General features: G+C 35.3%; 1 pseudogene across 1 annotated transcript; it reads right to left on the bottom strand.

Moving 5' to 3' along the window:
• Positions 1-38,571: 38,571 nt before the first annotated feature.
• LOC309847210 (ubiquitin-like domain-containing CTD phosphatase 1 pseudogene) lies at positions 38,572-69,706 on the bottom strand (annotated as a pseudogene). Its single transcript has 2 exons — positions 69,640-69,706; positions 38,572-39,104 (listed from the first exon to the last, which is right to left on the bottom strand). The product of its transcript is annotated as a ubiquitin-like domain-containing CTD phosphatase 1 pseudogene (transcript).
• Between the last annotated feature and the right edge of the window lie 2,383 nt (positions 69,707-72,089).

Genomic DNA, 72,089 nt, shown 5'->3' with positions numbered 1-72,089 from the left:
TGAACATTGGGGTACAGATGGCCTTTCTTTTCACTACATCAGTATCTTTGGGGTAAATACCCAGTAGCACAATTGCAGGGTGATAGGGAAGCTTTATTTATTTATTTATTCATTTATTTATTTATTTATTTATTTATTTTTTGGGAAGCTCTATTTTTAATTTCTTAAGGAATCTCCACACTGTTTTCCAAAGTGGCTGCACCAACTTGCATTCCCACCAACAGTTTTAGAGCGTTCCCCTTTCTCCACATCCTCTCCAACACATGTGGCTTACTGTCTTGTTAATTTTGGCAATTCTAACTGGTGTAAGGTGGTATCTCAATGTGCTTTTGCTTTGGTCTCCCTGATGGATAATGATGATGAACATTTTTTCATGTGTCTGTTAGCCTTTTGTATGTCTTCATTGGAGAAGTGTCTGTTCATGTCTTCTCTCCATTTTTTTTTTTTTTTTTGACATGATTGTCTGTTTTGTGTGTGTTGAGTTTGAGGTGTTCTTTTAGATCCTGGATATCAGCCTTTTGTCTGTAGTGTCATTTGCAAATATCTTCTCCCATTCTGTGGGTTGCCTCTTTGTTTTGTTGACTGTTTCCTTTGCTCTACAGAAGCTTTTGATAATGATGAAGTCACAAAAGTTCACTTACACTTTTGTTTCCTTTGCCTTTGGAGCCATATCTTGAAAGAAGTTGCTATGGCTGATATGAAGAGGTTACTGCCTATGTTCTCCTCTATGATTCTGATGAATTCCTGCCTCACGTTGAGGTCTTTTATCCATTTTGAGTTTATCTTCGTGTAAGAGAATGGTCGAGTTTCATTCTTGTACACATAGCTGTCCAATTTTCCCAGCACCATTTATTGAAGAGACACCATTTATTGAAGTATATTTTTTCCTGCTTTGTTGAAGATTATTTGAACATAGAGTTGATGGTCCATATCTGGGCTCTCTATTCTGTCCCATTGATCTATGTGTCTGTTTTTTTTGCTGGTACCATGCTGTCTTGATGATCACAGTTTTGTAGTAAAGCTTGAAATCAGGCAATGTAATGACCCCCATTTTGTTTTTCTTTTTCAACATTTCCTTAGCAATTCAAAGTCTCTTCTGATTCCATACAAATTTTACGATTGTTCCTGCTTTTTGAAAAATGCCAGTGGAATTTTGATTGTGATGGTATTAGAAGTATAGATTGTTTTAGACAGGATAGACAATTTAATAGTGTTTATTATTCTTATCCATAAGCATGGAATTCTCTTCCATCTTTTTGTGTCTTCTACTATTTTTTTCATGAGTGTTCTGTAGTTCCTCAAGTATAAATCCTTTAACTCTTTGGTTAGGTTAATTCCCAGGTATCTTGTGGTTCTTGGTGTTATAGTAAATGGAATCAATTCTCTAACTTCCCATTCTATATCTTCATTCTTAATGAAAGAACCAATTTCTGTACATTGATTTTGTATCCCACCACATTATTGAATTGCTGTATAGCTTCTAGTAGTTTCGGGGTGGAGTCTTTGGGTTTTCAATATAAAGTAACATGTCCTCTGCAAAGAGAGAGAGTTTGACTTCTTCATTGCCAATTTGAATACCTTTTACTTCTTTGTGTTGTCTGATTGCTGTTGCTAGGAGTTCTAGTACTATGTTGAACAATGATGGTGAGAGTGGACATCCTTGTAGTGTTCCTGATCTCAAAGGAAGGCTATCAGCTTTTCCCCATTGAGAATGATATTTACTGTGGGTTTTTCATAGATAGATTTTATGAAGTTGATGAATGTTCCCCTTATCCCTATACTTTGTAGGATTTTAATCAGAAGCGGATGCTGTATCTTGTCAAATGATTTTCTGCATCAATTGAGAGGACCATGTGGTTCTTCTCTCTTCTCTAACTGATTTTTTTCTATCACACCAATTAATTTGCAAATGTTGAACCATCCTTGCATCCCATGGATAAATCGTACCTGGTCATGGTGAATAAACTTTTTAATGTCCTGTTGGATCCTATTAGCTAGAAACTTGTTGAGAATCTTGGCATCCATATTCATCAGGGATATTGGTCTGAAATTCTCCTTTTGGGTGGGGTCTTTGCCTGGTATGGGGATCAGGGAAATGTTAGCTTCATAAAAGGAGTCTGGACGTTCTCCTTCTGTTTCTTTTCTTTTCTTTTCTTTCCTTCCTTTCTTTCTTTCTTTCTTTCTTCTTTCTTCCTTTTTCTTTCTTTCTTTTTTTTTTTTTTGAAAAAGCTTCAGAAGAATAGGTATTATTTCTTCTTTGAATGTTGAATAGAATTCTACAGGGAATCCACCAGGTCCTGGGCTCTTGCTTTTGGGGAGGTTTTTGATCAGTGATTCAATCTTATTACTAGATATTTGTCCATTCAGGTTGTCAACTTCTTCCTGATTCAGTTTTGGATGTTTATATGTTTTCAGGAATGCATTAATTTTATCTAGGTTTCTTTAAATATTGGCATATAGCTATCAATAGTAATTTCTGATGATTGTTTCTATTTCCTTGGTGTTAGTTGTGATCTCTCCCTTTTCATTCATAATTTTATTAATTTGGATACTCTCTCTTTTCTTTTGGATTAGTTTGGCCAGTGGCTTATAGATCTTATTGATTATTTCAATGTTTCTAGTTTCGTCAATGTGTTCTACTGTATCTCTAGTTTCTATCTCACTGATCTCTGCTCTAATCTTGATTATTTCCCTTCTTGTGTGTGGGACTGGCTTAATTTGTTGTTGATTCTCCAGTTCTTTAAGTGTAAAGAGAGCTGGTGTATTCTGGATTTTTCAGTTTTTTTTTTTTGAGAGAGGCTTGGATGGCTATGTATTTTCCCCATAGGACCATCTTTGCTGTATCCCATAGGTTTTGGACTAATGTGTCTTCATTCTCTTTGGTTTCCATGGATTGTGTTCTTCTTTGATATCCTGGTTGATCCAAACATTATTGACAGGGTGGTCTTTAGCTTCCAAGTGTTCTAATTCCTTCCAAATGTTTTCCTGTGGTTGAGTTCCAATTTCAAAGCATTGTGGTCTGAGAATATGCAGTGAATAACCTCAATTCACATCAGCATATTGGTTGAGCCCTGATTTGTGACCCAGTATGTGGTCTATTCTGGAGAACATTCCTTGTGTGCTCGATAAGAATGGATATTTTGTTATTTTAGGGTGGAATGTTTTGTATATATCTATGAGGTCCATCTGGTCCAAAGTGTCATTCATTGCTCTTATTTCTTTATTGATTTTCTGCTTGGATGATTTGTCTATTACTGAGAATGGCCTGTTAAGGTCCCTTAGTATTAATTTATTCATATCAATATGACTTTTTATCTTGATTAACAGTTGTCATATGTAGTTGGTTCCTCTCATATTGGGAGCATATTTACAATTCTTAGTTCTTCATGGTGAATAGGCCCTTTAAGAATGATGTACTGTCCTATCTCTGTCTATAGTTTTTAGTTTAAAATCTAATTTATCTGATATGAAAATAACTACCCCAGCTTTCTTTTGAGGCCTATTTTCATGAAAGATACTTCTCCATCCCTTCACTCTCAGTCCGGATGTATCCTTAAGTTCAGAATGGGTCTCTTTTAGACAGTTTATAGACAGGTCCTGTCGTTTTATCCAATCTACAACTGTGTGCCATTTTATGGGAACATTTAGGCCATTCACATTGAGAATGATTATTGAAAGATACATTTTATTGACATCATGTTGCCTGTGAGGTTTTAGTTTCTATAGACAGTCTCTGTACATTTCTGTTCTATGACACTCTTGGGTTTTTTCTACTTTTGTAGAACCCTCCTTAATATTTCTTGTAGTGCCGGCTTGGTGGTCCCATACTCTTTTAAACCTTGCCTGTCTTGGATACTCTTTATCTCTCCACCCATTCTGAATGTCCGCCTTGCTGGGTAAAGTACTCTTGGATGCATGTTCTTCTCATTCAGTGCCCTGAATATGTCTTGCCAGCCCTTCTGGCTTTCGAGGTTTCTGTGAACAGTTCTGATGTTATTCTGATGGACCTTCCTCTGTACTTAAGGAATGTCTTCCCCCACCTGTTCTCAGGAGCTCCTATCTAAAATTATGATTCATTAGTTTCACTATCAGGTGTCTCTAAGTCTTTCTAGATTCTATCATCTTGGGGGTTGATCTTTCTGCCTCTAGGACATGAATACTGGTTCCTTTCCCCAGATTGGGAACATTTTCATGGAGAATTTATTCAGCTATATCTTCTAGTATTCTTTCTTTCTCCTCTCCCTCAGGGATTCCAATAATTCTGAAGTTGGAACATTTCATGGCATCATTTATTTCCATGATTCTGTTTTGATGGCTTTTAAGGTGTTCCAGGCTTCCTCCTGATCCTTTATGTATATCAGTTTGTCCTCTAGATCTCTAATTCTACCCTCTGCCTCATTTACCCTAGCTGTTAGAGAATTTAGATTAGATTGGATCTCATTGATGACATTTTTGAATTCTTACAGGACAGCTTTCACTTCTGCCCTAATAGATTCCATGTTGTCATTATTGGTTTTCTTCAACCTAGCCATTGCCTGGATAATTGTTACCCTGAATTCCATTTCTGATGTACTGTTTATGCCCACATCAAATAGCTCTGATGGAGAGGGCACAGTCTCTGAATTTTCCCTCTGTTTTTGTTCCTCTTCCTAGTAATTTTGGTGAGAGGTTGTTGAGGGTATGTGTAGTTGAATATATCAACCGTGATCCAGGCAAGGTGTTTCCTTGAACGTTTCTGAGCCAATCAGAAGTTGTCACCCAAAAGAAAGAAGGGGGAAAAAAAAACATAGGGAAAGAGAGAGACTGTAAAAAGAGAGAGAGAGAGAGAAGACCCATCCAGAATGGGCCTTAAAGGTAAGATTTATGATGTGTACAAACAAAAATGTACAAACAAAAAGACAAAAGAAAATGGCAAGGAAAAAAAAAAAAAGAACCCAGCCAAAATGAACCCCACGTGTACAATTTCTATAATACCAGGGCAAAAACAAATACACAGAAACACTGACAGAAGAAAAAGATGGGAGGGTGGTTATAAATCCTCAATGTGGGTGAGGAAGGTTATTTTGATTCCTCCTGGGTGTATCTTGATATTTTTGTTAAAGGACTCAAATTTCCAGAGATAAAGGGAGTTAAAACTGGTTTACATATAGGCGTGGTATTGATTAGAGAAAGAGGATTACCTTGAAGCTTTTATCTATATGTATATTTAAAAAAGATAGAAAAGCAAAAGAAAAATACAGGTATATGTATGGAAAAAGTTTAAGTTAAAAGTTTATTATGGAATATGTTGTATTGAACCTCTCCTTTTAATGGTAAATAGGTTAAAAAAAGTTAAAAAGGATGAGAGTGGGAGAACAAATTTAAAAATAAAAGTTGTATCTATGAAATATACAGGTTTTAGGGCAATACTGGGAGCTTAATATCTTCTTTTTCCATGATATTGGGGTTTTACAGTTCTATGGGGACCCTGTAGTGGTTGTCTTCTCATTCTTTCAGCTGGCTTTCTGGGGAGAAGCCTGCTGCAATATTTTTCAGTCAGTCTTGGTTAGGTTGAGTCTTCCTGTTCCCTATCAATGGGGTAGGCTATGTGGAAACCAGTTTTCCAGACTTTTGTTCTATGGAGGTTATTGCTCCTTTGTGGCTTTTTGTGGTTTTTCAGAGGTTTAGTGGAAATCAAACTGTGCCCAGACCTCCATCTCAGTTTGCTCCCCTCTGGGTGGTCTAGAACACACAGCCTCCCCCTCTGCAAAATCTGCTGGGCTGCGCAACCTCTCACAAGCAGTACACACCCCCAGCCATCATCTCAGGGTTTGCCCAAAGTTCTTGTTTGTCTTTGTCTTTGCAGCCCTGTGCTACTAAAACCATAAGCAATATTAGTCCAGTGAGTTCACTTCTGATAGCTGGCTTTGCTGGGACTGCTCTCTGGGATCCAGACTGCCTGAGAGATCCCAACCAGAGATAGCTACCAGAAATTTTCAAGGCCAGGCTGGGAGTGTTCAGACTCTCAGCTGGTCCTGGAGACTGCCAGCTAGCATGGAGCTCTCTCAGGTGCAGGGGGGGAACACGGTTTAATTGTTGGCCACAGAGTGCGTGTGCAGAGTGCAAAAGGTTGTGGTTCTAGAGAGAGCCAGCTGGTGTCCACCCATACTCCCTCATGTGTGCTGGTGAGAGTGCACCCATCCCAATGCTGGTGCAAGCAACGGAAAGCCAGGGGGTCAGGGACTATGGCCTGGAGGCTTCTGGACTCTCTCTGGCACAGGCAGTCTTGGGTAGTGGCTGTCCTGGGTCCGTAGTCTTAGGCCCATGCTGATGCCTGTCCTTCCTGATTCCACCAGTTGCCCCTTAAGATGTTTTGCCCTTTTTGAGTGCTTTTAAGCACGGTCCAAGTTAATGCTGGTCTCCAATCACAGGGCACTCTCATATTGGGATATTACCTTTCCAATGGGTTACTTCTGGTGGCTCCCTCCCCCTTCTGTTAATGCTCTGGTATCATCCCACATTCTCCGAATGCTTTACATCTTCACTGGAGTCTTATGCCCCTGTAGAGATCCAAAAGTTTATAATCCTACATTTCAGGCTGATTTCATGGGTGTCCAGAGTGTTCTGGTAGATAATTAACTCACGTTAGGGGAATGGTTGTAACAGGGTCTTCTACTTCTGCACCATCTACCATCTTGCCCCAATCTCCATATAAAAGAAGTATTAAAGGTAGAATGAAAATTCCAGATGGCATATCTGAACTTCAAGATCAAGGTTGAGCAACATATTATAAATATGAGGTAGTAGCTGATGCTGGAGATATATTGTCCTTAATCCTCAAACACTCAATCTGAGAATAATATTTAGACAACTCATATGCCTTAATATCTTGTCACATCAAATATCTTCTGTCTGTCCCACTAACTTGATGTCTCAAGCTTTTCTCCAAAGCTTCAGAAGGCCTTTCCTTCAAATTCAGTCACAACCTGAATGAACTAGTTAATTAATATATCTGTAGTTTCCTTCAATGAAAGTGTTAAGTTTTAGTGGTCATTGCATCAATCCCTTAAGCACTAGTAAGAAAACTATGGATATTTCTTCCGTGGATTCTGAGCAGGTCCAAGACCACAGTGCCCATAACATTAACCAGTATGTTAATCTATCTCTTTTTTTTCCTGTACTTATACTTGTTGGATTCATCTCCAAAATAAACTACTTGAGCTTAAGTTCCTGCTTTGGCTCTAATGTTGGAAGGGAGGAAATGATACTCTGAGAAAATATTTTAAAAATTGTTGAAATGCATAGAGTGATATTAAAAGTCTAACCTAGGTTAGAAATGGTCTAGAGAAATACTGAAGTTGTAAATGGTCTAGAGAAATACTGAAGTGGAGTAATGAAGTTGTAAATATTTTGAATTTCATATATTATCTAGAAGTAGAATAAGTGTGTAATTATAACTGTCAGTGGGTTTAGATGAATAACAAATTAGTAGAAATAAACATTTTCCAGGCATGGAGACAATGTGACCTGAGAGGAAAAACAAAACAAAACAAAAAAACAAAACAAAACAACAACAACAAAAAAAAAAACAAAAAAACCCACTCAAACCATAGAATAATGGCAGAAAGGAACAGGAAGCATGCAAGTAAGAACAGGATGATATGAAATATTTAAAGTGTTGAAGGGGAAAAACATGTTGAAGGAAAAGCCCACCAGTGTAGAATTCTATACCCTGTGAAATTATCTTTCAAAAATGAAGGAGAAACAAACACTTTTTAAGAAATACAAAAATGGAGGTACCTGCCTAAAAAGAGATGTTAAAATTTTTGCTTGAGGTAAAAAGAATATAATATAGGTCAAAATTTTGTACTACATTAACAAAAAAAAAAAAAAAGAGTTCCAAAGAGGAAATAAGTTAGAAATAAAGCTCAATTTTTATTATTCTTAACTGATATCATAGATAATAGTTTATTCAAAATAGAAACAATGTTTTGGATTATATATGCATATGCATAGGTCATACATATATTTATGTATGCTTATATATAAGTGAAATAAATGACAGTCATGATGCAGAAGACAAGAGGAGGAAATGAGGAATATGTTGTTATTATAAAGTATTTGTACTACATACATATGCAAGGTATACTGTTATTTAAAAGTGGACTGTTTAGTTGTGAATATTATTGCAAACCCTAGGGCAACTATTTAAAAATGTGTATAAAGAGGCACGATTGCTATATTAAGAAAGGAGAGAAAATAGAATCATATAAAATATTCAATTAAAACCAAAAATGACAGAAGAACAGTGGGAGACAAAAATAGGAGCAAAGAATAAGAGCGGCAAATTAAAAATCAGCAATAAATTTGATAAATATTCTGATTATATCAATACTACCTTTAAATGTCAATAGTTTTAGTACAGAAGTTCAAAGTCATAAATTTTCACAGTGGATTAAAAAAACATGACCCAATGGGTGCCTGGGTGGCTCAGTGGGTTAAGCCGCTGCCTTCAGCTCAGGTCATGATCTCAGGGTCCTGGGATCAAGTCCTGCATCGGGCTCTCTGCTCAGCAGGGAGCCTGCTTCCTCCTCTCTCTCTCTCTGCCTGCCTCTCTGCCTACTTGTGATCTCTCTCTGTCAAATAAATAAATAAAATCTTTAAAAAGGAAAAAAAAAAAAACCCATGACCCAAGTATACATTGTCTATAAGAAACCAATTTTTAAATTTACTTTATAAATAGATGATATGTATGTGTGTGTGTATATATATATGTATATACATATATATATATATTTGCTAACATTAATCAAAAGAATAGAGGAATAACTATATTAATTTCAGGCAAAGGAATTTCAAATAAGGAAAGTTGTCAAGAAAAAAAGATGGAATATAATGACACAAGGATTAATTCTCCAATAAGAAAAGACAATTCTCAATGTGGATGTGTATAACAGGGAAAGAAAAAAGAACTACAGTCAGCAAAAACTGATAGAATTACAAGGAGATACAGGTGATTTCACACTCAGAATTCAGTAGATGTCTCTTAGAAATGGAGAGAGACAGCAAGCGAAAAATCAGTAAGGACATAGTTTAACACAGAATTGTAATCATGTGAATATAATGAGTATGTATAGACTACATTATCGATATAGAACATTTACCAGAATAGAAAATATTCTAGGTCATACACACCTTAAGAAATTTAAAAGGATAGAAGTAATACAATATCTATTCTCAGACAACCATAGGATTAAATCAGAAAGCAATAATGCAAAGATAACTGGAAAATTCTAAAATTGATGGAGGTTAAGTTACATATTTTTAAATAACACATGGGTCAAAGTAGTCTCCAATTGAAAATATATGAAGTGGACACCTGGGTGGCTCAGTTGTTACGTGTCAGCCTTCTGCTCAGGTCGTGATCCCGGGGTTCTGGGATCGAGTCCTGCTTCTCCCTCTCCCACTCCCCCTGCTTGTGTTCCCTCTCTGGCTGTCTCTCTCTGTCAAATAAATAAATAAAATTTAAATAAATAAATAAATGAACTAAAAGAAGATGAATGTGCCATTTGTCAAAATTTGTAGAATTCTCCAAAACTAATACTTAACAGGGAAATTTGTATCATTGAATGCATAGATTAAAAAATACATATATAAAATCAATAATCTAACTTCTATCTTAGAGCTGTAAAAATAAAAACAAATTAAATTCAGAGTAAGCATTATAAAATAAATAATAAAAATCAAAGCAGAAATCAAATTGAAAAGAAAATCAATAGAGAATGTCTGTGACTCAAATGCTGGCTTTTAAATATCAATAAAATGAAAGACGTTATAGAAAGACTAAAAAATGAAAAAAAAAAGGGAAAGAGAAAGAGGATACAAATTATTAATATCGAACACTAAAAATGGGACATGAGTACAGGTCCTGTGGAACATAAAAGGATAATAAAAGAATACTATGAATAACTCTATGCCAATAAAATTGATAACATAGATGAAATGTACCGATTTCTTGAAAGATACATCTGCCAAAATTCACAGAAAAAATAGGCAATCTCAATAGGAATATTTCTATTAAAGTAATTTAGTTGAAATTAATAGCTTCCCCAAACAGAAAACACCAAGACTTGTTATACACAAGACCGAATGGGTCACTGATGAGTTCCACCCAACATTTTTTTAAGGATTTATTTATTTATTTTAGAGAGAGAGAGAATGACATAAGCAGGGGAGGGAGGAAGGTTTTGGGGGGAGGGAGAGAATCTCAAGCAGACTCCCTGCTGAGCATGGAGCCTGATATGGGGCTTGATCTCAGACCCTGAGATTGTCACCTGAGGCAAAACCAAGAGTCAGATGCTTAGCCACCTGAGCCACCCAGGCACCCTGCATCCAACATTTAAGGAAGAAATTATGCCAGTCCTCCACAATTTCAATGAGGTCAATGATTTATCCTGACACAAAACAAACAAACAAAACACAGATAAAGATTTACAAAAACATTGCAGATCATTATCTCTCATAAACACAGATGCAAAAGTCCTTAACAAACTATTAGCAAGTTGAATTTAAAAAAGGCAAAATGAATTATACACCACAATCAAGTGAGATTTATCCTAGGTATGCAAGGCTGGTTCAGCCTTCAAAAATCAATTAATATAATCCATCACACCAGAAAAGAATAATCACATGATCAAATCAAGAGAGAGAGAAAAAAAAACAAAATTCCAAGATATTCATAGTAAAAACTTTCAGTAAAGTTTTTCAGAATACAGTGGAACATTCATAACTTCATAATGAGTAGCCTCAGAAATCCTATAGCTAACATTATACTTAATGGTGAGAAACTCAAAGCTTTTCCATTTAGGTCAGTTACAAGACAAAAATCTTCTCATCACTCCTTCAACATCACACTTTAAGTCCTTGATAATACAATAAGGCCAGAAAAGGGGGACAATGTCTATAGATTGTCAAGGGATATGTAAAATGGTCTTTGTTTGGAGGTGACATGATTGTCTATGCAGCAAACATGAAAGAATCAACAAAGAAAATCCTGGAATTAATAAACAATTATAACAAAGTTGTAATGTAAAAGACTAATACACAAGTGTCAGTGTTTTCCTAAATACCAAGTAGTATTTGAAATTAAAAACAATTATTTTTGGGTGCCTGGATGACTCAGTGGCTTAAGCCTCTGCCTTCTGCTCAGGTCATGATCTTGGGGTCCTGGGATCGAAGTCTGCATCAGGCTCTCTGCTCAACAGGGAGCTTGCTTCATCTAATCTCTCTCTGCCTGCCTCCCTGCTTACTTGTGATCTCTCTCTGTCAAATAAATAAATAAAATCTTTAAAAAATATATTTTAATATTAGCATCCCCAAAATGTAATATTTGGGTATAAAACTGATAAAATGTGTACAAGTTCTAGATGATGAAAACTACATGAGGATAAATGAAATCAGAGAATAAACCAACATTCCATATTTATAAATAGTAATATGCAATATTGTCAAGACCAGTTCTTTTACAATTGTTGTATAGATTTTTCCAAACTTGATTAAAATCACCAGAAGTTATTTTATGCATATCAACAAAACACTCTAAAGTTTATATGGAGAGGCAAAGACCCAGAATAGTTAAGAGAGTTTTGAAGAAATAGAAAAAGATTGGAGGACTGACATTACTGAACATCAAAAGTTATGAAAAGGTTTGTCTCCCTCCCAATCCCATCTTGTTTCATTGATTCTTCTCCTACCCACTTAAGCCCCCATGTTGCATCCATAAGTGACTCTTAATCTCACAAAACAAACTGAGGGTTGCTGGGGGGAGGGGATTTGGAAGAAGGGGGGTGGGATTATGGACATTGTGGAGGGTATGTGCTTTGGTGAGTGCTGTGAAGTGTGTAAATCTGGCGATTCACAGACCTGTACCCCTGGGGATAAAAATATATGTTTATAAAAAATAAAAAAAATTATTTAAAAAAAAAAAAACTTATGAAAAGGTTAAGGGTTCCTGGGTGGATCAGTCACTTAAGCATCTGACTCAATCTCAACACAGGTCTTGAGCTCAGTATCCTGAATTCAAGCCCCACATTGTGTTCCATGTTCAGCATGGAGCCTACTTAAGGGAAAAAAAAAGAAAGAAAGAAAGAAAGAAAAAGGAAAAAAAAAAGAAAGAAAGAAAAAGGAAAAAAAAAGAAGATTACAAGACAGTGTGGCATTGGTAAAGAAATAGATAAATAGGCCAATATATAGAATAAATGGTCCAGAAATTGACCCACATAAATTTAGACAAATGATCTTTGGTAAATGAGCAAAGACAACATGTCAGGAAAAATAGTTTCTTTACCAAGTGAAATAGCTGAATATCCACATTAAAAAACAAAACAAACAAACAAAAAATACCCAACCTAAAAAAAAAAAAATCAATCTAGACACTGAACTACACCAAAAAAGCAAAGCAAACCAAAACAAAACAAAACTCAAAATGGATCATAAACAAATGTAAAACTATAAAACTCCTTGATGTTAGCCCAGAAAACAAGATAATTTTGAGTATAATGATGCCTTTTTAGATAAAACAAGACATGCATGATCCATGGAAGAAATAGTAAGTTGGACTTTATCATAATTAAAAGTTTCACTATAATTCAAAAAATGAGAAGACAAGACACAGACTAGGAGAGAACACTTAAAAAGGACACATATGATAAAGGACTGTTACCCAAAATATAGAAAGAACTCCTAAAATTCAACAACAAGAAAGTGAAGTACCCAGTTAACTGAAGAACCTAGACTCTTAACAGACATCCACCAAGGATGTGTAGATGGTGGGGGCTGGGGGATGATGTTTCACATATGACATTTGGAAATGCAAATTAAAATAATAATGAAATACCATTTCATACATATTAGAATGGCCAGAATCTGACAACACCAAAGACTTAAGAGAATATGAAGTAACAGGAAATCTCATTCATTGATGGTAGGAATGCAAAACAGTACAACCACTTGGAAGACAGTTTGACAGTATCTTAAAAAACATGACATCGCTATATAATATGGACAGTAGTCCTCCTGGGTATTTGCCCAAAAGATGTGAAAACTTACATCCATGCAAAAACCTACAAAGAATGTTTATGATCAACCTTTTTTTCATGATTGTCAAAATTGTAAAGCAACCAAGATATACTTCTGTAGGTGTATGAATAAACAAATATCTGGTACATTTAGACAATGAATTTTTATTCAGCACTAAAAAATAAAGAGCTATTGAGCCATGAAAAGAAATGTAAGAAAATTAAATTCATATTAACAGAGGAGAGAAACCAATATGAAAAGTCTACCTATTATATGATTCTAACTATATGACATTCTGAAAAAGGTAAAACTACAGAGACAATTTAAAAAACCAATGGTTGTCAGGGGAAGAAGGGAGAAAAATGAATTGGCAGAGAGGATTTTAGGTCAGTGAAAATACTCTATATAATGTTTTAATGATTAACATATATTATTATGCTTTTGTCCAAACCCACTGAATGTACAACAGAAGTGAACCCTTAGATAAATCATGGAATTTAGGTGATTATTATTTATCAATCTAGGTTTATCCTTGGTAAAAAAAGTGCCATTATGATGAGTTATTTGGTAATAGGGTTATATAAATGTAGGTAAAGACAGTATATGGAAAATCTATCTACATTCCTCTCATTTTATTATAACCCTCAAACTGCTCTATAAATTAAGTAAAAATGAAAAGCTAGGGATTACATAGGTTAGTCTTCAACTATGGCTTTGGGGAGTGCATAAATAATTCATTTTGTATCTCACAGATAACTGCATCTCACAAACTTAATATTGAGTGAAAGAAGCTGAATGGGGTGCCTGGGTGGCTCAGTTGTTCAGTATTCTACCTTCCTCTGAGGACATGATCCCATGACCATGATCCCAGGCTCTTTGGATTGAGTCTCAAATTGGTATCCCTGATCAGCAGAGAAGGAAGGAGAGGAAGAAGCTTCCTCTTCGTCCTCTGCTGCTCCCCTTGCTTGTGCTCTCTCTCTGTCAAATAATTAAATACAATATTTTTTTAAAGAAGCCAAATTAAAAAAAAAATACAAGAAGCCAAATAGGAGATTATACATTGCACACCAATTCTGCTAAGTACTATAAAAAGATGGCAATAGAAATATATGCTGTTAGAAGTGAAGATATCTCTTGAGGAAGTTGCTGGTACTGTCTGAAAGGGAGCTATGTTTTTGCAGCTGGTAATATCTGATATCTTAATCTGGGTACCAGTTGTGTAAATGTGTTTGGTCAGTAAGTGTTCTTCAAGGTTACAGTTATTATATGCACATTTTTCTGTATGTATTTACTTCAGTAAAATATTTACAAGCTGTATTTCAGCTCTTGGGTGGCATTAGTAACATACACTTTAACCCATTTTATTTTTAAACCAGGTACACAAAAGACTGTTCTACAATAAACACAACAGTTTAAAAATTGTAAAATGTAAAAATTAAGAATAGATGAAATACATGGATAAATACAAAAATAAGGGTAATATAGCAATTTTAATATCAGATAAAATAAAATATTTAAGTAATAAATAACTATAAAGATAATAAAAGATTAATAAAGCAAAATGTACAACAAAATAGCCCTTTCATGTTGTCAGTGAGAATGCCTTCCAATATAAAAATCAAGTGTCAAAATTACTAAGACAGACAAATTCGTAGTTATAATAGAAATGCTAACATGGCTATATTAGAACATGAGACATTCTATAGGTTAAAAGAAGGAAAAGGGATGCCAATATATTAGAAATTTGAATAAGAAAATTAATTTTTTTCAATAAAAGTACTATTAGAATTCTGCCACCAAGAAAGAGGACATATTTTTTCAAATTAGAGACTACTTACAATATTTTTCACCTACCAGTTTGAAAATAAAGCTAGAAATGTAAAGCAAAGTATCATATGGACTGTATTCTGCGAAAGACAGCAAAAGGGAAATGATAGTTTAAAAACCAAAAGAAGTTATGGAAAGGAAAGCAAATTAGAGTATAGAGAAAAAGGATAATTCTGTGAAAAGGGGCTAATGAATAACATGCTTTGTTTTAAAATAATTGTTACAATAGAGATGATCAACAGACAAATGAAAAGATGCTCAAAATCACTGATCAGGGAAGTACAAATCAAATCTATGAAGAGATACCTCACACCTGTCAGAATGGCTAAAATCAACAACACAAGAAACAACAGGTGCTGGTGAGGATGTGAACAGGGGAACACTCTTGCACTATGGGTGGGAATGCAAAAGTGCAGTCACTGTGGAAAACAGTATGGAGTTTCCTCAAGAAGTTAAAAATAGAACTATCCTACATTCCAGCAACTTCACTACTAAGTATTTACTTAAAGAATAAAAACAAACAGGGACGCCTGGGTAGCTCAGTTGGTTAAGCAGCTACCTTCGGCTCAGGTCATGATCCCAGCGTCCTGGGATCGAGTCCCACATCGGGCTCCTTGCTTGACAGGGAGCCTGCTTCTCCCTCTCCCTCTGCCTCTGCCTACCACTCTGTCTGCCTGTGCTTGCTCTCGCTTCTCTCTCTATGACAAATAAATAAAATAAAATAAAAAAGAATAAAACAAACAAGCAAGCAACAACAACAGCAGCAACAACAAAAACACACTAGTTTAAAGATACATTTAGTCCGATGTTTACAGCAGTATTATCTACACTAGCCAAATTGGGGAAACAACCCAAGTGTCCATAAACTGATAAATGGATAAATATGTGGTTTGGGGGCACCTGGATAGTTGATCATCTGACTCAAGGTCAGCTCAGGTCATGATCTCCGTGCTGTTAGATTGAGCCGCATTTTAAGCTTAATGCTCAGTGGAGAGTCTGCTTGAGAGTCTCTCCATCTCCTTCTGCCCCTCCCCATGCTCATGCACACTCTCTCTCAAATAATAATAAAACTTTTTTAAAAAATGTGGTTTGTGTATATAAAAGAATATTTATTGTTCAGCCATGAAAATGGTAAAGTCTTGCCATTTGCAAAAACATAGATGGATGTAGAGAGTACCATGCAAAGAGAAATAAGTAAGTTAGAGAAAGAAAAATAGCATAAGAATTCATGTTATATGTAGGATTTAAGAATAAAACAAATTCCTCAAAGAGGAATAAAAAAGAGCAAGAGAGACAAGCCAACACACAGACTCTTAACTCTAGAAAACAAACTGATGGTTATCAGAGGGAATGTGGGGAGGTATAGTTGAAATGAGTGATGAGTGTTAAGGAGTGTACTTTTTTATTGAGATATACAAATAAGCTTGTGTATTTTTCTAATAATAAAATAATAATTTTAAAAATCAGAAAAGGTTGGGGCGCCTGGGTGGCTCAGTGGGTTAAAGCCTCTGCCTTCGGCTCAGGTCATGATCCCAGCGTCCTGGGATGGAGCCCCACATCGGGCTCTCTGCTCAGCAGGGAGCCTGCTTCCTCCTCTCTCTCTGCTTACTTGTAATCTCTGGCTGTCAAATAAATAAATAAAATCTTTAAAAAAAATCAGAAAAGGCACAAAGGGAAAAATCAGGAACAATTTTATTAACATCATCACAAAGAAGTAACTAATTACATTGCTCTATGTGTTTATGAATACATGTTCAAAGTTATACAGGAAATAAATTATTGTTGATAAAATTAAAATTAAAAAATAAATTGTTAGTGTATGTGTAATTCTTTAAAATGTCTTTTCTAGTCTAATCACAGAACTGAATGGGAATAAAGTGTTTTCTTTTGTTTTTGTTTTTGTTTTCAAGATTTTATTTATTTATTTGACAGAGAAGGAGAGATCACAAATAGGCAGAGAGGCAGGCAGAGAGAGAGGGGGAAGCAGGCTCCCTGCTGAGCAGAGAGCCAGATGCAGGGCTTGATCCCAAGACCCTGAGATCATGACCTGAGCCAAAGTCAGAAGCTTAACCCACTGAGCCCCCCAGGTGCGCCTGGAATTAAGTTCTGACATTTACACTTACTGTGCAAATTTTGCTTGCTTTGGAGAAGATTAAATATATGGGGCAAGGACATTAAAAAAAAAAAAACAGTTTGAAAATCTTTTTAGAATACACAAGAGTCCATAGTATGGGCCCTGTTTATCCAAATTGTGACTCTTTGATCAAATAAAAATGATATTTAACAGGGTATTCAAGTTATATATAGGAATAAAATATTATCTCCAAATAATATTAATACTAAATATACCTAAAAATATTTTGCTGCATGACATAAGAATTATATTCCTTACTGCTTATTTTAAAACTGTTACTGACATAGTTAATCAATATTCTCAAAAATGAACAAAATTTTACCCAAATATTTAAATCAAAATCATGGTTAGCACAAAAGAAGTAAGATTTCTACTACAACACAGTGGCTACTAACCAACCAAATTTCTATAGATAAGATATTACTGAATTAATTACACTCACTTATTAAAAAGTATATTAAATTTTGTAATTACAGGTTCAAGTGAATTTTCCATTAATCCAAATAAACACATGAAAGTCTGCAGCCTGTATTATATTCTTAATCAAGTGGTGCCTGGGTTAATCAGTCAGTTAAGCATCCACCTTCAGCTCAGGTCATGACCTCGGGGTCCTGGTATCTAGACCCATGTTGGGCTCCCCGCTCAATGAGGAACCCACTTCTCCTATTCCCTCTCCCTCTGCTCTTCCCCCTGGCTCCTGCTCTCTCTCTAATAAATAAATAAAACCTTTTTAAAAATGTCTAATCAAAATTCAATCAAAGCTAAATCATTTTAGATGTCAAATGTAAAACTTCAAAGAACAGAAAAATGTATTCTGCAGTGTGACATTTTGCATTCTCTACAATCTCACAGAAGTGTAGAGTATACTTCATTCATTCCTCAGGTTACTATCTTCCCAACTCATTGTTAGGCAGCTTTGGGTTCTGGCTATCTTTGTCCTGAGAGTCTGTTAATCACCACTCCTTCTCTAAAGTAAAATGTTTATGGGACTCCTGGCTGGCTCGGTCGGTTAAGATCGGCCTTCAGCTCAGGTCATGATCCCAGGGTCTTCAGATGGAGTCCTGCATTAGGCTCCTTGCTCAGCAGGGAGCCTGCTTCTCCTTCTTCATCCTGCTCCTCCTGCTTGTGTGCTCTCTCTCTCTCCAACAAAAGAATAAATAAAATCTTTATTTTTTAAAAATAAAATAAATACTTATTTGTTTCCTTCCTATCAGAGGATATACTAGGCATAAAACGTTCATTATGCTATCCACAACTTCTTTGTAAAATGTTACCTTGGGTACAATAATGACATCTCTAATAGATAACAGAACAACTAAAATCCTTTACTTTACTTCTGTAATGATTGAACAGCTAGGAAGAACAATTAATTTTCAAAATCTCACTAGGGAAATAACAATATTGTTTTAATAAAACACCCAAACCCACTCTAGGTAAACAAGAACATAACCAAGTTATTTGACTTAATTTTAAATCACATTTATACCTATAATTCTTGGCTCATTGAAAACTGAAAAACAATTGCATGGGTAACTTTTCTTTTCTTTTTTAAGATTTTATTATTTATTTGACAGGCAGAGATCACAAGTAGGCAGAGAGGCAGGCAGAGAGAGAGGAGGAAGCAGGCTCCCCACTGAGCAGAGAGCCTGATGTGGGGCTCAATCCCAGGACCTTGGGATCATGACCTGAGCCCAAGGCAGAGGCTTTAACCCATTGAGCCACCCAGGCACCCCATGAGTAACTTTTCTAACACTGTTGGTAAGTTGATGCTTGCATGAAATACTAAATGTTGACTTTATGTTGCAGAGGCCCAGTAATGAAAAAATCATGTCAAATATATTTTTAGAAATGATGAAAAATACGTTCAATAATAAACAGGGGAAGATAGATATGAAAAAAATTTCCTTGAAAAAATTCTAAAAGAAGAAATGCTGAAAAGAGCTTATTATAAGAGACTAAGGCCAGATAATTGTCTTGAGAAGGAGATAAATACTTCAAATAGATTACTAAAATTAATTTTTTCATTTTTAAGAGAAAGAAATTTTATTTTTATTATTTTAAAACAACCCAAAATATGTTTCAAATGATTACATAGGTCACAAAAATAACAAATGTAAAACAAATAGCATTTAAAGTTTTGCTATTTGATGGAAAAGATTAATCAATAAATATGTATTATCCTTTATTTACTAAATCAAAAATATATAAATTTTATATTTGTGCTGATTGGTTAAAGATGAATATTTGAAATTATTGCTCTAATATGAGTTTAGAAAGCTAGATAATATACAATGATATTCTATCTGACAAATGAAATGTACTATGCATCTAAATACCTTACTTACATGTAAGTAAGTAATTATATGTATAATATATACATATAAGTAATTATACTCACATACATAATTTTCCCAAAGGATATTTAAAATTCTTTAAAATTCACATTTATGTTTCAGTTTGAGTTTACTATTCCTGTGTTTACCAAATACACACACATACATGCATGCACGCATACACACAAACGCACTCCTTTATGAGTGTCAAGTAGTATATTACTTAGCTGTGCCTATTAGTTTCATTCATGAGTATTTTAACAGGACAGCAGTAATGTGAACCTACATTCAGATTTTGTTTGAAGGGTCTCAGGACTAAGGTTTTACTAGATAATAGCAAATGACCCTTCAAGGTCCTGAAAACTTTGCTTTGAAATTCCCTTTAAAAAACGTGATATATATTTATTTATTTATTTCAGAGAGTGAGAGAGAGTCCAAGGGGAGGAAGAGAGTGGGAGGAAAAGGATGAAGGAGAAGTAAATAGAGAGAAGAGAGAATACTGAGTAGATACCCTGCTCAGTGCAGAGCCTCAAACAGGGCTCATTCTTTTTTTTTCTTCTAAGTTAAATAATTCTCTAAAAAAATTAATTCTAGTTAGCTAACATGGAATGTAATATCACTTTCATGTGTACAAAATAGTGATTCTACATTTCCATACAACACCTGTTGCTCATCACAGCAAATGCACTCATTAATTCCCATTACCCGTTTAACCCATCCCCCAGCCCACCTCCCCTCTGGTAACCATCAGTTCGTTCTAAGTTAAGAGACTGTGTCTTGGTTTGCCTATCTCTCTTTTATTATCCCCTTTGCTCATTTGTTTCTTATATTCCACATATGGTATTTGTCCTGTGCTGACTTATTTTGCTTAGTATAATCCTCTCCAGGTCTGTCCATGTCATTGCAATGGCAATATTTCAATCTTTTTTATGTTTGAATAATTATCCATTGTACACATACACATCTTCTTTACACATTCATCAGCTGATGGACACTTGGGCTATTTCTGTAATTTAGCTACAATAGATAATGTGTAAACATCAGACTGCACTTATCCCTCTAAAATAGTATTTAGTGTTTTGGGTGTAATTCCATAATTGGGTAATTGCTGGATCATATGGTAATTTTTAACTTTCTGAGGAAACACGACATAGTTTTCCACAGTGACTGCACCAATTTGTTTTTCTACCAGTAGTGTAAGATGGTTATCCTTTCTCCACATCCTTACCAGCACCTGTTGTTTCATGTATCATTGATTTGAGCCATTCAGACAGGTGTGAGGTGATATCTCCTTGGAGTTTGGTTTGTGTTTCCCTGATAATTAGTGATGTTGAGTATCTTTGCATGTGTCTGTTGTCCATTTGGATATCTTCTTTGGAAAAATGTCTATTCATGTCTTTTGCCTATTATCTGACTGGATTACTTGTATTGGGGATGTTTTTGTAAGTTCTTTATAGATTTTGGGTACTAATCCTTTATCAGATATGTCATTTGAAAATACATTTTCCCTTTCCATAGATTGTTTTTGAGTTTTGTTGATGATTTCCTTTGCTGTGCAGAAGCTTTTTATTTTCATGGAATCCCGATAGTTTATTTTTGATTTTGTTTTCCTTGCTTCAGAAGAGTATCTAGAAAGATGTTGCTACAATAATATCACAGAAGGTACTCCTGTTTTCTTCTTGGATTTCTATGTTTTCGAGGCTCACATTTAGGTTTCTAATCCATTTTGAATTTAGCGTGTGCCCATGTGTGTGTGTGTGTGTGTGTGTGTGTGATGTAAGGAAGTGGTCTTTTCATTTTTCCACATGTAGCTGTCCAGGTTTCCCAACACCATTTGTTGAAGAGATTATCTTTTTTCCTTTGGATGTTCTTTCCTGCTTTCTCAAAGATGAATTGGCCATAGGCTGGTGGTTCATATCTGGGTTTTCTATTCTGTTCAATTGATCTATGTGTCTGTGTTTCCGTCACCACCATATTATCCTGATTACTAAAGCTTTGAAATATAACTTGAAGTCCACAAGTGTGATGCCTCCAGCTTTGCTTTGCTATTACAGATTGCTTTGCATGTTTGGGGTCTTTTGTGGTTCTTTTTTTTTTTTTTTTTTAAGATTTTTATTTATTTATTGAGAGAGAGGTAGTGAGAGAGAGCATGAGCAAGGAGAAATCAGAGGGAGAAGCAGACTCCCCATGGAGCTGGGAGCCCGATGTGGGACTCGATCCCAGGACTCCGGGATCATGACCTGAGCCGAAGGCAGTCGTCCAACCAACTGAGCCACCCAGGCGTCCCGTCTTTTGTGGTTCTAAACACATTTTAGGATCATTTGTTCTAACTGTGTGAAAAATCCTATTGGTATTTTGATAAGGATTGTATTAAGTGTGTAGATTGATTTGGTAGTGTAGATATTTTAACAATATTTGTTCTGCCAGCCATGAGTAAGAAATAGTTTTCCATGTGTGTGTATGAGTGTGTGTGTGTGTGTGTGTGTGTGTGTGTGTGTGATCTTCAACTTTCATCAGTGTTTTATAGTTTGAAGAATACAGATCTTTTATCCCTAGGTATCTTGTGGTTTTTGGTGCAATTGTAAATGAGATGATTCCTTGATTTATCTTTTTGTTGCTTCATTAATGGTGTATAGAAATGTAACAGGGGTGGCTGGGTAGCTCAGTGGGTTAAATCCTCTGCCTTCCACTCAGGTCATGATCCCAGGGTCCTGGGATAGAGCCCCGCATCGGGCTCTCTGCTTAGCAGGGAGCCTGCTTCCCTCTCTCTCTGTCTCTGCCTGCCTCTCTGCCTACTTGAGACCTCTGTCTTTCAAATAAATAAATAAATAAATCTTAAAAAAAAAAAAGAAATGTAACAGATTTCTTTTCCTAAAAGATTTTATTAATTTGTTTGAGAAAGAGACAGAGATAGTGAGTGAGAACAGGAGTAGGGAGAAGAGGAAGAAAGAGGCTCCCTGCAGAGTAGAACAGCTGACACATTGCTGGATCCCAGGACACTGTAATCATGACCTGACCCAAACAGAGAAGCTTAAAGGACCAAACCACGCTGGTGGTTCTTCACGTTAATTTTGTATCCTGTGACTTTACTGAATTCATATTAGTTCTAACAATTTTTTTGGTGGAGTCTTTTGGGTTTTCTACATAAATTATCATGCCATCTGCAAATAGTGAAAGTTTGAATTCTTCCTTGCTGATTTGGATTCATTTTATTTCTTTTTGTTTTCTGATTGCTGTGGCTAGGTATTCCAGTACTATGCTAAATAGCTAATGAAGACACTTGGGTAACTCATTCAGTTAAGCATATGCCTTAGGCTGAGGTCATGATCCCAGTGTCCTGGGATCAAGTCCTTCAGAGGGGAGTCTGGTTCTCCCCCTGTGACTCCTCCTGCTTGTGCTGTCTCTCTTTCTCTCTTTCTCTCCAGCAAATAAACAAAACTTTTAAAATAAAAAAAAAAAAACCATAAACAAACAAACAGTGGTGAGAAGGGGCATCCCTGTCTTGTTCCTAACCATAGAAGAAGAGCTCTCAGTTTTTCTCTATTGAGAATGATATTAGCTCTGGGATTTTCATATATGGCCTTTATTTTGTTGAGGTATGTTCCCTCTATCCTTATTCTGTTGAATGTTTTTATCATATGCTCATGTTGTACTTTGCCAAATGTTTTTTTTTTTTTTTTAAGATTTTATTTATTTAGTTGAGAGAGAGTGAGAGAACACAAGCAGGGGGAGTAGTAGATGGAGAGGGTCAAATTCTTTTTCTGCATCTATTGAGAGGGTCGTATGCTTCCTATCCTTTCTCTTATTAATGCAGTATATCACGTTGATCAATATGTGGAAATTGAACCACTGTTGCAGTCCAGGAATAAATCCCACTTGATTTTAGGAAATGATTCTTCTAATGTACTGTCATATTTGATTTTCAAGTATTTTATGGAGAAATTTTGCATCCATGTTCATCAGAGATCTTGGCTTGTAGTTGTTTTTTGTTTGTTTGTTTTTGTTTGTTTGTTTTGTTTTTTATTGTTTGTTTATTTTTAGCAAAGTCTTTGTCTGACTTTGGTAGCAGGGTAACTCTTGCCTCAAAGAATGAATTTGGAAGTTTTCTTTCCATTTCTACCTTTGGAATAATTTGAAAATAAGAGGTATTAGCTCTTCTTTAAATGTTTGGTAGAGTTTACCTGTGAAGCCATCTGGCCTGGACTTTGGTTTGTTGGGAGATTGATTACCGATTCAATCTCTCTGCTGGTTATTGGTCTGTTCAAGTTTTCTATTTCTTCCTCTTTTGTTTTTGGTAGGTTATATACCTTTAGGAATTTATCCATTTCTTCCAGATGGTCCAATTTGTTGGCATATAGTTTTTTATAATCTTAAAATTGTATTTTTGTGGTGTTGGTTGTTATTTCTCCTCTCACATTTGTGATTTTATTTATTTTGGGTCCTTTCTTTTTTCTTTTTGATAAGTCTGGTTGGGGGTTATCAATTTTATTGATTTTTTGAAAGAACTAGCTCCTGCTTTCATTGTTCTATTCTAATATGTAATTTTTAAGTTTCTATATCATTCATTTCTGTTCTAATCTTACATCTCTGCTCCCGCTGGTTTTAGGCTTTGTTTGTTAGTTTTCTAACTCTTAAGGTTCTGTTGTTTATTTGAGATTACTCTTATTTCTTGAGGTAGGACAATATTGCTATATATTTCCTTCTTAGGACCAATTTGTTTCATTCCAAAGGTTTTGGACTGTCCTGTTTTCATTTCCATTTCCTTCCTTTTTTTTTTTTTTTTTTTAATTTCTTCTTTCACTTCCTGGATGCATCATTAATTCTTTACTAGTGTATTGTTTAATCTTGACATATTAGTGGTCTTTTTAAATTTTTTTCTGTCGTTGAATTCTAGTTTCAGAGTATTATAATCAGAAAAGTTGCATGGTATGATTTCAGTCTTTTGTGACCTAATATGTGATGAATTCTGGAAAATGTCTCATGTGCACTTGAAAAGAATGTGTATCTGCTGTTTTTGCATGGAATGTTCTAATTTTGTCTGGTAAGTCCATCTGATCCATTGTTTCCTTGATGATTTCCTGTTTAGATGATCTTTCCATTAATGAATGTATGTAGGGTGTTCATATCAATGAGTTCCTTTATGTTTGTTATTATTTTACATATTTAGGTGTCCCCACCTAAATGTAGGGGACATAAACATTTGCAATTCTTACATCTTCTTTTTGAATTGTCCCCTTTATGGTTATATAATGCCCTCGTTTGTCTTTATAGTCTTTTTATTTCTTTAAAAAATTTTATTTTAGAGAGGGAGCATGAGCAGGCAGTGAAGAGGGAGAGGGAGAGAGTGGATGAGAAAGAGTAAAGTGGACTCCCACTGAGGGTGAAGCACAACGTGGGGCTTAGTCTCATGACCATGAAATCACGACCCGAGCCAAAACCAAGAGTTGGACATTTAACTAAATAAGACACCCAGGCACCTTGTTTTACAGTCTTTGTTTTAAAGTCTGGTTTGACCGAAAAAAAAAATATTGCTTCTCCGGCTTTCTTTTGACATCATTTACAAGCCAAATGTTTCTCCACCATCTCGTTTTCAGTCTGCAAGTGTCTCAAATGAGTCTCTTTTGGACAGGATATAGGTGAAAACGTCCTATGTCTTAATTGGAACATTTAGGCCATTTACATTCAAAGTAATTATTGATAGACATGTATTTAGTACCATTCTTGTTTTGTTGTTATTTCTTGACTTTTTCTCTGATCCTTTCTTTTCTTTGTCCCCTTTGGTCTTTCCTTTGCACTCAAAGTAACTCCCTTAATATTTCTTGCAAGGTTGGCTTAATGGTCATGAATTCCTTTGGTTTTTGTTTGTTTGGGGGGGGGGGGAGAAGCTTTTATCTCTCCTTTGATTCCAAATGGCAGCCGTGTTGGATAGAGTATTCTTGGCTTCAGATTTTTCCATTCAGAACTTTGAATATATCATGCCTCTTTCTTCTGGATTACCAGATTTCTGTTGAAGAAACTTCAGCTTGCCTTATGGGATTTCCCTTGTAAGTTTAGGACTTCTTTTGTCTTGCTGCTTTTTAAGATTGTTTTTTTCTTTATCAGTATACTTTGGAAATTTAGCTATAATACAAGTATTGGCCTGCTTTTGTTGATTTTAGTGGGAGTTCTCTGTATCTCCTGACTGGGATATCTGTTTCCTTCTCCAAATTAGAGATGTTTTCAGCTAGTATTTCCTTATATAAGTTTGTTACTCCTTCTTTCTCTTCTAGGACTGTAATACAAATGTTAATATATTTAATGGACTTACTGAGTTACTATGTCTATCCTCATGTTACATATTTTTTCTCTCCTTTTTTTCAACTTCATTATTTTCCATTATTTTGTCTACTAGTTCACTATTTCTTTCCTCTGCTTCTTTCAGCCTACTGTTCATTGCATCAAGTCTGTTTCCAATCTCATTTATTGCATTCTTTATTCATGATTCCTTTTATCTTTGTTGTAAGGGTCTCCCTATGTCTTCTATTTTTTTCAAGCCCAGTGAGTATTCTTATGATTTTTGCTTTAAATTTTCCATCAGCCATGTTACTTATATCTATTTTGCCTAGATCTCTGGCTGTGACCTCATCTTGTTCTTTCTTTTGGGATAAATTCCTCTTTCATGGCATATTATCTAAGTCTCTATATGATTCTCTGTTAGAAAGGGCAGTTATGTCTCCTGACCCAGAAAGTAGTGGCCTTATGATGTAACGGCCTTATGATGTAGTCATGTAGTGCCCTGGGCCTCGTGTTTCAGGCAGTGTCTCCAGTGTGTGCAACATTTGTTATGCTATTGTGCTGTGGCTGACCTATTCTTCAAGCCAGTTATCCACAGAGGTTATCCTTGTCTTCTGTGTGCAGTGGAGGTTCCTAATCTGAATGCGGTGTGTTTTAACTAGGTTTCCTTTGTTCTGCTTGTGAAATGAGACTGAAAACCAACTCTAACAGAACTTTGGCCTTGCAGAACTCTCTGTTTGGAAGACGTGGTGTGCGTAGGGATTTGTGCTGGTATTCTATATTTATTTAGATTATAATCAATAGAGTATTATTTGAAAGTTTCCCCTTCCTATGAGATGTCTAGCATTTTTTACAGGTTAACACTAAGAAAGCAAAGACTTCAAGATTTAAAAAAATTGCAGTTTCCTTATTGAGGATTATAGAATCATGAATAAGTTCAATCATTTTTTTTCAGTTACTTAAAAGCATTAGTTGAGCTTTTATCATTTAACAAAACTTCAAATCATTTTTTTATTTAAAGGCACAATATTAGAAAAAAATAAAAACAGACACAAAACAAAACAAAACCTCATATTTAACTCTATTTCAGTGATTTAATCTTTGTGCATGTAATATTGTCTATGCATTTTCTCTCTTTTGTGTGAATATTTCTGAATAGCATTTTAAGCAATTTCAAACAAAACTCAAAGTTGCCAGTATTGTCAGTCTCCATGAAAAATAAGCTCACCAAATTAGGAGAGGGGAGAAAACATAGGAATAGTTATATAACGCTTTTGGTGTGACACCTGTTCTTGTTTCATTAAATTAATAATAATAGATGTCGTAGATTCATTTCCTGCTTCTTTTTCTCACTTTTCTTCTTTCTTGTAACATAAAAACCTCAAAAACACTTGGGTAATCAAAAGACCATGTGTGGACTATTTTTTGAATTTCCTCATCTTAAGCTATTTTCGGTTGATGAAATGTATTGTGTTTTTTTTTTAATTTAAATTTCAAATATAAAGAAATGTGTCAATAACAATTTTCATGTTATTTGACACACATCATGAATATTTAGAATAAGAAAGTAGTTTATACATGGTGCTGTATGTGTGATTTTATGGGACTGTAAAGTGATTTTAGTTATAAAAGTATCTCTGTAGCTTGAATTGTGCTCTTTAAGAAAATTTGAACTGTGACAAACAAACAAAAAAAATCACTCAAGAAATATAAAAGAATCCTAGGACACTTGGGCAGCTCAGTGGGGTAAGCCTCTGCCTTCAGCTCAGGTCAAGATCTCAGGGTCCTGGGATGGAGCCCAGCATCTGGGTCCCACCCTCCTGCCAGCATCTCCCACCCTCCTGCCTGCCTCTCTGCCTACTTGTGATCTTTGTCTGTAAAATAAATAAATAAAATATTTAAGAAAAGAAAATATAAAAGAATCCAAAATATTTGGAGATAGCTCTTAAGACTTATTTGACATTTTCTAAATGCATCCCACTTGAGGCAATCAGAAAAAAGTGGAGACATAGTTTGTGTTAAGACAAATGCTGCTGTTAGACAGGTGTATAATTAATTTTCCAGTAGAAATATGAAGAGACTTGTGAGAACTAAGGGGGGAAAGTTGAATGTAAATAAGTGCAATATTTAATTATATTTTAAAATTACTTTATTTATGTCATTAATAATAGCAACTTTGCTTTGAAAAACAAACATGAACTACAGTAGCATAAACTCAATATTCTATTTAGATATAAACCAATTTTTACTAACTGTAATGAACATACATATAAATATTTTCTTATAAAAGCAAATTTGATGTATTATGAAATTAATACAATCTTCCAAGTAGAAATATCAGGTGTTCTGAAAAGCCACCATTGATCCCTCAAAAGTTTTGCTAATGAAGCACTATAATCCAAACAAATAATGATCAATTCTATTACTCTATATAAAAATGTATGCTTCTATGAAAGACATACTACTAAAATTCAGTTAAATGAGGCAGGTTATGTCTTTTAGTTTGCCTGAATCCTCATCATAAATTTTGCCTTTGAATTGTCAGGAGCTCTTAGAAAAATAGATCAAATTTATCACCTGTGCCTGTGGAATGTTATGAATATGGACAAAAGAAGATTGTGTCTATACCAAGAAGAGATAAGAAATTGCATTTTAGTGAAAGAGGTTATAAAGTTTTTCTGGATCCTTCTTTGAAACAATTTAATAAAAGGTGATCATATTTTATTAAAGATTACACACCAATTAATCAGGTTATACACTTTCTCCTTTGGGGAAGATGAGTTAACCAGATACAGTCTTAATAGAAATATCTTCTCTTAGTGTGTAAAGGTAGAAGATAGAGAGAAATCATCAATAGTCCTTCCAATCCTGAACATGCTTTTCTACTATTTATGTTAAAATACAAGTTGGCTTTAGAAGAGCAAGGCATGTATTAAAATTTCTATCTTGGGGCACCTGGGTGGCTCAGTCAGTTAAGTGTTCAACAATTGGTTTCAGCTCTGGTCATGATCTCAAGGTCATGGGATTCAGCCTTATGCTGGGCTCTATGTTGAGCATGAAGTCTGCTTTGGATTTTCTCCCTCTCTTTCTCCCTCTGCCCCTCACTCAATCATGCCTATCTAAAATAAATAAGTCTTCTTTTTTCTTTTTTTTTAATATTTTATTTGTCAGAGAGAAAGAGTACAAGCAGGGGAAGCAGCAGGTGGAGAGAGAAACAGGCTCCACACGGAGCAAGGAGTTTGATGCAGGACTTGATCACAGTATCCTGAGATCATGACCCAAGCCGAAGGCAGGTGCTTAACCAACTGAGTCACCCAGGTTTTCCTTAAAAATTTTTTTCTATCTCAATGGTACAAATCTTTGCTGCTACTTAAACAATCTCCATTGGACTTTATGAATATCAATTAATTTTAATGGGTGAGAAACTTAGGTTTCCAAAGGCTTTTCACTTTTTAAGATTTTGTCAATGTTTACATCTGTACCAGATTTGCATGTTCTTGTGTGTGTGCATGCATGTGTGAGATTATTATCTTAATGTATGAACATTTCCCAAATTCCAGTTTGGGAAATAGAACATTTCCCAAATTCCAGTTTGGGAAATGGAAGAGTAATAGAATATAATAAATATATAACACATTTTTATATTAATGTGTCATATCTGAAACATGAAAGAAAATAAAATGTTATGATGATGACACTCTGTTACTGTCAAATCCTTTTCCACCTTTCAAATTATATGCAACTCTCAAATATATTCAAAGTATTAAATGAGGATAAAATGAGAGTTCTGAGTTTTTGTCCTCTCTGGCCCTCATTGTTATTTTATACTTATTTTAATAAAATTTATCAATTTAAAAAGATTATAATCCAGGCCCATAAGAAGCTTAGAAGTTGCCAAGCTGTTTTAACAATAAATAAGAAGATAAACAAATTGAAAATCAATAACTCCCCTTAGTTCTTTAAGAAGGAAGGTCACAAAACAAACCACTGCCTATATAATTGGAGAGACACATAATCTCTTATCACAGCTTACCAAAAAAGAACTTCCCATAAACAGGGCTAGGAAGAGAAATCAGACTATAACTGATAAATAGCTAGAGAATTAGAGTAGATTAATCTAAGTATTTAAAAAAATCCAGAGAGACCCAGTCATTGGAGACCCTCCACACTTTGTTGAATTTTACCTCATGGAACTCTAACCAGTTATCATAGTCAAAATATAAGAAAAAATCCCCTCCAGATTCTTCCAACATATGGAAGGGAAAATGGACCATTTTGAATATTCAATTATTCTGTTCTCCTCAATAAGAAACCTTCAGAAGAGATTAATTAACCTGTGCTTACTGTGTTAGTAACAGAGCATAACTAGTCAAGGAGAGGGGAATTATACAACTATAAATGGATAGCTTTCTACTTAGAGAAATGGAAGTGCCTAACTTCAGCTCCCTTTCTAGCCTTCTAGCCTATATGAGAAAAGGGAAATAACCAACTCCAGGCTGTTCTAGCCATCCTGTCCCACTGGAAAGAAGGAAGGGGCGGGGAACCTCATAAGGGTATAAGATACTTATAGTCCAGATCACCTAAAGGCTAAGACTTAGCCATAAGAATACAAAACATTTCCAACTCTTACATATTTTCTCCACATTACAAAGGCTGTTTACAGTAGTTCCCTTTATCCAATATATCATGTCTGGCTACTTGATATTGGAGTTGGACAAATTGTAAACATATATTGATAACTCTAGGGCAACCATTGAATTTTTTTACAGCAACATACATGCTATGAAAGGAGAAGAAATGGAATCATATTAAATGTTCAGTTATAGCCACAAAAGACTAAAAGAAGAAAAAAAAATGAATGTAATTATAAGAACAAAGAGTAAAGGAAACAAAAATAATCCTGTTACAGATGCTGCAGTTATTGATCCAACTGTATCAATAATTCCTTTGAACTTCAATGATCTAAGTGAACAATTAAAAGACAGAGATGGTTAGAATGGATCTAAAATCGAGACCCAAATATATATTGTTCACAAAAAAGAAAAAAACAAAACTGTCAAATAATATAAGATAAAAGTAAGTGGAAGGAGAAAAATTTACCATTCTAACACTAACCAAAAGGAAATGGGAGTAGCTCTATTAATTTCAGATACATCAACTTCAAAGAAAGAAAACTTATCAGGAAAAAAGAGGAGCATCACATAATGGTAAAGGCATCAAATCTCCAAAAAGACATTGAAGTATATGCACCTAATGCACTTGAAATATATCCACCTAACAAGAGTGTCAAAGTATATGAGGGGAAAACTGTGTGCATAGAACTTTGAGAAGAAATAGATGAATCTACTATTAGGTAGAAACTTAATACCAGTCCATCGGAAATGAACTTGTACAACAAGCAGAGTATCAGTAAAGAAATAAACTCAATAATAGCATCAGTCAAATAATGAACATCTGTAGACTATTCTGTCCAACAATAATAGATAGATTATTCTTCTCAGGTTCTTATGGAACATTCACTAAGAACACATTTTGAGCATTTTGAGTCATAAAACACATTTCAATTTTTTTTAAAGATTTTATTTATTTATTTGACAGACAGAGATCACAAGTAAGCAGAGAGGCAGGCAGAGAGAGGAGGAAGCAGACTCCCTGATGAGCAGAGAGCCCGATGTGGGGCTCAATCCCAGGACCCTGAGATCATGACCTCCGAAGGCAGAGGTTTTAACCCACTGAGCCACCCAGGTGCCCCCACATTTCAAATTTAAAATAAGATAAATTGTACAAAGTCTGCTCTTAGATAACCATGGAATTAAAGTGTACAGCTTTGATAAGAGATTTTGATAATGCATAACCTTGCATGTGTGGGAGCAGAGGATATGTGGGAAATCTTTATCTTCCACTCATTTTTGCTGTGAACTTAAAAAAAGCTCTATAAAATAAAGTCAATTTTTGAAAATATATAGTGATTATTTGTATTATGAACGGACAATTTTGTGCAGTTGAAGGTACTAGCATAGCAAAAACACATAGAATTCTGCCTCAAGAATTATAATAATAATAAAAAAGTAACCATTTTTTTTGCCTTTGTCTCACCTCTTGTGATGATCAGTCTATAGAGAACATAAACCAGAATTTATTGGCCACCTATTGCATTTGGAATTTACCAACATTTGTAAATGTTTTATTTTTCTCATAATGGCTTGCAGAACAGAAATTATTTTATCAACTATCAACTAGTTGCAACATGATTGTGATAAATTATGAAAATGACTTACCATTATTCCTGATATTCAAACTATCATTATTATTTTAACTATCTTTTTTCTTTCCTGGGTCTGTTCTCTGAATTGCCCTTCTTAACCCCTACCCTCAAAAATGAGATATGTCTATGGATAAGAAAGACTAATTCATATATGCCATGAAGCAAGGACTATTATAGGGATTACTTAACTCATTTTTTATTTAGTGTGTAGGTGTTAGTTGAATGCTGTAAGACTTACCAATAAGAAGGCAATACAATAGTGAGAAACTATAATTGAGAGGGGAAAAAAAAGAGACTCAAGTTGGTCTTACATTCAAAGGATATAGGCAAGGGTAATAATAAAATTTCCCATGCTTAGAGCAGTATAACACTCTAAGGTAATATTGTCACATGTTTTCCTTTCATGCCCTTTTAACAAAAAATGAACAAATAAAAAAGGAGAGAAATTATAAAAGATTATGAGACTATGACAATAAGTAAGAACTAGAATTTTTCTGAAACTCTGAACTCTAAAATTTTGTGTATGTTTTATTATTTGCATAGAAACAGGCATTTTAAAAAGCTATTTTGTCTTGTTAAAAGGTATGTAGTCTTTGACAAGAACTCTAATGATTTAGAACTGAAAAAAAACTAACCCCAATTTTACACTTAAACCTCCAATATCTCCAACTTTTTTCTTTTTAAAGATTTTATTTATTTATTTGACACACAGAGAGAGAAAGAGATCACAAGTAGGCAGAGAGGCAGGCAGATTGAAAGGGAGAAGCAGGCTCCCTGCTGAGCAGAGAGCCCAATGCGGGGCTCAATCCCAGGACCCTAAGACCATGACCTGAGCCGAAGGCAGAGGCTTAACCCACAGAGCCACCCAGGCGCCCCTGATTATAATATTTTAGTTTTCCATTATTTGTTTAGGATTTAGATCTTTTGCAAAACAAAAAAAGCAAAAGCTAAAAATAAGCTTGAAGCAACCTATTTAGAATATAAGATGAATAATAAAATGCAAATACTATTATCTTAAAACCATTGATTAAAAGGTAAAAAGCATCAAAGTAGGGGTTAGAGAATGGTTCAAAGTAGGCCATGTCCACTTGAAATTTTAGCCTTTGAATGAAATGTCTGCATGTTCAATTTTGTGTTAACTTTAGTTTTTCTTATAATGCCTGGACCTTGACATGACTTTTTTGTTTGTTTGTTTTTGAGAAATGATTTTTAAAAGATTTTATTTATTTGAAAGACAGAGAGATGAGCACAGGTGAGGGGCAGAGGAAGAGAGAGAGAGAGGGAGAAGCAGACTCCCAGCTGAGCAGGACACCTGATGCGGGGATTGATCCCAGGACTGAATATCATGACCTGAGCTGAAAGCAAATACTTAACCAATAGAGCCACCCAGGTGCCCCATGGAGAAATGGTGTTAAGAGAACATTAAATAGGATGCTGGGTGGCTCAGTTGTTTAAGTGACTGCTTTCAACTCAGGTCATGATCCTGGAGTCCTGGGATGCAGTTCTGCATTGGGCTTCCTGTGCAGCGGGGAGTCTTCTCCTTCTGACGCTCTCTCTCTCATGTTCTCTCTCATTGTCTCTCGAATAAATAAGTGAATAAGGTAAATAAAATCTTAAAAAAAAAAAGAGAGAGAGAGAGCATGAGAACCTTAAATAAGTGTAGAATTTAGTTGTTGTTGTTGTTGTTGTAGTTTTAATAGGCAGGAAAAGTAGAAACATGATAACTATGTGTGCTACTTTCGGAGAAAATAAGGACAAAAATATAACCTGAGGTGTTTTTATTTTTGTTTTTGTTTTTTTAGTTTGTTTGTTTTGTGATTTTATGTATTTTAGAGGAAAAGGGAGAGCATGAATGGGAAGGGCAGAGGGAGAGGGAGGATCTTAAACATGCTCCATGCTGTGGGGAGCTCAACAGAGTGATGAATCCCATGACCGTCAGATAATGACCTGAGCTGAAACCAAGAGTCTGAAACTTAACTGACTGCACCACCCAGGCACCCCAACCTGATTTTTCTTTCATATAAATAGTTTTCTGAGTGTTAGAGAAGTCAGCCTTATGGGCTAGTCTTATTTTAGTATTTGTGGAAATATTACAACAAATCAATGACTGAGGTGTTTTTCTATTTTGTTTTGACTTCTAGGGAAACTTACTAAATTTCTTCCATAGCTGAAGTAACTCAATCAAGAAGATAATGGTTTGATTATTCTACTTGAATATATACAGAGTCAATATGTATCTTAATACAGTCAACTGGTGTTGAGAAAGATATTATCATATTATGTGATTGGATAATTAAAGGGAAATTAGAGATTTGCACCATTCATCATTTGATTTATGTTTCCCAAAATGGAAAAACAAAAAAGTCTCTTAAAGAATGAGATTTGTTCTAAGTTAATTCTGCTTCCTGATTTGAACTGGTTATTTCCTAACATCATATTAAATGGTCATTGCAACTGCTGATGACTAGTGTATAACCTGGAAGAACACATTTCCACTTCATTAAATTTCTATCTGGTGATAAACTAATTTAACCCAACATAATTCACATACTTGCTGGACCTAATTACCTTACCAATACAATCTGTAGATATAAACACCTGCAGTGCTATAATTAGAAAAAATATCATCAACTAATTCAATAAAAGTAATTTTCCCCTTCATTACACAGTAACTGTCTTTGTTAACTAATTGTAGTGTGGCTTAAAGCACTGCTAAAAATATTAATATTATTAAATTTTTCCTGCTCCTGCCATCTGAACATTTGACATCAGGTCTCTGAATCTTAGTTATTTAGGAAGTATGCATGCTAGCTTGAGAGTAAATGGAAACAGCAGGCTGTGCACCCATTAACATCTATGGTTGGTGCAACCAAATAAATGGAAGACTTGAACAGGCTGCAAAGTACGGTGATCAGGGAAGCATAGTTCTATTTCCCTAACGAAAAAATAATGATATTTTATTTATTCTGATGTTAACAATTACATCGGTAGTGCTGCCTTAGTTAAGGCATGACTTGGGTAAGGATAGCCAACATTTCTCAAAAGATAGTTCTGGAAAACTCTGTCCTTTTAGTGCTATAGAATGAAAGTATTTTCTTATTGGACTTTCTTTCTGTGTTTGGTTTTGACCCAGATGCCCTTGAAGAAGAGCATACACTGGAGTCTTTTGCCTGATGAGTAAGAGCTACTACCTATTGTACTAGAGGCTCCTTGGTATGTTCTATGAATAGCAGAAAATGGGAGAGAGGAGTTCGTTGTCTTATCTTGTGCTTATTCACATGGTATCTTACTATGATTTTTTTTCTTTAGAGAATTTTTCAGAAGCTATGGAATGTCTCATACTGGATTTTAAAAAAATACTTATTTTGAGCAGAAATAATACATCACTTGAGTGAGAAGATCAACCGGTTGTCAGGTTCTAGAAATGTTATCCACAACTCTAAGTACTTTTATTTTACCATTTAGAAATAATCATTGTTCCTGCAAGCAGCTTATTCTTATGGAGCTCCTATAAAGACACGTTGTTATGCTTGGAGGGAATATACTGAGAACATATTCTATCTGCTTACTACCTATCTACCTACCTACTTATGTTAGCTGTGTACCTAAATTGATGGCTTCCACTCAAGCCATTAAAGTTACTATTGCTTCAGATTTCATCAATTATTTATAATCCAAGCACTCAAAAATTTAAAAACCTTCTGTCATCCTGCCAGTGAGGATGTTAGAAAAAAATGTTTATGCTTTTCTTATTGTAGATCAATTCTTTCTAGTTTAAATCCTTCTCACATAAAATGCTGGTATAACAAACTACCTGGACACTCTTGGCCAATAATTTTGCCTGCCAGCTGGCCTTGGAGGAAGTAATCAAGAGAACATGACTGCAGGTTGACCCTTGAGTTGGGTCTAGACAATCAGTGGATCCTGACCGCCCCCGCCCCCCAGCCTTGGAATATATGCTCTGCTTACTGTTCCCACAGTGGGGGCTGTTCCAAGAGCATAACCTGAGGGATTAAAGGGTTGTCCAGACCATCAGGATGGTATATATGACTGAGCTCAGTTATGGTCTCTATAGAAACTTTCAAGATTCAGTGATGGGTACCTAGGGCTGGGAAGGGGGAAGTGGAGATCTCATCTTACAGCCATCTAAAATAAACCTTATTAAGTTCCCTTATTAAAGCTGCTACCTACCAATCAGAAGTTGTCTGCCTCTTTTGTCTATATACCTTTTCCCTCTGTGTAAGAGGCCAGTTTGCAAGCTAATAGCCAGAGAATAATTTATATGTGTATAGAATAAATAGGTGTGCCAGCATTCTACCCTGAAAAATTACACAGTCAGGAAATAGGTTAAAAAGTGTAAGTTTTTAGAAAAACACATCTGTGTTAGAAATATATTCATAATCAGCAACTTTTATATCAAAGTTTATTTCGCATGTAATACAATTTTCATGTAACATTTCATTTGATCTTTGCAGCAATACTCTAAAGAAGATATGTCTCAGCAGTGTATTAGGTAATTTGTCAGAATTTTATCAGTAGTAAACTATGGAATTATGGCTTTTAAGTTTAAGTAAATTCCAAAAATCTATGCTTTTCCCCTTGTATCTTTCTGCTTTTGTTGTATCTGCAATTTTTTATATAAGATCTTATAGTATGCTTATGTACATTTATCTTATAAACCCCGTATGTGCTTACAGTTGTATAAATAAGCATATACACATACACACCCATGAATGTTTTCACACAGATTTTTCACACAGATTTACTAATTTTCAAACTGAGGTATGAACTTAAGTTCATCAATTTACAATGGTATATTTTCTTCCTAGAATAAATTAAGAAAGATTTTTACACTAATTGAAAAATTGATAATGTAATTATTCATAGTGCTAAAGACGGTATTTTAAATCAGTGGAAAATAATGTCAATGTTGCCTTTATTAGATATTAAAACACGGTTAAACACACCAAAACTACTTTTTAAAATAAGTGTAATATGGTTTTCTGGCAAGTTGTATTATATTATTTGCAATTACATGGAAATTTTAAAATAATTAAATTCAATGAGACCATGTTATGTCTTTACCCAGAAAACTGATATTTAGTTTAAATTGCAAAAAAGAGGAAAGAAAGAAAGAAAGAAAGAAAGAAAGAAAGAAAGAAAGAAAGAAAGAAAGAAAGATAGAAAGAAAGAAAGAGAGAAAGAAAATATATACAGAGCTCTGGGATAATTCTGCAAAGCAGTTGTGAACATCAGTGAAAATAGTCCTTTTGTGGACTTGAGGACTTTTATTTTTGTTGATCTATATAGCTAATGTTTCTCAGAGTACTTTTTCCCCCCACATGTGAAGAGATATGCATTACATATATCTAAAGACAACATATTATTCTCAAGAGAAAAGATATTTTCTCTAATTTTGCCTGTAATTCTTGTCCCTTTAGTCTCAAGTTATTAAATAGTCTGAGAAAAAACCCAGATATTGGGTCCTGACAGACTTGTATCCAAATCAAAGTCCTAACCATATCAGTCACAAGGCAAAATTCTGTGATATAGTTGAGGACTTCTATCTTTATTTCCATCATTTAAATAAAAAAAGATAATAGTTTACATGACAATGTATATTTGTTTAGTTTGGGAATCCAGGACAGGTGAAGGCAATTTAGTACTACTGAAAGAGTTGTAACTCTCAATCAAGAGAAAAATAGCTACATTCTATAGTATATGGGTTAGAAAATTGTACTTTATTCTTCTGATCTCGTGGTTTAATATAAATTGAATTAAATTGAGCATTTACTTTGGAACAGGAAAGTTGAATTATATTTTTTTTTCATGATTACATGATGAGTTTATAACAGGAAAGATAGTGTTCAATATTAAAACAAGGGAAGATTTTACAGCAAGACAAATCTGTCTTGCCTTGCAAATTCTACAATTTAGTAGCTATTTGCCATTGGTCAAGCTACTAACCATATCTTTGAATGAATATCTTCAAAGATTAAATGAATTTCATATCTCTTAATTTACTACAAGCATTGTGCTTACATTACAAAACGTGCTTACAAACATTAAATTATGATTGATAATAGTAGTATTTTCTATGTACCCTATACATGCACAGATACATATATAACAATATATATAAATATATATCATATAATATAATATATTATATATGTGTATATATCTTTATATATATACATACACATGTGTGTGTATATATACATATATATAACTTAAGCCTTTCCCAATAACACAGATATTATTGTTTCTATTTAATATGAATAAGAACTTATTCTATATTCTTATTCTTATTCTATATAATACACATATATATGTGTGTGTGTGTATATATATATATATATATATATATATTTATTCTATATTCTTATTCTTATTCTATTCCACAAAGGAATAGAATGTGGAAGTGCTATGGAAAAGCATAACTGTCTGCCATTTAGCTGAACTTCACCACACATATTTTGTGAGATAATTATAAAAAACATTTTGATGTCAAGACACTTCATCTTTCCTAATCACCTCATTTTACTTGTATAAAAGCAAAAATATATTTAATTTCCCCTTTATTTACAATGAAAAGTGATTAAAGAGTTAAGAGATAAGTTACACATTTTATTTATCCTTAAAATGCCCACTATTTTTTTTATTTTTTATTTTTTATTTTTTTAAGTATTTGCTATCTCCTTGAGGTACTGAGTTAACTTTAAAAGTTCTTTATCTCAATTTAGGTGCGCTTTCATAAAAGGCCTTATCTTTAATCCATTCTGTGGACTAATGTAGGTTCATTAGAAAATTTCTTCCTATGTCATCAAACATTATGGTATTTTTTTTCTGTAAAACTCTGATAACTTCCCCCATATAACACCAATAGGTTTTACATCTATTAATCCTCTCCTTGGAGTACGCACAGTTATCATAGCAGCACTGTCCAACATGAAGGTAAAGTGAGCATTTGTGCTCACTCCCAGCTCTTTCATTTTAGCTTCAATCCACTTCATATTTGTTGCGGACCAAATAACAATGTCATAATCCTCAAATGCAGATGTTAGGAACTCATGAAGATATGGCCGCATAAATTCTATTCCAGTCTCTGCACAAGACCTATGGTCAAATAATGTATAATCAACATCTAGTACCAAAAGCTTTTTTCCTTCCCTGGGAGGATTCAAAATTTCCACTTTATACTCTTTTATGCCCACTATTTATAATACAGTAATAATTTTGCTAAGCTTGAATGAACTCTAGCATATTCTTTCTATTATGTCTAACCAAAAGTGATATTCTCAAAATCTCCAAGTGCTAAAAGAAATGTGTAATTTTTTATCTTCCTTTTAGTTAAAAACAAACAAACAATAAAATCTAAGTCTCCAAATTGTTATTTAAAGGACACTATATTGAACCAGCCATCTAATGCTTGACTGTTTCTATATTATCAACTAACAGTTAAAAATGATATGGTTGGACAACTACAAATATAGGACAAATAAACACAAGATCATATTACTTTGAATTAAAAAATGCTTTGTTATTTATAAATGAGATGGACATATATCAAGAATTTATTTTTTCCTCCATATAACAGTGTTTATCATTTAACCACATTATTTTTCAAGCTTAATTGAAAATCACAATGTTTCTTGTCATACAGACATGTCCAGTGACTCACAATTTTTACAACTGTATTTTCTAAACTATGACAACTTTATGCCCAAGAATATGACAACTTAGATCTAAAAAAACAAGACTAAACAAAACAAAACACTGAAAAATAAAACATACCAGAAATAGAAAAGAAATAAATATTTGAATAGCTCCATATTACTGAAGTTGTAGGGTCTACAATTTTTATTTTTTTTCCCAAGAAAACTCCTGATGCAGATGGCTCAAATGATGAATTTTTCCAGTATGTTAAGGCAATCAGAAAAACTTTACACAAACTTTTTCAGAAATGGAGAAAGATGGATGGCCTGCAGACTCATACGCCTGTTTTTAGGTACATGTTTTTAGGGCAGAAGTTCAGAAATTAACTTTCATATGTTTAATCACCTATGTTTCATCACAGAATCAATGGATTTATAGACATTATCATATTGTTGGATCCTAATTATGCTATCCAATATACAGTTGACCCTTGAATCACACAGGTTTGAACTATATGGGTCCTCTTAATATATGTATTTTTTACAGTATGGTACTTAATATATTTTCTCTTATGATTTTCTTAACATTCAATGCTCTAACTTATTTACTGTAAGAATACAGTATATAATAAAAATAATACAGTATATATTACATACAACATATAAAATATGTATTAATCAGCTGTTTATGTTGTCAATAAGGCTTCCAGTCAACAGTAGTCTATTAGTAGTTAGGTTTTGGGGGAATCAAAAGTTATACACAGATTGTCAACTGTACGAGGGTTAGTACCCCAACCCTTGTATTGTTTCAGGGACTACTGTACTTGTTTTCCTTCCCAGTTATCTATCCTTTATGTATTTTGTGAGATGTATGTTTCTTGTCAATGTATTTTATAAACTTGAAAAAGGCAAGACTAAGGGGAGAATTCCCTATAGATTTCAAAAAAAGTTGACCATAAATTTTTATTTTAAAATTAAATTCATACACCTAATTACCAAACCATCGATATAATTACTGTTAATAGGCCCACTTTTCCCCTACTTTCCTCAAAGCTGTGATGAAAGAACACATGTCTGCAGGATTTACATCACCTGCTATATTCCATGTGGTTAGTCTAATGTGATTCCTATTAAGAAAATTCATGCTAAGTTCCAGTGGACACAGTTCCTGTCTTGATCTCAACAATCACTAAGTCTGCCTTGCCCATGAAGTTAAGTGCCTTGTTCTTTTTACCAACTCAACTAATCTTATCTCTTCCTAAATGATGACAATATTAATTTAACCTGATTCTCCATTTAAATACATGATGTATCAATTTGTTAGCATATGATGTTTACCTTTTAACAATCTATCAATACGCAATTCTAGTTAGTATGTGTCACACTTCATGATAAATCTAAACCTATGGAATTTTGATCAGAATGGCATTAAAAGTATAGATTGCTCTAGGCAGTAGACATTTTAACGATGTTTATTCTTCCGATCCAAGAGCATGGAATGGTCTTCCATCGTTTTGTGTCTTCTTCAATTTCTTTCATGAGTGTTCTCTACTTCCTCGAGTACATATCCTTTACCTCTCTGGTTAGGTTTATTCCAAAGTATCATATGGTTCTTGGTGCTATACTAAATGGAATCGATTCTATAATTTCCCTTTCTGTATTTTCATTGTTAGTGTGTATGAAAGGCACTGATTTCTGTACATTGACTGTATCCTGCCACATTACTGAGTTGCTGTATGAGTTCTAGTAGTTTGGGGGTGGAGTCTTTTGAATTTTCCATATAAAGAATCATGTCATCTGTGAAGAGAGAGAGTTTGACTCCTTCCTTGACAATTTGGATACCTTTTTTTTCTCTTTGTTGTCTGATTGCTGTTGCTAGGGCTTCTAATACTATGTTGAACAAAAGTGGTGAGAATGGGCATCCTTGTGTTCCTGATCTCAATGGGAAGGCTATGAGATTTATTTTTCAAAGAGCTGGAGCAAATGATCCAAAAATTTGTATGGAATCAGAAGAGACCCCTAATTGCTAAGGAAATGCTGAAAAACAAAAATAAAACTGACGGCATGACATCACCTGATTTCAAGCTTTACTACAAAGCTGTGACCACTAAGACAGCATGGTACTCCATAACAACAGAAACATAGATCAGTGGAACAGAGTAGAGATCCCAGATATGGAGCCTCAACTCTATGGTCAAATTATCTTCAACAAAACAGGAAAAAAAATATACAGTGGAAAAAAGACAGTCTCTTCAATAAATGGTGCTGGGAAAACGGGACAGCTATACATAGAAGAATGAAACTCGACCATTCTCTTACACCGTACACAAAGACAAACTCAAAATGGATAAAAGACCTCAATGTGAGACAGGAATCCATCAGAATCCTAGAGGAGAACATAGGCAGTAACCTCTTTGATATCAGCAACAGCAACTTCTTTCAAGATATGTCTCCAAAGGCAAAGGAAACAAAACTGAAAATGAACTTTTGGGACTTCATCAAGATCAAAACCTTCTGCACAGCAAAGGAAACAGCCAACAAAACAAAGAGGCAGCCCACAGAATGGGAGAAGATATTTGCAAATGACACTACAGACAAAAAGTTGATATCCAGGATCAATAAAGAACTCCCCAAACTCAACACACACAAAACAGACAATCATATCAAAAAATGGGCAGAGGACATGAACAGACACTTCTCCAATGAAGACATACAAATGGCTATTAGACACATGAAAAAAAATATTCATCATCATTTGGGTCATCAGGGAGTTTCAAATTAAAACCACATTGAGATACCACCTTACACCAGTTAGAATGGCCAACATTAGCAAGAGAGGAAACAACATGTGATGGAGAGGATGTGGAGAAAGGGGAACCCTCTTACACTGTTGGTGGGAATGCAAATTGGTGCAGCCACTTTGGAGAACAGTGTGGAGATTCCTTAAGAAATTAAAAATAGAGCTTCCCTGGGGCGCCTGGGTGGCTCAGTGGGTTAAGCCGCTGCCCTTCGGCTCAGGTCAGGATCTCAGGGTCCTGGGATCGAGTCCCGCATTGGGCTCTCTCAGCAGGGGCCTGCTTCCTCCTCTCTCTCTCTGCCTGCCTCTCTGCCTATTTGTGATCTCTCTCTGTCAAATTAATAAGTAAAATCTTAAAAAAAAAAAAAGAAAAAAAATAGAGCTTCCCTATGACCCTGTAATTGCACTACTGGGTATTTACCCCAAAGATACAGATGTAGTGAAAAGAAGGGCCATCTGTACCCCAATGTTTATAGCAGCAATGGCCATGGTTGCCAAACTGTGGAAAGGACCAAGATGCCCTTCAATGGACAAATGGATAAGGAAGATGTGGTCCATATACACTATGGAGTATTATGCCTCCATCAGAAAGGATGAATACCCAACTTTTGTATCAACATGGACAGGACTGGAAGAGATTATGCTGAGTGAAATAAGTCAAGCAGAGAGAGTCAATTATCATATGGTTTCACTTATTTGTGGAGAATAACAAATAACATGGAGGACATGGGGAGATGGAGAGGAGAAGGGAGCTGAGGGAAATTGGAAGGGAAGATAAACGATGAGAGACTATGGACTCTGAAAAACAACCTGAAGGTTTTGAAGGGGCGGGAGGTGGGAGGTTGGGGGAACCAGGTGGTGGGTTTGGGGATGGCACGGATTGCATGGAGCACTGGGTGTGGTGCAAAAACAATGAATACTGTTAAGCAAAAAATAAATAAATAAATAAACCTAATGCTGAATTTTAATGAAGTTCCTCAGAAATGGTTAAATCTGTTATCTGACAGTGCAATCTATTTTCAACTCTATCTTTTCCCATCTCTTAAATTTTTGTAAAATTTGTATTGTCAGTTTTCATATATAAATGACTTCTGTAGATTATTGTGAGAATATGATGAAATCAATGCTTTTAATATTTAATACACAATCTCTCTATTAAGATTCAATAAACAGTTTCTTTACTTTCTGTGGCCCCTATTTTGTTTTTTAAGACAAACATACTTGTATTTCAAAAAGTAAAATCAGTCTAAACTTTATCAACAACCAATACCTGATAAAATATACTTCACAAACAATTTTTACTCCTATTCCTGTTCATTTAATGTACTGAAACTGGTTTCATGTCAGGTCTTGAGAGGATGTCTCAGTGAAATTTGAGTTGACATTTATAAAATCATATCTATGTTGAAATGTTTTTCGGTTGTCATTTACCTACTGTTAGAGGTTTATGAAGTGACAGGTTAGGAGGAAAAAGAGGGGGGAAAAAAAAGCAGTGAAGCAGTGTATGAAGCATTCCCAAAGTTGAAAAAAACTTTAGTTAAAGAATAATGCTAATCCTTCAACCTTTTATAATCTATTATAAAACTCTTCAAAGATATTTAATAATTATCAAAGAAAGAAAGAAAGAAAGAAAAGAAAAGAAAAGAAAAAGGCAGAAATCCATCCAGTCGGTCCATGAATATCGGAAGTTTGAAAGTTCATTTTCCAAGAACAGAAGACATTGGTTAATTAATTAATTAATTAATTTTAAAAAATAATGATTGCAACATGTGGTGTCTAATTTGGATGTGTCTGGAACCTTAGAAGTTTGACTACTGCACATTCTCCTACAAATGGACCTTAAGAGCATGTTTGAATGTTCTAGTTGGGGAGCACAGCTACTCCTATACCCTTGATCAAAGAGTCCTCCCCTATCAGGGAAGGTCATCCTTTTGGACCAAACATGCAGTTCCAGGAAGGGTGCATATCGAGTGGTTAGGGAGGGGAGGGACATCCCGTAGCCACCCAGATCAGTGGAGTCAATCCTGGTGACCAATGGGGTGACAGATGTTACAGCCAGATTGCCCTTACATCCGACATTAGTTATTTTATTTACACAGAAACTTTCACCTACAGAAGCTTATTAAACCTAGTTAATTAAAGTATACAATATTTTTTAAACCCTCATTTTCTTTTAGTAGGCATGATTCTTCCACTAAGATAATTTTAGTCCATCAACCATAATTATTTTGAAAAAGCTTACTAAAAACAAAGAAATACCTAAATTCACATATTAGGGGATTTATTCAATAAATATTACCTTCTACGAAATTCTCTTTGTGAGAATCATACATTTGAAAGAAACTTGGCTTCTTCATCAATAAACTTCTATTCCAGGACTGGATTTCCACAGACTAGCTATGGAAAAGCGAAAGGCTCATAACTTCTCTGGGTCTCAGCTCAGTGACTTATATTTTTAAGATTTTTTAAAAGTTTTTAAATTAACTATACAATTGACCTTTAATTGACCTTTATTTGTAGAGTTATGTTTATTTTATTCTTATAATTGTGGTACTAAACAACTCCATCACGCCAAAAATACTCCCTATGCTGTTCCTTTAGTGTCCTTCTCCCCCCACCACTAACTTTAACTACTGGCAACTATTCATTTATCCTCCATCCTAATACTTTGATCTTCTTAAGAAATTCCCATCAATGGAATTATGTAGTATTTAGCCTTTGAGATTGCTTTTATTTTTTTTTCATGTCAATATATTTTGGGGATTTATTCAGATTTTTGCAAGGGTCGAAAGTCCATTACATTTTATTGCTACACAGGTTTTTTCTCCCATTTACCTGCAAAAAAAATTTGATTTTTTCCCCCTTCTTGTGGCAGTTGTAAATAGGTCTGCTATAAATATTTTGTATAGGTTTATGTGTGGACATACATTTAAATTCTCTAGGGAAAATATATATGCATGTGGTTACTAAATCATAAGTATATGTTGCAACATTATTTACAATAGCCAAGATATGGAAGCAACGTAAATCTTCATCAATAGATAAATGGGCAAAGATGTACATACACACACACACACACACACACACACACACACACTGGACTATTATTCAGTCACAACAAGTGATGAGACCTTGCCATTCATGACAACATAGATGAACCTAGAGGGTATTATGCTAAATGAAGTAAGTCAAACAGGGAAAGACAAATACCATAGGATTTCACTCATATGGGAACTCTACAAGAAAAAATGAGGGGACCTGGATGGTTCAGTCAGTTAAGTGTCTGCCTTCAGCTCAGGTCATGATTCTGGAATCCTAGGGATCAAGCTCCTCATCATGCTCCCTGCTCAGCAGGGAGTCTTTTTCTCCCTCTCCCTCTGCTTCTCCCCCTGCTCATGCTCTCTCTCTCTCTCAGTCATCAACCCTCTTAAATAAATAAAATACTAAAATAAATAAATAAAAGAACAAATGGACATAAAAACAAAAATCAGCATCAGACTCAAACTGGTGGTTGCCAGATGAGAGTAGGGAGTAAAATAAGTAAAACAGGTGAAAAGGATTATGAGGTAGAAACTTCCAGTTATAAGATATGCCACAGAAGTAAAAAGTACACACACATATCACCAATAACAAACAATGATATATAACAACTAAAACTCTCATATTTTGCTGGTGGGAGTGCAAAATGTTTTGTTCAGCCTACTGACTTAAGGTATTGTAATTTGACTAAATTTCCTTCACAGTAGTTCACAGTTAAGTATTTTAGTTTTCCAAGATGCTTGAAAAATTGTAAAAACAGTAAGAACATCTGTGTCTAGAAAACAATGTATTATAATAGAGTTAAATATAAAAGGATGAGTTATATATAGAGTATACTCATGAATTTTAACAACCCGCTGTAAGAATCTGTAAGGATCAGGATGTCTGGGTGGCTCAATCAGTAAGCCTCTGCCTTTGGCTGAGGTTATGATCCTGGGGTCCTGGGACCCACATCCACATTGGGCTTCTTTCTCAGCAGGGAGCCTTCTCTCTCTGCATGCTATGCCTGCAGCTCCCCCTGCTTGTACTCTCTCTCTCTCTCTCTCTCTGAAAAATAAATATTTAAAAAAATCTATAAGTGATCAAAATAGGCATACACATTCAGATGCTATTGGAATTCACATTTTATTATACATGAAAGGTAATGAAGTTAAGCAAACTACAAAAATATCATGTATTACTAATTCATATTATACTACACATCTTATTAGATATGTTGGATACATTGCACTATCTGCTTGAAATACTGTAACTATCTTTAAGAAAAAGCTGCAGTTGAGAACTACATCAGCTCATGAATTTAACTTTGGTGGTTATAAGTAATACAGGTTAAATGAGAGAATTTATCTTGCTTATGGAATTAGTTCTGGCTCATTACATCATGAGAAGTTTCCTCAGGAACTCTAAATAACAGAGATACAAGATCATCTAAGGGCACAGATGCATAAAATATGTGTTTCTACATGTATCCCAATTAATTTTAAAATCTGTGCTTCAGATATTAAAACATATAGAAATAACTGGGGGTTTTAGATAATTTTTATACATAATTTTGTTTTACTAGATTTAAAGCTATTCCATACTTTTCCAAAATTTGAGGGAGTATAAACTCAAAGAAGTGCTTATTATTACCAAACCAATGCATAATACATTATCTACAGCAACCCTCCCTCCTTCTCATAACATTTTTCTTCCCTGAGGAACAATCAACCTAATTTAAAGACAGAAAAGTTTAGCCAGTTGAACTGGTTAGGTTGACAGTACCTTGAAGTACATACTTCTCCTTTCCATCTCCTCCTCCTCTTTCTTCCTCTTCTTCCTCCTCCTCATCCTCCTCCGTCTCCTCTTCTTCTTCTCATTCTTCTGCTTCTCCTCCTCCTCCTTCTTCTTCTTCCTCTTCTTCTTCTTCTTTTTGTATGTTATTTTTTGTTTTTATTTTAATTCTAGTGAGTTTACATAGTGTCATATTAGTTTCAGGTGATTCAGCAATTTCATACATCACCTGGTACTTATCATAAATACACTCTTAAATAACCACCACCTACTCAACCCATTCCATCTCTCTTAATTGTTATGTATAATATTTCGCAGTTTTGCCGATGCCATTATGAACTACATCACTAGTCTATATATGTGGATTTGGAACAAAGGTTTTTCAAGACAGATTCAGACCTCACTATAGTTGATATGTATTCTCATAGAAATTTTCCAATAATTGTGGAGAGATATCTACAATGATGTAGCACTTAGTTATTAATACAAATGAGTAGGATTCTCCAAATGTAATTGTGCAAAAATAAAATGCATTCAACTTTTTAATATAACCTTCAATAATCAATTTGATGTTTATGGAGCACAACCTATTTCCTGATATAAAATGTTAGTAAAGAATATTAAGAAATCATACATAAATGTACTTTCACTGTTTGCTTAATAATACCGAAATTGTCATCAGTGAGATAGTTACAGAACTCTATGAAATGCTTATTTAAAAACCACTAAGTTTCCCAAATTGTGTTTTTTGTCTCCATCCATTCCCAGTGAATTTTGGAATTTTTGAAAAGAGAGGATTCCTAAAATAAGTTAGTAATCATAACAAGTAAATTTCAGGCTTGGAGTATTACCATGAATAAACATCAATCCAAGCTTAGGTAATTTGTTAAGACTTGATCTGTGACCTAAAATGTGATGTAGCCTGGAGAGTGTTCTATGTGACTGTGAAGAATTATTCTGTTGTCAAATAGAAAGTTCTTTATAGGTATGTTAGGTCCATTTGGTCTATAGTGTTGTTCAAGTCTGCTGTCTATAGATTTTCTGTCTGTAATGTTCTATCCCTTATTGAAAGTATGATATTTAGTCTCCTATTTTTATTGTATTGCTGCCTATTTCTAGATTTAAAATTTCCTTTATATATTTAGGTGATCTGATGTTGGGTGCATATATATTTAATAAATGATAAATTAAGTTTTACTAATTTCCTTAGAATTTTCATAAAATCAATAAAGATGTATTTTTCTACCTAAAGATATATTTTTCTTTTTATTTGCATGTAGCTGATCTTTAAGTATAAAAATAGGTAATATTAGCAAATATATATCTTTCAACATAACCCAAAAGTAAAATGGTTGTGTGTTGTCTTTCATGGATCCTTTTATAAAAAAATGTTATACATTCACAGTATAGAGCTAAAAGAAAATGACATTTTACTTTATTTCTACACAGAGTGAAGTCTACTGAAAATGAAATCAAATTCATGCCTACTTATCCATTTTTCTTATTAAGCTATTATCAATGCTTACATTATTCTGTTTGCAATACTTTTAGAGATGTGTTAATGAATAAGAAACAATATCAACAACAACAAAAATTTAATTAAAAAAAAAGTAATTAAGAGGCAGAAGAGAAGAAATTCTGAAGACAAACAGAAAACATTTTTTTTTCTAGGATTGAGATAAATGACAATTTATTCCATAAGTTGGTAGATGCTGACTGTGAAATTGAAGTACTAAAGGTTAAGGAGGAATCAACAATATTGTTTTTGGGTCATTAGATCATGATAAGTTTCTTTTTTTATAAATTTTTTATATTTTATAAACATATATTTTTATCCCCAGGGGTACAGGTCTGTGAATCACCAGGTTTACACACTTCACAGCACTCACCAAAGCACATACCCTCCCCAATGTCCATAATCCCAACAACTTCTCCCAAACCCCCTCCCCCCAGTAACCCTCCATTTGTTTTGTGAGATTAAGAGTCACTTATGGTTTGTCTCCCTCCCAATCCCATCTTGTTTCATCTATTCTTCTCCTACCCACTTAAGCCCCCATGTTGCATCACCACTTCCTCATATCAGGGAGATCATATGATAGTTGTCTTTCTCTGCTTGACTTATTTCGCTAAGCATGATACGCTCTAGTTCCATCCATGTTGTCGCAAATGGCAAGATTTCATTTCTTTTGATGGCTGCATAGTATTCCATTGTGTATATATACCACTTTTCTTTATCCATTCATCTGTTGATGGACATCTAGGTTCTTTCCATAGTTTGGCTATTGTGGACATTGCTGCTGTAAACATTCGGGTGCACGTGCTCCTTTGGATCACTACGTTTGTATCTTTAGGGTAAATGCCCAATAGTGCAATTGCTGGGTCATAGAGCAGTTCTATTTTCAACATTTTGAGGAACCTCCATGCTGTTTTCCAGAGTGGCTGCACCAGCTTGCATTCCCACCAACAGTGTAGGAAGGTTCCCCTTTCTCCGCATCCTCGACAGCATCTGTCATTTCCTGACTTGTTGATTTTAGCCATTCTGACTTGTGTGAGGTGATATCTCATTGTGGTTTTGATTTGTATTTCCCTGAAGCCGAGTGATATGGAGCACTTTTTCATGTGTCTGTTGGCAATCTGGATGTCTTCTTTGCAGAAATGTCTGTTCATGTCCTCTGCCCATTTCTTGATTGGATTATTTGTTCATTGGGTGTTGAGTTTGCTATGTTCTTTATAGATTCTGGACACTAGTCCTTTATCTGATATGTCGATTGCAAATATCTTCTCCCATTCTGTCAGTTGTCTTTTGATTTTGTTAACTGTTTCCTTTGCTGTGCAAAAGCTTTTGATCTTGATGAAATCCCAATAGTTCATTTTTTCCCTTGCTTCCCTTGCCTTTGGCATTGTTTCTAGGAAGATGTTGCTGCGGCTGACGTAGAAGAGGTTGCTGCCTGTGTTCTCCTCAAGGATTTTGATGGATTCCTTTTGCACATTGAGGTCCTTCATCCATTTGGAGTCTGTTTTCGTGTGTGGTGTAAGGAAATGGTCCAATTTCATTTTTCTGCATGTGGCTGTCTAATTTTCCCAGCACCATTTAAGAAAGAGGCTGTCTTTTTTCCATTGGACATTCTTTCCTGCTTTGTCGAAGATTAGCTGACCATAGAGTTGAGGGTCTATTTCTGGGCTCTCTATTCTGTTCCATTGATCTATGTGTCTGGTTTTGTGCCAGTACCATGATGTCTTGATGATGACAGCTTTGTAATAGAGCTTGAAGTCTGGAATTGTGATGCCGCCAACTTTGGCTTTCTTTTTCAATATCCCTTTGGCTATTCGAGATCTTTTCCGGTTCCATATAAATTTTAGAATTATTTGTTTCATTTCTTTGAAAAAGATGGAAGGTACTTTGATACGAATTGCATTAAATGTGTAGATTGCTTTAGGTAGCATAGACATTTTCACAATATTTATGCTTCCAATCCAGGAGCATGGAACCTTTTTCCATTTCTTTGTGTCTTCCTCAATTTCTTTCATGAGTACTTTATAGTTTTCTGAGTATAGATTCTGTGCCTCTTTGGTTAGGTTTATTCCTAGGTATCTTATGGTTTTGGGTGCAATTGTAAATGGGATTGACTCCTTAATTTCTCTTTCTTCTGTCTTGCTGTTGGTGTAGAGAAATGCAACTGATTTCTGTGCATTGATTTTATATCCTGACACTTTACTGAATTCCTGAATAAGTTCTAGCAGTTTTGGAGTGGAGTGTTTTGGGTTTTCCACATATAGTATCATATCATCTGCGAAGAGTGCTAATTTGACTTCTTCTTTGCCGATTTGGATGCCTTTAATTTCCTTTTGTTGTCTGATTGCTGAGGCTAGGACCTCTAGTACTATGTTGAATAGCAGTGGTGATAATGGACATCCCTGCCCTGTTCCTGACCTTAGCAGAAAAGCTGTCAGTTTTTCTCCATTGAGAATGATAATTGCGGTAGGTTTTTATAGATGGATTTGATGATATTGAGGTATGTGCCCTCTATCCCTACACTTTAAAGAGTTTTGATCAGGAAGGGATGCTGTACTTTGTCAAATGCTTTTTCAGCATCTATTGAGAGTATCATATGGTTCTTGTTCTTTCTTTTATTGATGTGTTGTATCACATTGACTGATTTGTGGATGTTGAACCAGCCTTGCAGCCCTGGAATAAATCCCACTTGGTCGTGTTGAATAATCCTTTTAATGTACTGTTGAATCCTATTGGCTAGTATTTTGTTGAGTATTTTCGCATCTGTGTTCATCAAGGATATTGGTCTTTAGCTCTCTTTTTTGATGGGATCCTTGTCTGGTTTTGGGATCAAGGTGATGCTGGCCTCATAAAATGAGTTTGGAAGTTTTCCTTCCATTTCTATTTTTTGGAACAGTTTCAGGAGAATAGGAATTAGTTCTTCTTTAAATGTTTGGTAGAATTCCCCCGGGAAGCCGTCTGGCCCTGGGCTTTTGTTTGTGTGGAGATTTTTAATGACTGTTTCAATCTCCTTACTGGTTATGGGTCTGTTCAGGCTTTCTATTTCTTCCTGGTTCAGTTGTGGTAGTTTATATGTTTCTAGGAATGCATCCATTTCTTCCAGATTGTCAAATTTATTAGTGTAGATTTGCTCATAGTATGTTCTTATAATAGTTTGTATTTCTTTGGTGTTAGTTGTGATCTCTCCTCTTTCATTCATGATTTTATTTATTTGGGTTCTTTCTCTTTTCTTTTTGATAAGTCGGGCCAGGGGTTTATCAATTTTATTAATTCTTTCAAAGAACCAGGTCCTAGTTTCATTGATTTGTTCTATTGTTTTTTGGGTTTCTATTTCATTGATTTCTGCTCTGATCTTTATGATTTCTCTTCTGCTGCTGGGCTTAGGGTTTCTTTCTTGTTCTTTCTCCAGCTCCTTTAGGTGTAGGGTTAGGTTGTCTACCTGAGACCTTTCTTGTTTCTTGAGAAAGGCTTGTACCACTATATATTTTCCTCTCCGGACTGCCTTTGTTGTGTCCCACAGATATTGAACTGTTGTAGTTTCATTATCATTTGTTTCCATGATTTTTTTCAATTCTTCTTTAATTTCCCGGTTGACCCATTCATTCTTTAGAAAGATGCTGTTTAGTCTCCATGTATTTGGGTTCTTTCCAAACTTCCTTTTGTGTTTGAGTTCTAGCTTTAGAGCATTGTGGTCTGAAAATATGCAGGGATGATCCCAATCTTTTGATACCGGTTGAGTCCTGATTTAGGACTGAGGATGTGATCTATTCTGGAGAACGTTCCATGTGCACTAGAGAAGAATGTGTATTCTGTTGCTTTGGAAAGAAATATTCTGAATATATCTGTGATGTCGGTCTGGTCCAGTGTGTCGTTTAAGGCCTTTATTTCCTTGCTGATCTTTTGCTTGGATGATCTCTCCATTTCAGTGAGGGGAGTGTTAAAGTCCCCTACTATTTTTGTATTATTGTTGATGTGTTTTTTTTTTTATTTTGTTATTAATTGGTTTATATAGTTGGCTGATCTCTCGTTGGTGGCATAGATATTTAAAATTGTTAAATCTTCTTGTTGGACAGATCCTTTGAGTATGATATAGTGTCCTTCCTCATCTCTTATAGTCTTTGGCTTAAAATCTAATTGATCTGATATAAGGATTGCCACTCCTGCTTTCTTTTGATGTCCACTAGCATGGTAAATTCTTTTCCACCCTATCACTTTAAATCTGGAGGTGTCTTCGGGCTTAAAATGAGTTTCTTGGAGGCAACATATAGATGGGTTTTGTTTTTTTATCCATTCTGATACCCTGTGTCTTTTGACAGGGGCATTTAGCCCATTAACATTCAGGGTAACTATTGAGAGATGTGTATTTAGTGCCATTGTATTGCCTGTAAGGTGACTGTTACTGTATATGGTCTCTGTTCATTTCTGATCTACCACTTGTAGGCTCTCTCTTTGCTTAGAGGACCCCTTTCAATATTTCCTGTAGAGCTGGTTTGGTGTTTGCAAATTCTTTCAGTTTTTGTTTGTCCTGGAAGCTTTTAATCTCTCCTTCTATTTTCAGTGATAGCCGAGCTGGATATAGTATTCTTGGCTGCATGTTTTTCTCGTTTAGTGCTCTAAAAATATCATGCCAGCTCTTTCTGGCCTGCCAGGTCTCTGTGGATAAGTCAGCTGCCAATCTAATATTTTTACCATTGTATGTTACAGACCTCTTTTCCCGGGCTGCTTTCAGGATTTTTTCTTTGTCACTGAGACTTGTAAATTTTACTATTAGGTGACAGGGTGTGGGCCTAATCTTATTGATTTTGAGGGGCGTTCTCTGAACCTCCTGAATTTTGATGCTCGTTCCCTTTGCCATATTGGGGAAATTCTCCCCAACAATTCTCTCCAGTATACCTTCTCCTCCCCTCTCTCTTTCTTCTTCTTCTGGAATCCCAATTATTCTAATGTTGTTTCATCTTATGGTGTCACTTATCTCTCGAATTCTCCCCTCGTGGTCCAGTAGCTGTTTGTCCCTCTTTTGCTCAGCTTCTTTATTCTCTATCATTTGGTCTTCTATATCACTAATTCTTTCTTCTGCCTCATTTATCCTAGCAGTGAGAGACTCCATTTTTGATTGCACCTCATTAATACCTTTTTTGATTTCAACTTGGTTAAATTTTAGTTCTTTTATTTCTCCAGAAAGGGCTTTTATATCTCTCGAGAGGGTCTCTCTAATATCTTACATGCCTTTTTCGAGCCCGGCTAGAACCTTGAGAGTTGTCATTCTGAACTCTAGATCTGACATATTACCAATGTCTGTATTGATTAGGTCCCTAGCCTTCGGTACTGCCTCTTGTTCTTTTTTTTGTGTTGAATTTTTCCGTCTTGTCATTTTGTCCAGATAAGAGTATATGAAGGAGCAAGTAAAATACTAAAAGGGTGGCAACAACCCCAGGAAAATATGCTTTAACCAAATTAGAAGAGATCCCAAATCGTGAGGGGGGAGAAAGGGCATAAAAAGAGGTTCAAAAAGGAAGAGAGAAAAAAAAGAAAAAGAGAAAAACGAAAAGAATTAAAAAAATAGAAAACAAATAAGAAAAATATAAAGAAGAAAATATATATATATATTAGATAAGCTAGTTAAAAATCGTTAAAAAAGTAAAACGGTAAAATTTTAAAAAAAATTTAACCAGAAGGGTAGAAAAAAACAAAAAATGAAAAAGAAAAAAATTAATTTACCTGCAAGACTAAAAAAAATCACAGGGAGAAAGCCATGAGTTCCGTGCTTTGCTTTCTCCTTTTCTGGAATTCTGCTGCTCTCCTTGGTATTGAAACCGTACTCCTTGGTAGGTGAACTTGGCCTTGGCTGGATTTCTTGTTGATCTTCTGGGGGAGGGGCCTGTTGTAGTGATTCTCAAGTGTCTTTGCCCCAGGCGGAATTGCACCACCCTTATCAGGGGCCGGGGCGAGTAATCCGCTCAGGTTTGCTTTCAGATGCTTTTGTTCCCTGAGTGCTTTCCGTAGAGTTCTGGAGGACGGGGAATACAAATGGCGGCCTCCTGGTCTCTGGCCTGGAGGAGCCGAGAGCCCAGGGCCCCACTCCTCAGTGCGCCCTCAGAGAACAGCGCCCAGTTACTCCCATCTGCCTGACTTCCTGCCGCGCTCCGAGTTCACCGAGCCTGCGACAGGTTCAAGGTAACACCGAGCTATGAGCTTACTGTCGGCTCTGTCTCTGTAGCCGGCTTTCCCGTTCCAATACCTGCAAGCTCTGCAACACTCAGACACCCCCGATCCTTCTGTGACCCTGCGGGACCTGAGGCCATGCTGACCCCGCGTGGGCTTCGCCCCGGTTTAGCCTCTGGAGCGATGTCCCTCAGCGGAACAGACTTTTAAAAGTCCTGATTTTGTGCTCCTTTGCTCCGCCACTTGCTGGGAGCCAGCCCCTCCCCCCGGGGTCTATGTTCCCGTTGCTTTGGATTCACTTCTCCACCGGTCCTACCTTTCAGAAAGTGGTTGTTTTTCTCTTTCCAGAATTGCTGTTCTTCTTCTCTTCTATCTGCTGATGGATTTTCAGGTGTTTGCAATCTTTAGATAAGCTATCTAGCTGATTTCCGTCTAGCTGAAGTAGTCTCAGCCTGCTACTTCTCCGCCATCTTGACTCCTCCTCTGATCATGATAAGTTTCTTCTGGAAACACAAATAACAAAGATACAAGATCATCTGAGGATACACATGTGGGATGCCTGGGTGGCTTAGTCATTAAGCATCTGCCTTTGGCTCAGGTCATTGACCCAGGGTCCTGGGATTGAGCCTGCATCAGGGTCCCTGCATGGCAGGAAGCTTGCTTCTTCCTCTCCCACCCCCCCTGCCTGTGTTCCCTCTCTAGCTGTGTCTCTGTCAAATAAATGAATAATATCTTTAAAAAAAAAAAAAGAAAAGCCCCGGGATGCCTGGATGGCTCAGTTGGTTAGGCGGCTGCCTTCAGCTCAGGTCATGATCCCAGCATCCTGTGATCGAGTCCCACATCAAGCTCCTTGCTCGGCAGGGAGCCTGCTTCTCCCTCTGCCTCTGCCTGCCACTCTGTCTGCCTATGCTTGCTCTCTCAGTCTCCCTCTCTCTAAGAAATAAATAAATAAAATCTTTAAAAAATTAAAAAAATATATAAAAAGACAGATGCATAAAGTATTTATTTACATATATATCCCAATTTATTTAAAAATACATTCTTATATATTCTTGAGACATGAAATATATAGATAACATGGTGTTTACATATAGTAAGTAAAACTAGAAAATGTTCTAAATTACTTCACTTTCCTTAGTTTTGAAAAATTATAAATTGAACAACAATAACATGAATACTCATGAAACCTCCAGGGGCTTTTGTAATTCAATAGGTTAGGCTAAACTATTAAATAAATTCAAAAAGAAGCAAAAGATTCTGGTAAATTATGAGGAGAGGAAAGTTTTTAAAATTTATTTTACATGTCACTGCTCCTACTGGTTTTAGGTTCTTGAATTGTCTACTTTAAAAAATAAACCTTGCTATTTTCTTTTTCTGTAAAGTACTTAGATATAGTAAAAAGAAAATTTAGAAGGGAGTATGAAGCAATCTACATCTTAGACCATTAGCAACCTTAGCACTGACTTCTTTCAGTGATACCAACTCAGGCTACAGAACTGTGACATGAGAGAGATTTATATGTGAGACATTATAGTTTGTTTTTAGATATAAACAATTCCTATAGTAATGGCATAAAAATGGATAACTCTTTATTGTAATTTACTCCAGCACAATATTGTGACACTTTCTTCCAGACTGGGTGTAAATAACTGTTTTAAATTCCAAAGGATGGGTGCCTGGGAGGCTCAGATGGTTAAGCATCTGGCTTTGGCTCAGGTCATAATCCAGGGTCCTGGGGTCAAGTCCCACATCAGGCTCCCTGCTCAGGGCCTGCTTCTTCCTCTCCTTCTGCCACTCCCTCAGCTTGTGCTCTTTTATTCTCTCTGTAAATAAATAAAATCTAAAAATAAAATAAAATAAAATAAAATAAATAAAATTCCAAAGACTCCAAATGACAGTTCTTCTCTAAATCCTCCATGTTTTCCTAAAGTAAATAAAAACCATGCTTACTTCTTGCATCTTAGATAATTATTTCACACATATAATACACTGGTCATAAACCTGACAAGCAGAGCAAATTCTTAAGCTATTAAATGAAAACATTCTTTATGTTTTGGTTACCATAACAGTCCTAGATAAATATTTCTTCCAGTTCTTCCTTCTTCTTTTGTCCTTTAACTAAAAGACAGGATAATTCTTCATTCTAGTAGGATTTCCACTAAATCATACTATGAAATACAAAGGCAGCAAGAAACTTATAAATATCAATTCATAATTTTTGTATTTTCTTTGTTATTTACCACTGTCCATGGATACTATACTTCATTTATTAAAGACATCTATCTTTTAATAACACATTAACACATTTAAAGTATGTAATGAGAGGTTTGGTTTAATCCATAAATATACTCTCAGGAAACCTTGTTAATTAGAACATTGGGAAATGGTATTTCCCTAAGACTACTGAGAATGTGATTTTAAATGGAGGGTGACAAATATCCAAATACGTGGTACTGAAAGCTCTCAATAAAAATTAATCTTTTAAAGATTAATATGTCAATAGAAGAAAGGTGTTATTTAAATCAAAGCTCTTTAACTAGAAAGCAAAGTTTCAGGCAACAAGTTTAAGGTTGAATTCCTAGAGTAACATTTGTGTGTGTGTGTGTTTTTTTTTTTAATTTGTTTGTTTGGTTTGGTTTGGTTTTTTAGTTTAGTTTAGCTTTGTTTTTGTCTAATTCTGTCACTGGATTCAACTGTATGGGCTTTAAATTGACTTTTAGAGTTTCATTGCATGATAAAATTTTTTCAAAAATTTCAAGAAAACTCTACTGAAAATTTCATATTCAGTGTAGAATTGGATTTGGTAGCAGATGTGAAAGTGTGATCTGAGATTGGAACAATACTGAATTAAATATGTTGTCTAGAAAGGTGGGAATAAATACTGTTTGTCTTCAAAGTAATTGACTGGTTTCTAAGCTTTCCAGATGAACTGTTGTCAGGTAGAGCAAATTGGTATGTGGGGATATTAGATGATTATTATTATTATTATTATTATTATGTTAGGACAGGGAAAAATCTGGAGAGAGGGTGGGAGGGAGGGAGGGAAGGAAGGAAGGGAGGAAAGAAGGAATTAAGGAAGGAAGGAAGATGAATAAATGTTGGGAAAATCACTAAAGGTATTCTAATAATCTATTCCTTAGTAACTTCAGCAACAAAAGGTTTAAAATCAGTACTAGTAGAGCCTAGATCATTTAAAAGTGGAGTAAATCCACGTTTTACTATTTCCATCATTAATTCAAAATTAGCACTAATTTATTTATGGTTTATTTACAGCTTGCTGAGTCCACAAAATGAATGGGCTTGAAACAACCAGATGTGCTATTCTCTAGAATAATCTCAAAGAAGAAAATTCAAAATACATCCACATTTTTAAAAACATTTTATTTACTTATTTGAGAGAGAGAGTGAAAGCATGAGCAGAGGGGAGGTACAGTCGGGGAGAGAGGAAGTATACTCCCTGCTCTGCAGGGAGCCCTATGCAGGACTTAATCCCAAGGACATGAGGTCCTGTCTTGAGCTGAAGCAAATGCTTAACCAACTGAGCCAACCAGGCACACTGTTTAAAATTTCTTATTTCAGAGTCTTAGCTATTATGAGAAGTTTAAACATGATTTAAAAATCTGATAACTTTATTGTTTTTATTTAACTCTATACACACTGAGAATTTTAAGGATAACCCCTAACAACCATTTCTCTTTCTATAAGGATCAGCAATTTAACCTCAATGAGAATAATATATTAATACTAATTGTCTTTGCTAAGCAATGTTATAATAGAAATTATTTTTTTAAATTTACAGCTATTATGTAGGTCATGCAACAAGAAGATAGTATTTGTCTATGAAAACAAAATTTAGCTTAATATTAGCAAATAAAATCCAAAAAAATAAAGTAAGAATTATTTGCCCAAGTCAGATTTATCCAAAGAATGTGCAAGGATAGTTCAACTTTCAAAAAATCAGTTAATATAATCATATTGACAAACTAAAAAGGAACAAAAAATATGAGCATATTAATAAATGTAGGAAAAAAAAGATGAAATCCAAACTCCATTCATGGTAAGCTTTCAGTGAACCAGGAATAGAAAGAAACTTTCTCAATTTATAGAGACTATCTACAAAAATCCTACAGTTAATATTTACGTGATGGTGAGAAACTCAAATCATTTCAACTAATATCAAGTACAAGGTAAGGATATTATCTCTCATTACTTCTATTCAACATCATTCTGGAAGTCCTTGATAATGCAGTGAGGTTTAAAAAAAAGGGGGGGAGGGGGAGGCAAATAGACAGGGAAGACAGAAAGAAAGCTTCTTTGGTTTGCAGGACGAAGCCTGGGTGGCTTAGTTGATTAAGTGAAGGCCTTGGACTCATGTCATGATCCTGGAGGCCCAAGATTGAGTCCCAGTAGGGCTCTCTGCTCAGGAGGGAATCTGCTTCTCTCTCTGACCATCCCACCTCTCATACTCTCTCTCTCTCTCTCTCTCTCTCTCATTCTTTCTCTCTCAAAAAAATAAACAAATTTATTTTTATTTTTTTATTTTTTATAAACATATATTTTTATCCCCAGGGGTACAGTCTGTGAATCACCTGATCTACACACTTCACAACATATACAGCACATACCCTCCCCAATGTCCATAACCTAACCCCCTCTCCCAAGCCCCCTCCCCCCAGCAACCCTCAGTTTGTTTTGTGAGATTAAGAGTCACTTATGGTTTGTCTCCCTCCCAATCCCATCTTGTTTCATTTATTCTTCTCCTACCCACTTAAACCCCCCTAAAGATACAAATGTAGTGATCTGAAGGTGCACATGCACCTGAATGTTTATAGCAGCAATGTCCACAATAGCCAAACTATGGAAAGAACCTAGATGTCCAACAACAGATGAATGGATCAAGAAGATGTGGTATATATACACAATGGAATACTATGCAGCCATCAAAAGAAATGAAATCTTGCCATTTGCGACAACGTGGATGGAACTAGAGTGTGTCATGCTTAGCGAAATAAGTCAAGCTGAGAAAGACAACTATCATATGATCTCCCTGATATGAGGAAGTGGTGATGAAACAAAAAAAATTTTTTTTAGAGAAGACAATATCTTGGGATGCCTGGGTGGCTCAGTGGTTTAAGCCTCTGCCTTCAGCTCAGGTCATGATCTCAGGGTCCTGGAATTGAGCCCCACATCGGACTCTCTGCTCGGCAGGGAGCCTGCTTCCCCCTCTCTCTCTGCCTGCCTCTCTGCCTACTTGTGGTCTCTCTCTGTCTATCAAATAAATAAATAAAAATCTTTAAAAAAAAGAAGACAATATCTTTGTCATATTTGTTTGCAAGAGTCTACAAAAAGAAATGAATTTTCTTGGTGAGAGGAACTGAATAGACACTGTGCCAAAAAAGACACATGGATGGCAAACAGACAATACAAAGAAGCAGTCCCTAGTCATCAGGGAAATTCAAATCAAAATTACAATGAGATACCACCTCACACCTGTTAGAATGGCTATTATCTAAAAGACAGTATATAATATGTTTTGGCAAGGATGTGGAGAAAATGAATTCTTTTACACTGTTGATAATGATGTAAATTGGTACAGCCACTATGGAAAACAGGATGGAGTTTTCTCAAAAAATTAAAAAAAGAGATACCAGGGGCGCCTGGGTGGCTCAGTGGATTAAGCCTCTGCCTTCGGCTCAGGTCATGATCTCAGTGTCCTGGGATCGAGCCCCGCATCGGGCTCTTTGCTCAGCGGGAGCCTGCTTCTCTCTTTCTCTCTCTCTGCCTGACTCTCCGCCTACTTGTGATTTCTCTCTCTGTCAAATAAATAAAAAAAATAAAATCTTAAAAAAAAAAAAAGAGATACCATATGATCTCATAATTTCCACTACTGGGCATTTACTCAAAGAAAACGACAACACTAATTCAAAAAGATATATGAACCCCTATGTTTACTGCAGCATTATTTATCATAGCCAAGATATGGAAGTAACCCAACTCTCCATAAGTAGATGAATGGATAAAGAAGATGTGATACACACACACACACACACACACACACACACACACACACAATGGAATATGATTCAGCCATAAAAAGAATATCTTGCCATGCCTGATAACATAAATGGACTTAGAGGGTATTATGTTAAGTGAAAAAAGTCATATGATTTCACCACTTCTACATGGAATCTAGAAAGCAAAACAAATGAATGAACAAACAAAAAGCAGAAACTGACCAAAATACAGAAAACTAACTGATGGCTTTCAGAGGGGAGGGAATAAGTCACAGAAATAAGTACAGCATAGGGTTTATACTTGATGGTATTGTAATACCATTTGTAGGATGATAAATAGTAGCTACTTGTGGTGAGTGAGTATAAGGCATAGATTTGTTGAATCTCTATGTTGTACATCTAAAACTAATGTAATAGTGTGTGTTAACTATAGTTCAATTAAAAATGAAACAAAACAACAATTAAAAAAGTCCCAAACAAACAAAAAGTCACAGCATATATCATAATAAATAACACACTGTTTGATTAAAAGATATTTTGTAATTACAAAAACATTCTGCTTCATTATATTTACTTTCCTTTTTTATATTATATATAATCTCATTTTTCTGTAATCCATTTTTCTTAATATTTACTTCACCACTGATACTTTTTAAGTTAAGCTCAGATTGAACACTGATATGTTTTAAATGCCCATTTTAATAACCACATTTATCAAATATAATTATCCTATGTATAATTATAGACCTATGGAATATAACTGAAAAGAGTAATTGGTATAACTAAAATAAATCAAACTGAAATATATTCTTGATCTTTTTAAAATTTTATGGCACATATTTTACTTTGTTTCTATATTCTTAAGTTGAATAAATTTTAATTAATTTTATTGTGGTTTAATTGATATATAACATATTAGTTTCATATATACCTAATATTCATGTATATTCATATATACATACATGCCTTAGAAAGTACCTTATATGTGAATTTTTTGTCTTTCCTAGTTGGTAAATTTGTGTTTATTTTCACCTAAACTACCCATTCATGTCTCTGTGTGTATGTATGGGATATCTATGCAGTGTTTTTTGTTGGTTACAAAAAGCCCAAAGTACAGATATGCATAAATTTCAAATGACATTTGAATGGACGGATGGAGATTAAGGCATCAGTTATGATTTCAATTTTATGTTGAATTTTTATTTAAAAATGAACAACTATAAGAAAGAAATCCCATATGTTATCACTTCTGTGCGGAATATAATAAAATCAACTTTAAAAGAATAACATGAAGGTTGCGAGGGCCTTAGGATTGGGAAAAATGGACAGATGTTGTAATCGGGCACCTGGCTGGCTCAGTCAGTAGAGCAGGCAAATCCTGATCTCAGGATTGTGAGTTTGAGCTCCAACATGGAGAGATGGCTTAAAAAGAAATTCTAAAGCAGAAAGAAAGAAGAACAAAAAGATGAAAGAAAGAAAAGAATGAGAGAAAGAAAGAAAGAAAGAAAGAAAGAAAGAAAGAAAGATGGCTTAAAAAGAAATTCTAAAGCAGAAAGAAAGAAGAACAAAAAGATGAAAGAAAGAAAAGAATGAGAGAAAGAAAGAAAGAAAGAAAGAAAGAAAGAAAGAAAGAAAGAAAGAAAGAAAGAAAGAAAGAAAGAAAAGAAACTTTCAGTTATAAAATGAATAAGTTCTGGAGATCTTATGTACAACATAGTGACTACAGTATATTATCTTGTAAAATTGAAAGCTATCATGAGAGTGGAGATTTAATGCTCTCATTGTAACAAACAGTGGTATTACAAGAGGTAAAATGTTTGATTACTAACCTTATTCTTTTAGACATGTCACAACACATACATGTATACAACCATCACATTGTACTTTAACCTTATACAAGGTTTTTTTTAAATTTTTTTATTTTTTATAAACATATATTTTTATCCCCAGGGGTACAGGTCTGTGAATCACCAGGTTTACACACTTCACAGCACTCACCAAAGCACATACCCTCCCCAATGTCCATAATCCCACCCCCTTCTCCCAAACCCCCTCCCCCCAGCAACCCTCAGTTTGTTTTGTGAGATTAAGAGTCACTTATGGTTTGTCTCCCTCCCAATCCCATCTTGTTTCATTGATTCTTCTCCTACCCACTTAAGCCCCCATGTTGCATCACCACTTCCTCATATCAGGGAGATCATATGATAGTTGTCTTTCTCTGCTTGACTTATTTCACTAAGCATGATACGCTCTAGTTCCATCCATGTTGTCGCAAATGGCAAATTTCATTTCTTTTGATGGCTGCATAGTATTCCATTGTGTATATATACCACATCTTCTTGATCCATTCATCTGTTGATGGACATCTAGGTTCTTTCCATAGTTTGGCTATTGTGGACATTGCTGCTATAAACATTCGGGTGCACATGCCCCTTTGGATCACTACGTTTGTATCTTTAGGGTAAATGCCCAGTGGGTCATAGGGCAGTTCTATTTTCAACATTTTGAGAAACCTCCATGCTGTTTTCCAGAGTGGTTGCACCAGCTTGCGTTCCCACCAACAGTGTAGGAGGGTTCCCCTTTCTCCACATCCTCGCCAGCATATGTTATTTCCTGACTTGTGGATTTTAGCCATTCTGACTGGTGTGAGGTGATATCTCATTGTGGTTTTGATTTGTATTTCCCTGATGCCGAGTGATATGGAGCACTTGAACAGACATTTCTGCAAAGAAGACATCCAGATGCCTTATACAAGGTTTTATGTCAACTGTAAGAAAATAAGCCTGAGAAATAAATGTTAAAAATAATAAAATAGAAGCACAACTTGAGAGTTCCTTATAGTGATGAAAGTGTTGTTTTCTGTTTTGTCTGTAGTGATAGATACACAAACTACATATGTAATAAAGTTGTAAAGACCTACATACACACAAGCTTAAATGGAGTTACATAAAATAGGACAATACTGAGTAAGATTGATGGATTTTAACAATTTCAAGTTCTCTGAATGTGATATATATTAGCTCTGCAAGAGGTCATCATTGGAGGAATCTGAATAAAGGATACACAGGGTTGTTTTGCATTGTTACAATTGCATGTAAATATACAATCATTGATTATGTGTAGTTAAATAAAAGAACACAATCATTGATTATGTGTAGTTAAGTAAAAGAACACAAACCACACAAAAAAAGACAAAATAAGGATGTTTTCTCAACAAATATAAGTTAAAAAAATTATCACCAGAACATTAGTACAGGAAATATTAAGTATGAGGAGTAGGGTAACAGATGGAAATATAGAACTACACAAGGAACAAAGAGCACCAAAAATGGTAAATATGTATGTGCAATTTATATTACATGCAAGTTACATTCCAGAAGCATATTACTACTTTCTTCACCTCTCTTCTTTGACCTATATGAAATAATTTTTTTTTGTTTTTATCTTAAGGATATAAAATTATAATTTGGAGTTTGAAGAAAGAACCTTTATTAAAACCATGGCTCTACCACTCACTAGCCATAAGACCTTCGCAAATAGTATTTGCAAAATATCCTTTTTCAATCTGATATTATTAGCTGTGAAGAATAGGTAATATATGTCAAAACAGCTAGTGCCTCAAATTCACAATGCTTAATCTTAAATATTGCCTTACTTTCTTTCTCTGTATCAGATTTTGTTTTCCTAAACTTGCCCCCCCACAATCCTATTATTACTGAATTGTCAAACATTTTAATTAAAACAACCACCCCCCCAAAACCTTATTTAAATTGTCACCCAGTTCCCTAACCCTAACTAACATTTAGATGAGGTTCTCCATCTTATCTCTCATGGTTTAAGTAAAAGACTTTTGAGTTGATAGTATATATGTATCAATGATGATTATTTTATTTTATTTATTTGACAGAGAGGGCACAAGAAGGCAGAGGGAGAGAGAGAAGCAGGCTCCCCACCAAGCAAGGAGCCCAATGTGGGACTCGATCCCAGGATGCATGACCTGAGATTAAGGCAGCTGCTTAACCAACTGAGCCACCCAGGTGTCCCACAATGATAATTTTTTGAAGCATCTGTATAATATTTTTGTTTGTTGACTTGGATGTTTGTTTCTTTGTTATCACCCATTTAGAACCACTGATATTGTTGTATTGGGAAGATAGGTCCTTCACTATGGATTAGGGAAAAAGTGTCAACAATTTTAAATTTCCGCAAACATTTCATTCTTTAAAGCCCTGAAAGTAGGAGGATTAGGAGACCAGAAATATTTAGACTTTATCTTCACAGATTACCAAGGACAATTTGCTGCTGCTACTGGCTGCATTGTCCATAGCACTAGAGAATTTTTGAGTTAGGTAGAAAATACACTACTGAGATTATAAATGATCATTTTGGTGATGCTTTTATCCAGGTCAGATTAAGATATACACAAACATTAATTTTATAATTCTGTTACATAATTTCCTGAACATTTGAAAATCTGAGTATACAATGTTTAATAAATATTGACTTTATGTCATATGCCATGCTTGGCATTGTTAAATAACTTATGTAATGTATGCTCCTAACCCTCAAGGAGACAAGATTTGTCTGTTTATATCCTGCCGATTTCTTCTATGGAATACATTTCCATTTAAGGCTCTATTAAATTTAAGCAATTTTTATTAAGCTGTTAGTGTACTCAGAACCCTCTTCTCAACATCAAATTAAATAGTAAAAGAGAACTGGCTGGTACAGCTAATAGTGAAAAGGGGGATATACTTACTAGAATTGTATGTTCATGGAGGTTATCATGAAAACTAAACTATATCAAAGATACACTATTTATTGACTAGTTATGTGTCAAGATAGAAAATGCTAGTATGAATTCATTGAAATTCAAATAGTTAAACACGTTTAGTGGGTTTTTTTTTTTAATTTCTTTTCAGTGTACCAGAATTCATTGTTTATATACCACAGCCAGTGTTTCATGCAATACATGTCCTCCCTAATTCTCATCACCAGGCTCATCCAACCTCCCAACCCACACCCCGTATAAACCCTCAGATTGTTTTTCAGAGTCCATAGTCTCTCATGGTTTATCTCCTCTTCCAATTTTCCCCTACTCCCTTCTCCTCTCCATCTCCCCATGTCTTCCTTGTTATTTCTTAAGCTCCACAAATAAGTGAAACCATATGATAATTGACTCTCTCTGCTTGACTTATTTCACTCAGCATAATCTCTTCCAGTCCCATCCATGTTGCTACAAAAGTTGGGTATTCATCCTTTCTGCTTTTTTAAATTTTTTATTTTTTATAAACATATATTTTTATCCTCAGGGGTACAGGTCTGTGAATCGCCAGGTTTACACACTTCACAGCACTCACCAAAACACATACCCTCCCCAATGTTCATAACCCCACCCCCCTTCTCCCAACCTCCCTCCCCCCAGCAACCCTCAGTTTGTTTTGTGAGATTAAGAGTCACTTATGGTTTGTCTCCCTCCCAATCCCATCTTGTTTCATTGGTTCTTCTCCTACCCACTTAAGCCCCCATGTTGCATCACCACTTCCTCATATCAGGGAGATCATATGATAGTTGTCTTTCTCTGCTTGACTTATTTCGCTAAGCATGATACCCTCTAGTTCCATCCATGTTCTTGCAAATAGCAAGATTTCATTTCTTTTGATGGCTGCATAGTATTCCATTGTGTATATATACCATCTCTTCTTGGTCCATTCATCTGTTGATGGACATCTAGGTTCTTTCCATAGTTTGGCTATTGTGGACATTGCTGCTATAAACATTTGGGTGCACATGCCCCTTTGGATCACTACGTTTGTATCTTTAGGGTAAATGCCCAGTAGTGTAATTGCTGGGTCATAGGGCAGTTCTATTTTCAACATTTTGAGAAACCTCCATGCTGTTTTCCAGAGTGGTTGCACCAGCTTGCATTCCCACCAACAGTTTAGGAGGGTTCCCCTTTCTCCGCATCCTCGCCAGCATATGTCATTTCCTGACTTGTGGATTTTAGCCATTCTGACTGGTGTGAGGTGATATCTCATTGTGGTTTTGATTTGTATTTCCCTGATGCCAAGTGATATGGAGCATTTTTTCATGTGTCTGTTGGTCATCTGGATGTCTTCTTTGCAGAAATGTCTGTTCATGTCCTCTGCCCATTTGTTGATTGGATTATTGGTTCTTTGGGTGTTCATCCTTTCTAATGGAGGCATAATACTCCATAGTGTATATGGACCACATCTTTCTTATCCACTCGTCCACTGAAGGGCATTTTGGTTCTTTCCACAGTTTGGTGACCCTGGCCATTGCTGCTATGAACAGAGATGGCCCTTCTTTTCACTACCTCTGTATCTTTGGGGTAAATACCCAGTAGTGCAATTGCAGGGTCATAGGGAAGCTCTATTTTTTAATTTCTTAAGGAATCTCCACACTGTTTTCCAAAGTGGTTGCACCAATTTCCATTCCCACCAACAGGGTAAGAGGGTTCCCCTTTCGCCACATCCTCTCCACACATGCAGTTTACTGTCTTGTTAATTTTGGCTATTCTAACTGGTGTAAGGTGGTATCTCAATGTGGTTTTAATTTTAATCTCCCTGATGGCTAATGGTGATGATCATTTTTTTTTCATGTGTCTGTTAGCCATTTGTATGTATTCTTTGGAGAAGTGTCTGTTCATGTCTTCTGACCATTTTTTTGACATGATTGTCTGTTTTGTTGTGTTGAGTTTTAGGAGTTCTTAATAGATCCAGGATATCAGCCTTTTGCCTGTAGTGTCATTTGCAAATATCTTCTCCCATTCTGTGGGTTGCCTCTTTGTTTTGTTGACTGTTTCCTTTGTTGTACAGAAGCTTTTGATCTGGATGAAGTCCCAAAAGTTCATTTTCACTTTTGTTTCCTTTGCCTTTGGAGCCATATCTTGAAAGAAGTTGCTGAGGCTGATATCAAAGAGGTTACTGCCTATGTTCTCCTCTAGGATTCTGATGAATTCCTGCCTCACGTTGAGGTCTTTTATCCACTTCGAATTTATGTTTGTGTATGGAGTAAGAGAACTGTCGAGTTACATTCTTGTATACATAGCTGTCCAATTTTCCCAGCACCATTTATTGAAGAGACTGTCTTTTTCCCACTGTAATTTTTTCCTGCTTTGTCGAAGATTATTTGACCATAGAGTTGAGGATCTGTATCTGGGCTCTCTACTCTGTTCCACTGGTCTATGTATCTGTTTTTATGCCAGTACCATGCTGTCTTGGTCGTCACAGCTTTGTAGTAAAGCTTGAAATCAGGCAATGTGATGTCTCCATTTTTGTTTTTCTTTTTCAATAAACCCATTTAGTTTTAGTTCGTGCTAATTTTTTACCCCCCTCTACCAACTTATAACTCCTCAGTTAATTCATAATAAAATAAAATAAACACAAATTAAAAAAAAATGTTACTGTGATTTATTTAACAGCACTTCTTGAAAACTTGAAGCTATTAAAGCCAAAACTCAGAGTTTATTAAAATGAACAGTGGAATTCCATACCACTTTTAGATCTATTGACTCAGCCCAGGAGTGGCAAAGGAATCTATTTCTTTGGGGGGGGTGAATAGGAAAAGGATATGCAGTCCTATTGTATATTTATTTTCCCCTTTCTTTTAAATACAGCATTTAAAAAATTATTTTTATTAACAAATAATGTATTATTTACCCCAGGGGTACAGGTCTGTGAATCATCAGGCTTACACCTTTCATAGCACTTGCTATAGCACATACCCTCCCCAATGACTATAACCCAAACACCCTTTGCCTACATTCCCAACCCCCAGCAACCCTCAGTTTTTTTGTTTTTGTTTTCTTTTTCTGAGATTAAAAGTCTCTTATGGTTTTCTTCCTCCCAATCCCATCTTGTTTAATTTCTTCCTTCCCTACCCCCCAAACCCCCTACCATGCCTCTCAAATTCCTCATATTGGAGAGATAATATGATAATTGTCTTTCTCTGATTGACTTATTTTGCTCAGCATAATACCCTCTAGTCCCATCCATGTCATTGCAAATGGCAAGATTTCATTTCTTTCGATGGCTGCATAATATTCCATTGTATATGTATACCACATCTTCTTTATCCATTCATCTGGTTGATGGACATCTTGGCTATTGTGGACATTGCTGCTATAAACATTCGGTGCACATGACCCTTTGGATCACTACATTTGTATCTTTAGGATAAACACCCAGTAGTGCAGTTCCTGGGTCATAGGTACTTCTATTTTCAACATTTTGAGGAAGCTCCATCCTATTTTCCAGAGTGGCTGTACCATCATGCATTCCCACCAATAGTGTAGGAGGGTTCCCCTTTTTCCACATCCTTGCCAACATCTGTCATTTCCTGCATTATTAATTTTAGCCATTATGACTGGTGTGAGGTGGTATCTCATTGTGGTTTTGAATTGTATTTCCCTGATGCCGAGTGATATGAAGCACTTTTTCATGTGTCTGTTGGTCATCTGGATATCTTCTTTGTAGACATGTCTGTTCATGTCTTCTACCATTTTCTTGATTGGAGTATTTGTTCTTTGTGTGTTGAGTTTGATTAAGTTTTTTTTATAGATTTAGATACTAGCACTTTATCCGATATGTCATTTGTGAATATCATCTCCCATTCTGTCAGTTGTCTTTTAGTTTTGTTAACTATTTCCTTTCCTGGGCAAAAGCTTTTTATCTTGATGAATTTCCAATGGTTCATTTTTGCCCTTGCATCCTTTGCCTTTGGCGATGTTTCTAGGAAGGAGTTGCTGTGGCTAAGCTCGAATAGGTTGCTACCTTTGTCCTCCTCAAGAATTTTGATGGATTCTTGTCTCGCATTTTCACACTGGGGTCTTTCATCCATTTTGAGTCTATTTTTGTGTGTGGTGTAAGGAAATGGTCCAGTTTCATTCTTCTGCTGTGCAATTTTCCCAACACCATTTCTTGAAGAGACTTTTTCTGATGGACATTCCTGACTTCTACATCAAAGATTAGTTGACCATAGAGTTGAGGGTCCATTTCTGGGCTCTCTATTCTGTCCCATTGATCTTTGTGTCTGTTTTTGTTCCAAAACATAATGTTTTGGTGATTATAACTTTGTAATAGAGCTTGAAGTCTGGAATTGTGATGCGACCAACTTTGGCTTTCTTTTTCAATATTCCTCTGGCTATTTGGGGTCTTTTCTCATTCCATATAAATTTTAGGATTATTTAAAAAAATAGGATTATTTGTTCCATTCATTTGGAGGAAATTGATGGTATTTTGATAAGGATTGCATTAAATGTGTAGATTGCTTTAGGTAGCATAGACATTTTCACAATATTTGTTCTTCCAATCCTTGCGTACAGAACATCTTTCCATTTCTTGGTGGCTTCATCAATTTCTTTCATGAATACTTTATAGTTTTCTGCATATAGATTATTTTTCTCTTTGGTTAGATTTATTCCTAGGTATCTTTGGTTTTGGGTGCAATTGTAAATGGGTCTAACTCTTAATTTCTCTTTCTTCTCTCTTGCTGTTGGTATATAGAGATATAACTGATTTCTGTGCATTGATTTTATATCCTGACACTTTACTGAATTCCTGTATGAGTTCTAGCACTTTTGAATGAAGTCTTTTGGGTTTTCCACATACAGTATCATATCATTTGCAAAGAGTGAGAGTTTGACTTCTTTGCCAATTCAGATGCTTTTTATTTCTTTGTGTTATCTGATTGCTGAAGCTAGGACTTCCAGTATTATGTTGAATAGCAGTGGTGATAGTGAACATCCCTGCCATGTCCTGATCTTAGGAGAAAAACTCTCAGTTTTCCCCATTGAGAATATTCGCTGTGGGTTTTTCCTAAATGGCTTTGAAAATATTGAGGTATGTACCCTCTATCCTTACATGTTGAAGAGTTTTGATTAAGAAAGGATGCTGTACTTTGTCAAATGCTTTGTCAGGATCTATTGAGAGTATCATATGGTTCTTGTTCTTTCTTTTATTAATGTATGTATCACACTGATTGATTAGTGGATGTTGAACCAACCTTGCAGTCCAGGAATAAATCCCACTTGTTCATGGTGAATACTCCTTTTAATGTACTGTTGGATCCTGTTGGCTAGTATTTTGGTGAGAATTTTCACATCTGTGTTCATCGTGGATATTGGTCTATAATTATCCTTTTTGGCAGGATCTTTGTCTGGTTTGGGGATCACAATAATGCTGGCCTCATAAAATGAGTTTGGAAGTTTTTCTTTCATTTCTATTTTTTGGAGCAGTTTCAGGAGAATAGGTATTAATTCTTCTTTAAATGTTTAGTAGATTTCCCCTGAGAAGCCATCTGTCCCTGGGCTCTTGTTTGTTGGGAGATTTTTGACAACTGCGTCCATCTCCTCACAGGTTATGGGCCTGTTCAGGTTTTCTATTTCTTCCTGGTTCAGTTGTAGTAGTTTATGTGTCTCTAGGCATGCATCCATTTCTTCCAGATTGTCAAATTTGCTGGCATATAGTTGCTCATAATATGTTATAATTGATTGTATTTCCTTGGTGTTGCTTGTGATCTCTCCTCTTTCCTTAATGATTTTCTTTATTTGGGTCCTTTCTCTTTTATTTTGGTAACTGTGGGCAGGAGGTTATCAATCTTATTAATTCTTTCTAAGAACCAGCTGCTAGTTTCATTGATTTGTTCTACTGTTTTTTTAGTTTCTATTTCATTGATTTCTGGTCTGATCTTTATTATTTCTCTTCTCCTCCTAGGATTAGTGCTTCTTTGCTGTTCTTTCTGTTAGGTATAATGTTAAATTGTATACTTGAGACCTTTGTTGTTTCTTGAGAAAGGCTTATATTGCTATATACTTTCTTCTCAGGACTGCCTTTGCTGTGTCCCCCAGATTCTGAATAGTTGTGTTTTCATTTTCATTTGTTTCCATTAACTTTGTTCAATTCTTCTTTAATTTCCTGGTTGACCCACTCATTCTTTAGTAGGATGCTCTTTACCCATGTACTTGAGTTCTTTCCAACTTTGCTCTTGTGGTTGAGTTCTAGTTTCAAAGCATTGTGGTCTAAAAATGTGCAGGAAATGATCCCCATCTTTTGGTACCAGTTGAGACCTGATTTGTGACAGCAGATGTGCTCTATTTTGGGACTGTTCCATGAGCACTAGAAATGACTGTATATTCTGTTGCTTTTTAATGGAATGTTCTGAGTATATCTGTGATGCCCATCTGGTCCAGTGGGTCACATAAAGACTTTATTTTCTTGTTGAT

This window comes from Mustela nivalis (genome assembly GCF_964662115.1).
Source record: "Mustela nivalis genome assembly, chromosome: 13".
NCBI classification, from domain to species: Eukaryota; Metazoa; Chordata; class Mammalia; order Carnivora; family Mustelidae; genus Mustela; species Mustela nivalis.
Note: the sequence above shows the minus strand (reverse complement) of the source record. Positions and strands in the feature narration are given on the sequence as shown.